The sequence below is a fragment of the Panthera pardus genome, unplaced genomic scaffold (assembly GCF_024362965.1).
Source record: "Panthera pardus isolate Hobbes unplaced genomic scaffold, ASM2436296v1 HiC_scaffold_17, whole genome shotgun sequence".
NCBI lineage: Eukaryota > Metazoa > Chordata > Mammalia > Carnivora > Felidae > Panthera > Panthera pardus.
This window is the reverse complement of record NW_026526732.1, coordinates 8205966-8273303: the sequence shown is the minus strand read 5'-3', so window position 1 is coordinate 8273303 and position 67338 is coordinate 8205966. Positions and strand designations below refer to the sequence as shown.

At 48.2% G+C, this 67338-nt stretch overlaps 1 protein-coding gene across 1 annotated transcript; it reads left to right on the top strand.

Annotated features, from left to right (window-relative positions):
* The first annotated feature begins 22990 nt into the window (after window positions 1-22990).
* Window positions 22991-48197, top strand: MAS1 (MAS1 proto-oncogene, G protein-coupled receptor). The gene is made up of 2 exons (XM_019412709.2): window positions 22991-23307; window positions 38966-48197. The coding sequence occupies exon 2, from the start codon at window positions 39002-39004 to the stop codon at window positions 39977-39979; it is 978 nt and encodes a 325-aa protein (XP_019268254.1). The 5' UTR covers window positions 22991-23307; window positions 38966-39001; the 3' UTR covers window positions 39980-48197.
* The last annotated feature ends 19141 nt before the right edge of the window (window positions 48198-67338 follow it).

The window sequence follows — 67338 nt, the reverse complement described above, 5'->3', positions numbered from 1 at the left end:
AGTGCGAGCGTGGGAGGGGCAGAGAGAGAGGGAGACACAGAATCTGAAGCAGCTCCAGGCTCTGAGCCATCAGCACAGAGCCCGATGCAGGGCTCAAACCCACAAACCAACAGTGAGGTCATGACCTGAGCTGAAGTTGGACGCTTAACCGAGGGAGCCACCCAGGTGGCCCTAGGCTTGTATTTTAATTCCAGTTTAGGTTTTAAAGGGGTGGGCTCAGGCCTTGAGCGGCTGAGGGCAACCGGTTAGGAGGCTGTTGGGATCACGCGGGGCTCGGAGCCGGCATCGCAGCAGTGGGCAGCCAGGTGCCTTTTGACAGCAGAGCCCCTGTGACTCCCTGAGCGCCGGGTCTGAGAGCAAGGGGTTGCGTGTCTGTGGCCTGAGCAGGTGGAGGTGCAGGGTCACCCTGCGAATGCGGGGTCTTTGGTGCCTGTGAGCAGAAGACGCTGTTTTCATTGCGATAGTGTCTGTCATTTATGGGTGACGAGGGAAGAGGTGCTCAGGGGAGGCAGAAGAAGGTGCATCTCTCCCAAGGCCCCTGGGGCAGGCAGAGGGCCAGGCTGGTCGGGTTCTGCCACCAGATCTCCCCCCCACCGCACAGCTGGGCCCCTTCACTAGTTGTCATGCGTCCCCACCCTGGAGCCTCCCGGCCGGCTCTGATCTGGTTAATGTATTGTCCAAGGAATGCTTTGGTTTTAAGAGAGGGTTCTAGGGGGAGAAAACCAAGGGGCTGTTGTCACGTGGGCGAGGGAAGTTCCTCCAGGAGAGGCTGTGGTCTGGGTTGCTCAGATGCCAGTGCCCCGAGGGACTAGACCGAGCAGCTCTGCTCTGGGCACAACCGACCTCGGCATCATCTTGGCTTCTCCACTGGCACCCAGGGGAACGGCTGCCGGTCACTTCGTCCCACCCCCCGGGGACTGCAGTGCCAGCAGGAAAGGGTGGGGGGCCTGGAGTCCAGGCAGTGCTCTCCTCCCCGCGCCGTGCCCGCTGCATCCCTTGGAGGAAGGGGACCGTGTCTGAATCCCCACAGAGTGGTCGAGGCCCTAAGGAGGACTTTCTTGCCGCGGAGCTCAGCCCTGGGGCCTGGGGCCAAAGCTCAGCTTGGAAAGAGCTCCTTTCCGGGCTCCGTGAGGATCCCCTGGCGAACCCAGGGAAGATCACTGGACAAGGAAGTTCTAGTATTTCCGCACTCCTTGGTTAAATGCCACCATGGAGTCACCCTGCAGTCACATCCGAAGGTATTTCTAAAGGAATCCGAGACACTTGGCTGTTAAGTTACAGGCCAGGTGGGGCTCTTTCAGTATCCCTTAAAATCTTCCCGGATTGATCGTTTACTTACCTGTAGGTCAAGCTTGTGCTAAAACCCGAGACCTACACTGGCATTTGGAAAGAAAGTATGAGAAACTTGTTTGTTTTCCTTACTCCTAAAAATTTCATTTTGGAGCACCTGGGTGGCTCAGTTGGTTAAGTGTTCGACTTTGGCTCGGGTCACGATCTCACAGTTCATGGGTTCAAGCCTGCATCGGGCTCTGTGCAGACAGCTCAGAGCCTGGAGTCTGTTTCGGATTCTGTGTCTCCCTCTCTCTCTGCCCCTCCCTGCTCACACTCTGTCTCTCTGTCTGTCTCTCTCTCAAAAGTAAATAAACATTAAAACAAAAGTTTCATTTTATAATGTGCATATTAGTACATGAAGTACACTAACTTATCGGGAGATCACACCTGGGTTAATGCTCAGCCCTTTAGCGATAAGAGTAAACCTCACTTGGAGACAGATCACTTCCTTGATTTCAACGTCAGTGTTGAGTTTGGCGAGGATAGGAAAAGCCTTGGGAGGCTGGCTGGAAGCGAGCCCTGCCCGGACCTACAGGCAGGATGCTCGAGGATGCTCATGACTGATGCTTCTGGAAGGGGGTCCCTGTTCTTGGGATGTTCTGGGTGGAGCGCAAGAGGCTTTACCATCTGGCAGGTGGAAGCTCGCACACTCCGTGGGGGAGTCCTCCTCTCCCTCCAGACAGGGGTTCAGGACCTTCTATGGCACAAAGCTCAGTGGGCAAAATAATCACGTCTGATCAAGGTGGTCGGGTGGGAAAGCGCTGGAGCTGGCAGCAGACAGATTTCAAGTACCATGAAATGTCATTCAAAGTGCTTATTTTATGTGAGTCTTAGTCACTTCTGTCTGAGGACCGAATCCAAGAGGGTCCAGGGACCTGCGAAGCTCGGGTCCACAAAACCGAAGATGCATGCTTTCAGCCGTGGTGGGAACCCCCACCTCCACAGTCCCACGCACCAACTCCACGAGCTGTGGTCTGGCAGCCGGTCCGAGGGCCTCCACGGGGCTTTCCCTGGGTGCCTCACCGGTTGTCAATCCAGGCACACGCAGGCTCGGGTGTGAGTCTCCTATATGTCTACAACTCCACCGAATCCCTTGCTGCAAACTCCCGTTCTGCCCAGTGCAGAAGGGGAACTCACCACAGTAGCAGGAAAAGTCTGACACGTGCGGGGCTGTCTCCCCTTCCTCGCCCCTCGACCCCCAGCTCTGGGTGCTGGATGCAAATAGCATCCCGGCCTGTGCTCCTGCCTGTCATCCGCAGCCCCAGCCGATCATCACGAGCTTGACTGCGGTTTCTGCAGAGCCGGGACCTCTCCGTGGGTGCCCCTTCGTAGCGCCATCCAGGGCTGGGCGCCGTGGCTTCCTGGGCTTTGCTGGTCAGCCCGCCTGTGCCCCTGCTCCCAGCCACTGTGCCGGGTGGCTTTCTCTGATCCTCTGACATCCGTCCTCCAGTCTTGGTTCCTCCCTTATTCCCATTGTGCTTCTAGTAGCTAGGTTTTTCACGCTGAACCCTAAGGGACCAGACATGCTTCATTCCCCCACCTTGTCACCGTCACAATCCGTGCCTGTGTTGCCCCAACTTAGACCAGCGGGAGCCCTTTCCAGTCCTTCTGACTCTAGTGCTGCTGCTAGGCATAATTTGTAAGTAACGTTCTTAGAAAGTTTCTTCCTCACCTCCCTGGCTTCCATTCAAGGTCACGTCTACAGGGAGCCCCCCACCCCACGATGTCTAGTTCATCTCTTCCCCCCCCCATCTTATCCCTCTATTGTGCTTCGGTTTTATTTGTAGCACTAATCAGCACCTTACATGCAGTTCATTTCTTAGCTTGTCTCTCCACTAGAACGTCAGCTCCGTGAGGACAAGGTCTTTGTCTCGCTTACTGTGGTGTCCCCGGTGTTTCATGATGAATCAGACTCCAGGCCTGGAGCATCTGATGGACAGCCCCTCAGTCCTGTGCCACATGTGGTTGTCAAGAGGAGAGACGGTGGGTGTGGGGGAGGGGGTGCCTTCTTTTCTTTTTACACCATGAAAAGGCAAGAGGGCTTTTGGCTGCTAGGTCAGAAAAAAAGGTCACAGGCTAAAAAGAGAAATATCCTCCCATATTATTTTATCATAAACTAGGACTGCAATTAGGAGGTAATTGAATGCCGTCAGGAAGAGTGACTTTAGATTCACTTGAAACCAACGTGATTTTTTTTTAAATTTATTTATTTTGAGAGAGAGAGTACACGGGGAAGGGACAGAGAGAAAGGAAGAAAGAGAATCCCAAGCGGGCTCTGTGCTATCAGGACAGAGCCTGACATGGGCCTCAATCCCACAACCCACAAGATCATGACCTGAGCCAAAACCAAGAGTCAGGTGCTTAACGGACTGAGTCACCCGGGTGCCCCAAGATGGCAGAAAATTTGTGCAAATTTAATTGGCCTGTGTTCAGTCAGTACAGTGAGCAAGTAAATGAGTGTATCTAAGTATTTACTTAGAACTTCACTTCCCAAGCTATCCGTGTGAGTAGGTTGTTTCTCATGGGTACATTAGGAATTTTTCTGGAAAAGTGTTGGGCACTTGCTTACTTCGCTCTCAAAGCCTTCCAGGTCAAAACCTTCTGAGATGGGCACTCGGCTGCACAGGTTTGCTGCTCGATCATTTTTTTGTTCGCGTGCTGGGGGAGGATCTGGAACGGTTTTCTAAGTAAAACTCTATCTCAGCCTGCAAGCACGTACCTCCCTCCACAGCTGGAATAGTCATCTGTTGAGTTTCGAGTCTGAATCGCAGCTAGGGTCCTGAATTCCCACGGAAGGTCCCGCATCCTGTCATCTGGCCAGTCCGTTTCGAAGCCCGCGCGTCCGTCTGTCACCAGCCCGGGATCTGCCCATCCACCCCCGCCTTTTCGGGCGGTTCCCCTCCGGCTGCTCCCTGATCGGTCTCGATCAAGTGCCCGCCTCGACCCAAGCTGCAGACACATTTCGAAGCACTTGCAGTGCATTTCATTTCTTAGATGTTCTGTTAACTCCACGGACCCAGCTGGATTACCAGGAAGCCTCTGACTCGGTGTCTACCCCCTGCCACCGCGCTGGAATTCTGCTCTCTGCTTAACTTTAGAAGAGACGTGAGATATGTCACACAATAGAATATTATCTGGCAATAAAAAGGGATGAAGGGCTGATCCGTGCTACCACATGGATTGAAGGCCTCATGCTAAGTGAAAGAGGTCAGTCACGAGAGACCATATGTTGTATTTACCCGAAATGTTCAGAGTGGGCAAATCATGGAGACCTCAGAGAGAGTGGGTTCATGTTGCCGGGGAAGGGGGAGTGTGAGCTGAGGGGATGGGCTTTCTTTTGGGGATGATAAAAGCGCCCTAAAACCAGACGGTGGTGATGGTCACACCATTCTGTGAATGTACCCAAACCCACTGGATTGTATGCTTTAAATGTGTAAATATTACGGTACGTGAATTATATCCCAGCAACAACGTTTGAAACGACGAGTCATAAAAAACACCACCTGATGGCTGATTTCAAAGTCTTTGCTCACTGTATCACTGGGAACATCCATGTAGAAATTCTGTTTAGAGGGGGTGAGGGGTTGGGCGTGTGTCTTCCCTAACTGCATTGTGGCCCCCAGCGAGGAGCTAGGCAGCTTATAGAGAACACACGTCAGGGGCCCTTGACCTTCCTCGCCCATCCTACTGGTGCCTTTTCTGATTTAGGCTTGTATCTATTTCCACATTTTTGCATAATTTATGCATCTTAGCTACATCCCATCCTTTGTGGAATATAGGCAAGTAGAATGAACACACACACACACAGGCATTCCTGAAGGCTGCACACAGGTAATAACTTCCTCGAATCTTCCATTTCCCCTGTGAAGCACCTCCCAGGTAGCCATGGTTACTCCTCTCCCATGGTTTGGGAGAGGCAACTACCTCTGAGTTCTGGAGTGAATTGGCCACTAGGTGACCTAGGCCCCCCCCGGAGACAAAGGAAAGGAGACTTGGGCACGGGTGACTCTCCACACTGAATTACCCGTGGTCTGGCTTGGAACGGGGCACTCTAATGTTTGTGCTTTTTGCCTGAGAATCAAGTTTTAGAATGCCATTAGAAACATCTAGTAGGTTGACACATTTATATCACGTAGATCTAATATTTTTGGTGAAGACTTGTAGTGACTCTACCCTCAAGATAATTAGCCACCTCTTAGACAAATTCTGTACTTTTAGGAAGGTTATCAAAATTCAGGAAGGGGGGATTTCAGTTACCTCCAAGGGAAAGATGACAGAAGAGGGTAATGAGTATAATCATTAGAACCATTTATTAAAAGCAGAAAAGCCACGTAACGGCGCCAAAATCCAGAAACCAAAAAGGGTTTTCCACTGGTCAACTGTTTTCTCTGATGGCCTCTCTAGGCCTGTTCTACAGGAATATCCTTTTAAAAATAATCAACGGGCAAAAAGATTAATGTCCCAAACCCCCCTTCTTCTCCCCTTGATTCTCTCCGGATACTTTCATAAAGAAGGTTAACAGGCTTGTTTTCTGTCTTTCTCCTTGAACTTTTCTTTTTGGCTTTTCTTTGCATTTGACTATCATTCTTGAGACGGGCCTTCCTTCCCTCCTTACCAACCCTTGCCAGATTTGTCCACCTAATCCTGACTCTCGTTTGCTCTCTCTGAGCGGGAACGGGAGGCCCTGGCGGCAGGGGCATGTTGCCGACAGACGATGCTTTGGCATCACAGACAGGTGGCAATTGTTGGGACACTCAAGTTACTGGAAAGTGTTTGAGGAAATCATCCCGATACCATGCCTGTGTCTGTCAAAGCAAAACCAGAATTACGTTGAGTAAAATGTCTCTCAAAAATCTGGGGCGCCTGGGTGGCTCAGTCGGTTAAGCGTCCGACTTCAGCTCAGGTCACGATCTCACGGTCCGTGAGTTCGAGCCCCGCGTCTGGGCTCTGGGCTGATGGCTCAGAGCCTGGAGCCTGCTTCCGATTCTGTGTCTCCCTCTCTCTCTGCTCCTCCCCTGTTCATGCTCTATCTCTCTCTGTCTCAAAAATAAATAAGCATTAAAAAAAAATAAATAAATAAAAAATCCACACTTGGTGGGGGCGGCTGGGTGGCTCAGTCGGTTGAGTGACTTCAGCTCAAGTCATGATCTCACGGTTCAGGAGTTCAACCCCCGAGTCAGGCTCTGTGCTGACAGCTCAGAGCCTGGAGCCTGCCTCGGATTCTGTGTCTCCCTCTCTCTCTCTCTCTCTCTCTCTCTGCCCCTCCCCCACTCACTCTAGCAACAAAACAGAGCCAGAACATAAGCTTTTCTTTGGTCTTTAGAGCTTTCTTTATGTTATGATAACTTTCATGTGCTTCCCTTTTTGTTGTGTCTCTGTTAGCAATGCAGAAGGAGCCCACCTCTCAGTGCCCCCGGAAGGAGAAAGACACTGTTGTAATTGGCTGTCTTCGTTGTCAATCATCTTGGGGCATAAAAGAGGGAGACAGGTCGCCTCATGGGAGGGGAGCTATTGGTTGGGCCGGGTCGCCTTTGTCCACCCTCGTAAGGCCATCGGTCCCCCAATCTCTGCTTGTACCTCTGGAACACTTCAAGAGGAAACACTGGTGGAGGGGTGGGAGCAACTGGGGTGATAGCTGAACAGGGTGATGTTATCTTGTGTGGAAAACAAAGGGACTTCATTAAAACCCCTTTTGAGTGCTGCCCCTTAGAAATTCAGAATCTCTCATTTGCTGACTTTTTAAAACAGCCTATTTAACTAATCTGGTTAGTAATTAAGGTAAGGGGATCTTCCCTGGTCTTTTTTTTTTTTTTTTTTGTTAATATTTTTAATCTTTATTTTTGAGAGAGAGGGAGAGGGAGAAAGAGTGTGTGTGTGTGTGAGCAGGGGAGGGGCAGAGAGAGAGGGAGACACAGAATCGGAAGCAGGCTCCAGGCTCTGAGCTGCCAGCAGAGAGCCCAACGCGGGGCTCGAACTCACAAACCGTGAGATCATGACCTGAATCGAAGTCGGATGCCTAACCGCCTGAGCCGCCCAGGCACCCTTCTTCCCTGGTCTTTTGGGTAAAATTCCCTTAAAAAGAGATAAAAATGCAACTTCTTACAGAAGCAGGGAAACAAAAGAATACAAATCATTAGAATGATTTCCACGTTTGGAAAACCAAAGTCGCCACTTGAGGGCACCAAAAAATAAGAAATCTAAAAGGGCTTTTCTTGTTGCCTAAAGGTGGAGTCATTTAAAACTCCATTTTTTTCCCAAATGGAGGGAGAGATGCTACTTTTTGAAATAGGTTTTGATGTATTTTTGTTCTCAGGAGAGTCTGTGACCCGTGTCTCTCTTCCTCGGCCTGCGACAGACATCATTGCTCACACTAGGGCTTAAACCCAGTTTAAGAAAGCTTTCGTAGACAGTCGAAAGAACGGCTTCCTGGGGGCTGTTTGGTGGGACTGTAAATATCCATAGCTCTGGCCTGGAGGACCAGGCGTCGAGCGTCTCTTTTAAGATAGACTGGACGTTCAGGGACTGATGCTGGCCAGGACGTCCACGCTGGGGCTGGCCTGGGGCCTGGAGAGGAAGGCTCAAATGGGAGTCGCTTGACACGGTGCTCAGCCCCAGGCAGTGGAGAGCCCAGAGGGTCCGAGGATGTGCAGGAGAGGGGGTCTGCTCTGCTTCCTGGCTGGGACCCCGGGTGGAGGGGCCCTGGGACGGCCTGCTTTGTTGGCAGGGCTGAGAACATCCTGCCGGGGTAGCGGTGGGACAGGGCAAGGAGAGAAGCCTGAGCCAGGCCAGGTGGGCATGCGGAAGCCCAGAGGCCGGAGGCTTGGGGGACAGCCTGGAGGAGAGGGTAAGGGAGGGGACAGCCTGGGGGAGGGCGGTGGCAGTGGTGGTGCCCTGGGGCCTTGCTGCCGGTGGCAAAGGGCGAGGCCCACGCAGGCTGCCGGGAAAGGGGACTCCACTGACAGCCCGCCAGGGCTCAGGGATGCCCCAGCGGCCTCGCTGAAACTTCCTCGTCCACCGGCAGGCCACCAGCCATTTTTCCCGCCCCTTCACATGGGGGTCTGATGCGCCGAGGCCTCGCAGCTCTGCAGCTCATCACCCTCTTGCCGTTTGCTCTTGCCCGGCGGTCCCCAGCTGCCACCCACCTTGGTGTTTGCCTCCCCGACGACCTGACTCAACACGGCCCCTAAGGCCCCAAGGTCCCTTAGCTGCCTTGCACGTAGCACCTGCCCCTGCTCTGCAGCGGGCGGGAGGGAGAGGGCTCTTCAGGGAGGGACAGCTCGGTATGGAGCTGAGATTTGAAACGACCGAACTGAAAGTCATCTTCTTGCCTTCTTACCCGAAGGAAACTAGTTAAACCGGAAGAGCCGGTACGGTTGGGGCGCCGAGATTAAGGCTGTTTCCAGGACAAAGTAGGTAAAGGGAATTTGAGAGCAAATCAGCTCACTTCTAGGAAACTAAAGGCGGATGTGTGTCTGCGTATCTGGAATCAGAGCCAATCCCTTTCCGTCCGATTCGCTTCCCATTGAACTTGTCTGGGCCGCTTTTGACTTGTGAGTCTTGTGTGACCTGAGCGACCCCCACCTCTGTGGCACCACCCAGAGAGCTGGCCCCACGTTGCTAGTGGGATGGAGCCTCGGGAGGAGAGTCACCTCTTTGTGGGTTGGACAGTGCCCCCTTCAACTGCACCTCCACCTGGAACCTCACGATGTGAAATCACTTGCAAACAAGGTCTTGGCAGAAGTAATTAAGGGTCGAGCTGAGGTCATACTGGAGTCAAGTGGGCCCTAAGTCCAATGAGAGGGTCCCTGTAAGAGGCAGAAAAGGACACACACAGGGACCGGGGGAAGGAGGCTGTGGAGACGGAGGCAGGGGTTGGGGGACATCCAGGGACACCAGGAGCCAGCAGAAGCTGGAAGAGGCAGGGGAGGACCCTGTCCCAGACACTCCGGAGGAAGCGTGGCCCTGCTGGCACCTTCTGTCCTCTGGAGCTCTGGGAGAATACATTTCTGTTGTTTTAAGCCACCCACTTTGTGGTCCTTTGCCACGGCAACTCTAGGAAACGAACACATTCTCCAGTATAATTGTGGTGAGAACGGGCCCAGCCCTAGCAATTCCAGGCTCAGCTAAGAGCACACAGACCCTACATCCCGATATCCAGACGTCCCGAAACGAGCTCCCCTCCATGCCACCTGGCATGTCTATTATCAAAAAAACGCACAAAAACACAGCACATGTCGGCGGGGATGGGGAGAAATTGGAACTCTCCCACATTGCTGGTGGGCGTGGAAAATGGTGCAGCCCCCGTGGAAAGGAGTTTGGTGGTTCCTCAAAGAGTTACTCGTGGGACTCGGGCCGGATGGGGCAATCCCACTCCTTGGTATACACCCCCCAAGCGGGACTCCCAGCGTGTTCCCAGCTGTATTGCTCGCCGTCGCCGAAAGGGGAGGAACAAACCAAGTGTCTGTCGACTGAAGAAAGGATAAACCAAATGCGATGTTACCTACGCCGAATATGATTCAGCCTTAGGAGTTCAAAAAATTTGTCAATGTTTATTTTTGAGACACACACACACACACACACACACACACACACACAGTGTGAGTGGGGGAGGGGCAGAGAGAGAGGGAGACACAGAATCCGAAGCAGGCTCCAGGCTCTGAGCTGTCAGCACAGAGCCCGACACGGGGCTCGAACTCACGGACCGAGAGATCATGACCTGAAGTCGTGTACTCAACCCACTGAACCATGCAGGCGCCCCTACCCTTAGGAAATTCAGACATGTACTACAACGTGCATGACCCTGGACAACAAACATTCTGCTAAGTGAAATAAGCCAGGCCAAGAACAAAAACCGTGTGCTTCTCCTTACAGGAGGCACTCAGAGTGGGGAAACTCCCAGAGACCGAAAGCAGGGTCGAGGTCACGGGCGCTGGGGCAGGAGTGGGGGCGTTAGTGTTCCTCGGGGACACAGTTTCTGTTTGGGAAGTTGAAAAAGTTCTGGAGACGGATGGTGGTGGTGGCAGGAAGGGCGGTGGGACTGTCCTGAATGCTGCTGAACTGGGTGCTGAAAAAGGGTTAAAACGGTAAATTTTAGGTTATGTCCACACGTGCCCCACTGCTGAACTCTTATCTGTGCTCTGTCCTTCTCCCTTGACAGATACACCTTTGTAACAACTGGAGGGCCAGGGCCAGGGGTGGGTTTAGAATTCTGGGACACTCTGGAGCCGTGTGCCAGGATGTGGCCGTGCAGGGGGAGCTGGCCCCTGGCCTTCATCCTGCCCTCCTCTCTTCCTGAACTTGGCCCCATCGCTCTCCATGGGCAGTGAGGGCCTCGCTGACGTGTGTGACACGTGCTTACCCCTGGAGGCACATTCATTGCAAACGGCACACTTTGGGGGTGCCTACCGGCAGTGTAGCTCGTCCTCAGGGGGTGGACCCAGGGTTAAGGGCTGTGCAGGCCCCGGGAGCAGTCCCCACTGCGCATGCGCACTAGACTTTTCAGTAACGCTGAGCGCTGTCTGGCTGATGACGCCCAGAGCATGAGCTGTCGGAGGAGTGCCACAGGCCAGGCGCACGACTTGGGGCCCACAGACTATGGCGGATGGCACGTGACGGAAGAGAGCCACTGGGGACCTTCAGAGTGTGGGGCTCAGGACAGGGCCCCACGTAAGCAGGCCTACTTATCCGGTATTGGATAATTTGGGACACCCGCTGCCGTGGTGAGGCTTGACGTGGCCTTGGTGAGGCTACTGGAACTTGATGTGGATCCTCATCTGGCCTCTCGGCCACGCAGAACCCAGGCTCCTTCCACACGGGGGGATAGTACACGTCACGAGGCCTCACTCTCCTGGCCCACCTTTCTCCGGGCTGTGGGCGTCTGTCCTGGGTGCAGCCAGCTGCTCTGCCGGGTCCTGACTTGGCCTCAGTTGCTGGTGACAAGAGGGAGCAGGGACCCTGAGAATCTGTGCTCTGGTCGGGGTGGTGGTTGGGGAGGCCGAGAGCCCCCAGGGTGGCAGGACCGCACCCCGGTCCTGGACGAGATGCGAGTGAAGGAGTGGCTTGGTAGAGGCAGGAGCTCCGATGGAGCTAATTCTGCTGCACGATTTTAGCATCAGGCAGTTGTTTTTGGCATCCTAACTTAGCCTGGATTTTTCTGTCCTGGAGATTCTGTGAGCTAGCTAATATCCTTGTACTAAATCCCCTTTCTACTCAGATCAGCTGGAGTCTATTTCTGTTTGCAGTTAAGAACCCTCACTGTCCTTGGCTCATGTGAAGTTTAGGGCCAGCCGTGCCTGCTAAGTACCTTTTAGGTGTACCGACTACTGCTTCTGAGAACGTTCCTAAAACCTCGATGGGGAGAAGGGTACCCCCCAACGCAGCTCTTCTTTTTAAAATTTATTTATTTTGAGAGAGAGGGAGAGAGCATGAATGTGTGAGCAGGGGAGGGGCAGAGAGAAAGAGAGAGAGGGAGAAAGAGAATCCCAAGCAGGCTCTGCACTGTCAGCTCAGAGCCCCGCGTGGGGCTCGATCCCACCAACGCTGAGATCATGCCTGGAGCCAAAATCAAGAGTCAGATGCCTAACCGACTGAGCCATCCAGGCGCCCCCCCCTTCAATGCAACTCTTAAAAGGAAAGTCCTCCAACAACCCAAGACTTCACTGACAGATAAGTGGATAAGCAAAACGTGCTACATACACATCCCATTCCATGTGATGGAATATCATTGGGTTCGAAGAGGAAGGCAGTTCTGACACCTGCCACAATGTAGAGGAACCTTGAAGACGTGCTAAGTGAAACCAGCCGGACACAGAAGGGCAAATACTGTCTGCTCCCACTTACGTGAGGTCCTTAGAGTAGTCAGGCTCATAGGACAAGGATCAGAGCTTGCCAGGGGCGGAGGAGAGAGAGGGAGGGAGAGTTAATGTCTAACGGGGACAGAGCATCAGTGTGGGAAGATGCAAAATAAAATGCTGAGGACTGACCACGGTCCCCTCATGTACCCGCTCACTGGGACCGACACGTTGCTGCTGGTCGGGGCGGGCAGCCTGACTAGCCAACTGTTACTTCAGGACTCATTGTGGATGGGGCTGCGGCAGTGAGGTTGTGGGTGCTCGTTCATGCGGGTGCCGTGTGTCCATCACCCCAGGAAAAGCTTGAGGAAACTTGAGAGTCGAGAGGTTGGCAGAGGTCTGCGGTGGGGAGAAGGTGTGCTTGGGGGCTCTCACCCTGGCTTCCAGAAGCGGAAACCAGAGTGCATGCAGGAAAGGGGCAGGGCTACAGGGGTGGACCTGTGTGTGTGTGTGCGGGAGAGAGAGAGAGAGACAGACAGACAGACAGACTAGGGAGACGAGTGATGAGGTCACATAGCCTCTTGTTGGTTTGTGATGGCTCACAGGAAAACATCTTTCTGGAGAAACAGACTGGGGACAGAGTCCCAGATCCTCTCTTGTGGAGGGAAACTAGGCACAGGACACAAAGATTTTCTAGTATTCCCAATATTCCGTCTTCTCACCACTGTACCTTGAAGGCTCCTCTCCAGACCCCTGCTTGCGCTGCTCAGTAACCTAATGAAGTTACAGGGGGAAGAAAAGAGAGGCTGCAATTTGCCAAGATGGAAAGAATCAGGCACGTATTTGCGGGGCGATGTCGCCACCGACAGTGACTGGGTACGTGATGGCAGGCCGGGAAGAAGGAGCGGAGCCACGTGGACCAGCGAGGCGCGGGGTGGTGGGCGTGTGCTGCCGGGTGCGGGGGCGGCCTGGGCAAGACTCAGCCCCGAGCCACCCTGCTTGCTGTTGACTGTCCCCGGGGTTGGTCGGTGTCCATAGCGCAGCGAGGCACTCGTCCCCCCCATCTGGACAGAACTCTGCCCGGCTCTACCCCCCACCCCCTGTCGAGGGGAGGGCCCCCCGCCCCACAATCCTCCAGAACGGAGTGGGGAAACCTGGACATCTTTGGACTGATAAAGGCGTGTGGGGGAAACCCCTGATCCCGGCTTGAGGGAGGGCAAAACGGAGCCTCTCTGTAACTGCTCAGCTTATATATCGACATGTTATATATGGCATGTTACACAGCCATCCGCTAAACAGGCCCCGCGGGTAATGATGTCATGCCTAAGGTTTCTACCTTCTTACTCTTTCTGGCCTCAGGACGTTTTGTTTTCGTGTTAGTTAAAAAAAAATTTTTTTTTACGGATATATAATTTGCATACGAAGAATTAACACATTTTAAGTCTACAGGTCGATGACTGTCCATGAATTTGTAAACCTGTATAAGGACCCCCCTCCCCCATTCAGGATGTAGAAGCAGACATTGTACTCTTCGATATGTATTTTTTTCTTTTCTAGTTCCTTCATGTGAGTTCCTTGAACACAGTTCAGAACTACATTTTATTTTATATATAGTGTTTTGTATAGCTGTTTTAGTAGTTGCTTTCATATATATACGTATAAATCCACTGCTACTCACATCTTTTTTTGAATTCAAGTATAGTTAACGTACAGGGTTATATTAGCTTCAGGTGTACAAGACAGTGATTCAGCAACTCTATACGTTACTCAGTGCTCATCACGACAGGTGTCCGGTGCATCCCTTCACCTGGTTCCCCATCCCCCCCCACACCCCCCTCCCCGGTATCTTTTGATTGAGATATAATCGCCATGCAACTGCAATCGTTTTAGCTGTACAGCATACGATTTGAGATGCGTACCCATCGCAACACGATCACCACGACAGGGCTGGTTAACATCCGTCACCACACGTAGGTACAATTTTTTTTCTCGTGGGGAGAGCTTTTGAGGTCTACTCTCCTAGCAACTTTCCGATATACAACGCATTGTTAACTCTGGTTACCTTGCTGTGCCTTGCACCCCCAGGACTTAAATATCTAAGAACTGGAAGTTTATACCTTTTGGCCCCCTTCCCCCACCTTGTCCACCCTTCAGCACCAGCGCTCTGTTTCTAGGAGTTTGGCTTTTTCCCCCACACATAAATGAGATCATATAGTATTGGATTTTCTCTGTTTGACTTGTCGCACTCGACATAATGTCCTCAAGGTCCATCCGTGTTGTTGCAGATGGCAGGATTTCCTTCTTTTTTATGGATGAATATTCGAGTGTGTGTGTGTGTGTGTGTGTGTGTGTGTGTATAAATATAAACGCGCTGTATATGTAAATGTAGCATATATATATATATATCACATTTTCTTTACCCATTTGTCAATCAGTGATAATTTAGGTTATTTCCATAGAAGCAGACAGTTTAAAAGGATGGCAGCAGAGGCGCCTGGGTGGCTTAGTCAGTTGAGCATCTGACTTCGGCTCAGGTCATGATCTCATGGTCCGTGGGTTCAAGCCCCGTGTCAGGCTCTGTGCTGACAGCTCAGAGCCTGGAGCCTGCTTTGGATTCTCTGTCTCCCTCTCTCTCTCTGCCCCTCCCCTGTTTGCGGGCTCTCTCTCTCTCATTCTCTCTCAAAAATAAATAATATAAAAAAATGTTAAAAAAAGAATGGCATCAAAGGAGGACTATTTTCTTTCTTTCTTTCTTTCTTTCTTTCTTTCTTTCTTTCTTTCTTTCTTTCTTTCTTTCTTCTTCTTCCTTCCTTCCTTCCTTCCTTCCTTCCTTCCTTCCTTCCTTCACAAATCACTTTTCTCCCTAGTCACCACCCCTCCATGTGCACACAAGATTTTTCACTAACACTGAAATGCTTTTGTTTTCTCTGAACACACAGCAACAGAGGGCCAGGCGGGGGTCCAGATGGTCCAGAGGGTCGAGGGCGGCTGCTCCCGGCACACAGGACACCCTGTACTCCCAAACACTGGTGTGGATTCCTCAGAGCTACCTAAGCGGTGGCCGAAGGACACTTTATTGTCCGAGAATGTGGCAGGGAGTAAAATTCAACTCTGTGTAGGGGTTGTTTGGGGCTGAGCTGTGTGCCCCAAAGATATGTTGAAGTGCTAATGCCCCAGTACCTCAGAATGTGACCTTATTTGGAAATGAGGTTGATGTAGATGTAATCAGTTAAGATGATGGAATCCAGTATGACTGGCGTTTTTAAAATTTTTTTTTAATGTTTATTTATTTTTGAGAGAGAGAGAGACAGAGCGTAAGTGGGGGAGGAGCAGAGAGAGAGGGAGACACAGAATCTGAAGCAGGCTCCGGGCTCCGAGCTGTCAGCACGGAGCTCCATGCGGGGCTGGAACTCAGAAATGGCAAGATCATGACCTAGGTCGAAGTTGGATGCTTAACCAACAGCCACCCAGGCGCCCCATGACTGGGGTCTTTATAGGAAGACAGCCGCAGGAGGACAATGCCATGTGGTGATGCAGACAGAAGTTGGAGTGACTCCGCTAATAAGCCACGGATTGCCAGCGACGGCCGAGGCTCACTAGGGATCGCCAGGGATCACCACGGATTGCCACAGATCACCAGGGATCGCCAGCCACCACCAGAAGGCGAGAGGAAACAGGGAAGGACATTCTATCTCCAGAGACTCAGAGCATGGTCCTAGCCACACCCTGATCTTTGACTCCCAGCTCCAGAACTGTGAGAGAATCCATCCTGTCATTGGAAGCCCCCCAGTTCGTGGTCCTTACAGCAGCCCCAGGAGTCCAACACCATGCCACCTACCACACTTTCACATTCTATTGTCACTGCATCCTATGGGTCAAGGAGACTTTGCTAAGCCCTGGTTTTTCCCGTTTGTATTCTAGAAACGACTGGCTGACGTGCTGAAAATTTAGATTGAATTTCCAATGACACGTTCTCTGAGCCCCGTGGACACGTCCTGCCATAGCAGCAGAAGCAACGAGAACTAAACAGCTAAGACTCATGAACACTTACCAGGAGACCTTCCTGCGGCTCCCGGTTTCATACCCACACGGCCTCAAGGGGGAGGATGACGCTGTCCCCGTTGCACAGGCGAAGACGCTGAGGCTTTGGGAGGTTAAGAAACTTGCTCAAGGACTCCAGAGGTGAAGTGGGATCGAAACCCTGGACAGCGTGAACACACCGGTGGTATTACATGGGCCTCCTCGTCCCCACTGCTCCTCCCCTTTCCCCTGCTCTGTCAGAGGTCTCCTGAGCCCCTCCCTTACCTGCGGGAACTCACGGTGTTAACGTCTGGTTAGCGGTGGATATGGGGAACAAGGCTTCCCTGCATGTGTAACCGGATTATTCCTTGAGGTAGGTTGTGGTACAAACAGCATGAGCGAGTCAGCTTCCACAGTGCGGCACTTAAGGACCCGCCTTCTGGTGACGGCAGGCAGTCAGGCGTCACCTGCCCGAGGCTTCTTGAGGCGCTAAGGGAGAACACCCCTCAAATTTAGTCTCTAACGAGGCCGTTGCTAGGGAGGGCCCACCCTCACTGGGGAAGCAATGAGTCAAATGGCGTGGCCTCTCGTCAAGACTGCACACCCAGGTGCGGGGGAACGCAGGATCAGAGGATCTGTGTCTGTAGAGTTGGTGAGGAAAGACCTCTGCTCCTAGAACTTTCTAGAACTTTCACTTCAGGTTATTCCTTTTACCATTCCGGGGTAGCGGCACTATTTAAGGGGTTTGAATGTCACACAGATTAGTGACGACATTAACCTAGGCTGGGCTGAGTTTGACCCAGATCAGTAGGTCTTTGCCCGGTACCCCTGACCTCTCCTTGAAGGTGGAAGTACACTTCTCAGGGGTCCCTCATCTTTGCCTTGTGTTTGGAGACCTTCCTCTTCCTTCACTGTCCACGCCTTTCCTCTCAGCACCTAGGAGCCACTTCCGTACCCCTCCCTTCGCTCCTGAGTCTTCGGACTCAGGGATAGTGACCAGAGGTGATCCAACGTGTCCTTGTCGTCAGAGCGCAGGGAGAGAATATTCAATGGAACGTATTAAAAATCCCTCAATCTCATTTTGGCCCACAGTACAACCTCCCTTCCCAGCACGTTCTCGTAAGAGTGTGGTGGGCTTACCCTTCTCTTGTTTCTCTGGCTCACCTTTATATGGTGAAGGGTCTGCAGGATGAGGAAAGAACGACGCCGAAAGCACAGGTCCAGGACGTGGAGGCCACGCACCCGGGGTCAAGTCTGAACCACCGGATGTTGACTGCACTTTCCTCTTTACCCTGAGTAATGACTAAAGTTGGGGCAAAATTAAGAAGGGTGATCTTATTTACTTTGTCTATTTACACTGTCCGTGGGCTGGACATTTTTGTTTTTGTCTGATACAGTTTTTACAACGTGGGACAGCCGGGCAACTCTAGAGTAGCTACAGATGCCAGAAATATTTAACTATTATTTTCTCGGCTGCAGATGCTGAGTGTCCCTCTTTGGGGCAACGTATGGACACTGAAGCACCACTAACGAGCCCCGTGGAGGGTGTGGAATTCGGGTGTTGTCCAGATTGTTCTCAGACAACTGAAGCGGGTCTGCCTTTTCACCTCTGTAATCTGCCACTGACACTGTCTGGTAAGTGCACGTTAGGCCACGGGAAGACACCTGGTTTTTACAAAAGAGAGCTCACAAATCCTCATCCTCTACAACGTGACAGGTAGATGGCCCACCCCACACATACCCCAAACCAACGTGAGCCATCAGTGCGGTGTTGCCTTAGACTCCGGCGAAGGGTTTGCTAGGCGCCGTGATAATCAACGAGACGGACGGTTCCGGCCAAATATCGACCTGGGCTCCACCCCCTTCACTGCACGTCGCACGGAGCCCGATACCTGTCAACGGTCCCGTCGAGGGCTCTCAGCCCCATACGGGCCGCCCGAGGAAGTACAGACCTGGTTCTGTCCCCAAGGGCTTGCAGCCTCACTGGGGAAATTAGACGAATGCTCGAGACATTCTAAGACACTTTTACAACAATTATAACAGAATCATAAAACAACCACTATTTAAAACTGTGATAGCGATTCTAAATATAGTTGACTTATTCCATTTGTTCTTCTGCTCAGCTAATACTAAATGAGGAAGGCATTGCCTCTGCCTCACGGAGCTAAGTTTCGTGGGGCAGACGGACACATAAACAAGTAACTCTAAAAATACAATTTAATAGGTGCTACCATAGAATTTAGAGAACTCTTTTCTGCACGGATCCAGTCACGGCGATTTATTTTTTATTTTATTTTTTTAAATGTTTATTCAGTTTTGAGAGAGAGAGACAGAGAGACAGAGAGAGAGACGGAGCGGGAGCAGGGGAGGGGCAGAGAGCGAGGGAGACACAGAATCCAAAACAGGCTCCAGGCTCTGGGCTGTGAGCACGTGGGGCTCAAACTCACGAACCGTGAGATCATGACCTGAGTCGAAGTCGGATGCCCAACTGACTGAGCCGCCCAGGCGCCCCTCTGGTCATTGCTATTTAAGCTAGCTGCTTGTGGGAGTCCCAATACCCAAGTAATTGTCATATGGAAGTGACTGACTGGTTTAATTCTCCTTCAGGATGGAGTCGGTTTGAAAAAACATTGTCAAAATCCACAGTCACAGGCAGAAAAAGGATCATGAACATAAGTTTAATGGTGCCCAGATGGACCTTTGACTAAATGAGTGATTTCAAACCTTTTTCTTTTAAGTAGCCCTGTAGTCCACTTGCAAAGGCAGGTCAGATGTGTATCTTCAGGCTTTCTGGCAGGAAAAGAAGAAAAAAAAAAAAAAAAACCAATGACACACTTGATGGTATTTTATTGACCTAAACAAGCTGGCTACTGCTTAGGAGAAACTCAGCCACCCCTGTAGCAGAAATCTCCAGAAGGAGACTCTGGGTCTGATGGGAAGGGCGCTACCCAATTCCTACATGAACACAGTTTTGATCTTTTTATGTCTCTCTTTTTTTTCTTTGATAGAGATTCTAAATGCTAGCCGATGAGTATCTCCAAAGGATAATTTAGAAATTACAGTTTTACGAAGGGCCAAAACAATGCTGGCCAAGTATGCAGGGCTAAACCCAGGGTAATATTTAGAACATCTAGAGGAGTGGATAGACTCCATGTCCCAAGGCAATGCTCCAAAAATGTTCTTTCTCACAACTGGATTTTTTTTTATGATGTTTGGACAAGGGAGAGCACATGATTGCAATCTAGGTAAGGAATCTAGAGGGCAAAATGTCTATGCAGCCAATTAGGTGCTGATCCGGAGGACAAGGAGATATTCCACGTGTGCCAATTAGGGAACCTGACTGATGCTTGTGTCTACGCGGACGAGCGTCACACATGAGTGTCCCCGCGGCCCCTCGGCAGCCTCATCCTGTGTCCTTCACATCTCCTCGTCATTCTGCAAAGGAGCTCGTGCAGAGGGTGGGTGGGGGAGAGTCTCCTTTCTGGCACGTTCCAAATACAGTGGGAGGTCTGAGAGGACTCAGGCCTGGGGACCTAGCTTCCCCACAGCTGGGCCTAATCCTCCCAGGGTTCACCCAGGAGGGCGGCTTCTGTCACTTCCTCGTGGGTTTGCTTCCCCCTGTTGTCACACCTGCTGTGGTTTCTGCCCCACCGCGTGGGCCTGTCCACCTGAAGGAAAACAAATGACATGGGGGGAGAAACATGCCGTTTCTCTTTAAGATTCGACGTTTAGGATATGTGTGCTGAAAGTAAAGATCATTACTTGGGAGAGACCCAACCAGTCCCAGACAGGGCGGGCTAGGGGAAGCCTGGAGAAGATTCCCCAAGGCTGATGGGACTCAGATCAGCCTGGGAGAGTTCTGTTCTCAGGGTTTTATCTTGGGTTTTTATCTGGCCAGTGAGATCTGAAGTCTCCTTTGCAGGACTGGAGGGCAGAGGGCGGGACCAGCCCTGTTCTGAGACCCTGTCCATCAGATGGCGCAAAGAATCACTCCAGTCAAGTTTGCAAGTCCCAATCTCTCGCATCTCTGAAGTTGCTCTTCTCCCAAATGGTGAACCCAGACACTTTGTACAAAATTAGTTGTCTGCCACTCTGAGATCTGCTGTTTCCAGCCCAGACTCTGAGGTCTGTCGTCTCCCTGTGAAAATGAGTACTCTGACCAGCCCCACCCCCAGCTACTCTCAGTGTGAGAGAACCTGCTCTCTTGTTTTCTACCTCTTGTTCGTTCTTTCTTTCTTTCTTTCTTTCTTTCTTTCTTTCTTTCTTTCTTTCTTTCCTTCTTTCTTTCGAGAAGGCACAAGTGAGCCAGGGGCAGAGAAATAGAGAGAGAGAAGCGGGGCTCATCCAGGGCTCTAGCTCACCTGACATGGGACTTGAACTCACGAACTGTAAGATCTGACCGGGAGTCACATGCTTACTGACTGAGCTACCCGGGCTCCCTCTTGCATCTGGCTAACACCAAGGGGAGCGCTGGGCTTTGGGGGAGCACTTGGTGGCTATCTCCCCATCATCATGAGCTCAACATCCAGGGCGAGGCAGAGTCCCTTCCAGAAGAGGAGCACATTCTTGGACGTGAGTGGAATTCACCGGGTATCCCCGGGTTTGGCAATGGGTAGGGTCTTCATGGCATTGAGAGGGTTTGGAGCTCGAGCAAATGCACTTTGGGTCTATTTATGGATTCTACCGCTCATGGGTTGTACCACTTACGGGCTTTCCCTCTTATGGGCCCACTCTGTGGCCTTCTGGGTTGCTAAATTCCACCATCCTTGCTCCTATAATTCTCATCCCCAGGCCTCCTCCAGCACGTTGCCCTGTTGTTTGTTGGGAGAAAGAGGGACGTTGTTTCACCTCGTGGAGGTGAAAGCTGGAACTTCCTTCCACGCTGGCCATTGGGGACCGCAGACTTCGTCTCCCCAGGCTCCGCTGGCTCTGTTACCCGTTCCCTCTACACCTCCCTCCTCCAAACTCTCCCTACCTCTCAAGAGGAGGATGATTACTCACAAAGACAAGCCAGGCACAGAAATAGCCAACCTATTTGTGGCTTAAATGCAAGCAGTTTTATTTTTATAGAGAGTTGCCGTATTTTCTCTAAGTAGAAATCATTATCTACCCCAAATGAAACCCAGGCTGCACCTGCAGTGTTTCTGCTTTTGTTAGTGGTGCCGATTAGTCACAAAACAATCCGCGCCTCCTCCCGCCCACTCGGTCTGGGGGGGCGGGGGGAAGAGAGCCCCATCTCCGCCGGGCTCCCCCTGCCTCGCCGGCTGCTTCTCTGGATCCTCTGCCCTCACCTGGGCACCACCTGGCCACTCCACCGTCCCGGTGGCTTGTTCCTCATTCGCCTGGTGACTCTCGCCAATTTACAAATTGGGCGACTTGTTCTCTGTCAGGATGGGTAGACTCCTGTGTCCTGCTAGGAGCTGGGAAAAGCAAACCGGTGAGGCCCTCTGTTCTGTTGACTTAAATAATAATGACGTTGGAGTCTCCTTCCAGTTGGTCACTCAGCTCAGGGTTTTCACAGCCCCCAAAGGGACAGGGTGAAACGTGCATAAAATCTGGACACTCCCTGAGCTGCTGAGAAGCAGCGAATGTGGGACAGAGGAGCGGAGTGGATCACTCTGCCCCCCCCACCCCTGCCCCGCTCTCCTTCATCCCTCCTGTCCTTCAGCTGTCTCTTTCCTCCCCGACCGTGACTTTGCAGCCCTCTCAGCGGCCTGGTATTGCCCTCCTACCTGTCTTTGCTGGCATGTGCCCGGCCCCTTCCCACCGACTGCTCCTTCTTCTCTGCCTCTCAGTTCGCTTTAGGAAACCCCGGTTTCTGATTAGCCTCTGGGAAACGTAAAGTCCTCCAGGACCCCGACCCTCTCCTCCTTTGGAACATCGGAACCAGGTAATGCGAGTGCACTTCTGACTCCCCTGGCACCCAGCTCACCTGAGGTTTTGCTCTGCCGCCCGATGGGTGCCCCGAACCTCACCTTATTTTGCCTGTGGCTTGAGGTCCCGAGGGAAAGCCCCCGGTCTCCTCCTTTCTTCTTCCCGCCGGGAGGCCAGACCACAGATCGGGCTGTCCCCCGCCAGCCCCAGCCGTGCGGCTCACTCGGGTCCTGCTGCTTATGAAAGCAGTTGGAGGAAAGCTTCCTATCTGGGCTCCTGAGTCTGCTTTCCCGCAGGATCTGAAATCGCCTTCTCGCCCTGTTTTGATCTCATGGGTCCCACGGGTCCATTACTACTCTGACACAGTAACCACGAAGGGATGCTTTTGACAAGGAAGAGACACTGCCACGAGTGGAGGCTGGGTCTTCACGGGAGGGCTTGGCGAGTCAGACTATCCAGAATTTTCCCGCTTGGCCTCTGGGCCTTTACACCGGGGCCGTTGGAAAGGGAACAGAGGTCAGGGGGAACGGAACTTGATCGCAGGGGTGAGAACGCACACAACGGGTTAGTCTCCGAACCAGGCGGAGAAGCTGTCTGGGCTCCCATGTCCCTCCAGGGACTCCATGGCTGGGCTCCTGGGCTCCCTGTCTCCACTGCGTCGTGCTCACACCCTGGCACGGGCTTATGACTCTGGAAATGCGCTGCAGGCAGGGAGCGGATGTTTACTTATTGAACAGGGTGTCTCCCACTGTGCAGGTCTATATCCACATCTTACCTACTCATTGCAACTCTTTGTGGTAATACAATTGGCTCCATTTCCCAGGCGAGCAAATGGAGTCTCAAAGAGCTTTGCAGAGACCGGCCGTCAGGGACTTAAGTGGTTCTGTGTTCCGGCGACATGCGTGATTGTGCCCTTCCACAGGACGTTTCTCCGGGTCCCCTTTCCCCTCGGCCCTGGCTGGCCCTCACGGTCCCAGGGGGTCAGCCACCCCACATCACCACCAGCTCGTTCCCACTCTGGAGCGGCGTGAAGATTTTCACTCGAGTGCTTCACTGAACGATGCCATTTGAAGTGCGGCTTCTGCTGATAAGCGTGGGACCATCTGCTTGGCACATCTCAAATATTTTCAGCAGTGGGAGAGCGGCTCTGATTTCTCCAGAGAAGGGAGGCTGAAGCCATCCTGGGAGCTGCGGGGACCGGAGACCCCGCAGGCTGGGCCCCAGGGCCCCAGGATGCAAACGGACAGCGTCCCCGCTGCCACCTCTGACCCTCCCTGAGCAAATGGAACTAGTGAGTCTGCACCCCGGGTTTTAACTGCTCAGCTGCCCTCGGCGACCAGAGTTAAGATGTCCCCTCTTTGAAAAGCGACCTTCCCGGGGACTCTTTGCGTGCCGGTCGTTTTTACAAGGGGTTGGATATTCGGTGGGTGGTGACAGACACCTCTGTATCCCCCTTCCTGCCTTTGTTTTGGAAAACTTGCTTCCTCGCTGGGTGAAGTGTCCACAGACGTTGGTTTGCAACTCCGGGGTTGAAACTTCCGTGTTGGCGTTTTCTTTCTGACTCGTGGTGGGGGCGAGGCTCTCGGGGTCGATTCGCGAATCCGGTGCGGGCTTGGAAGGGTTCGAGGTCGTTTCGTGTGTTGCTCTGAATGCTAGAAGGGTCGGGGTCTGAAAGGGTTGTTACTATATTTGATTCCTCTGGGGAAGTCACCGGGCTGGAAGCAGTTGGACATGGCCAGAGGCAAAGCTGGATTGATTTTTTTTTTTTTTTTTTGCCTTTGCTTAGTGGTCACCAGAATTAGTACCTGCTTCTGCTCCTTGTGAAACTCACACGTGCCATCCAGGGGTGGCAAGGCGGCCCTGAAAGCCATCTCCTGTTCCGTCTCATCTTCGATGTATCTTGGCACTATTTCCCAGGCAGGGGTGGGGGGCATTTGGGGAAACTATGTATAGGATGTTGTTCAATTGCTTTGTAAGCAGCAGCGAGAAGGTGGTTAACGAGCCTGCCTCCAGAGCTTTCTCAACCTGGCACCACGACATCTGGACCAGATAATTCTTTGTTGCGGGAGCCGTTCTGGGCGTTGTGGGGTGTTGAGAGGCAACCACTGGAGACCAATAGTGCAGACCTGCCAACTCCCCCCCCCCCCCCGCCCCGCACCCCCTCCCCTGAGACCGGTGTTGTAAGGGGCTCCTGCTGTACGTACAATGGGAAGGGAGCAAAAAGTTTTTGCTTCTCTGTGCAGATGGCTCAGGTGGTAGGAAGCTGGAAACGAGGCGTTTAATACCAGGACAGATGTCCCTGTCCTGCACATTCCCATCAGATCCCGTACCTGCCATGGAAATTCCGTCTCACAAATAGGTTTCTGTTTGTCCAGTTCACTGCACACACACAGAAGGAAGAATTTGCCCTTTCCTCGGGAGCTGCGTACCCGGGAGGGCCAGTCTAGGGTCAGGCCTCTCTTTTTGGTTGCGGAGGAACAAAAAAAGGTTTCAGATGACCTCCTGTGGAGCCCCGGCTTTGTTGGTTTTTCTCTTTTTCCTTTTCTTTCCTCCCTCCCTTCCTCCCTTAATCCCTCCCTCCCTTTCCTCCCTCCCTCCTCCCTTCCTTCCTCCGTCCTTTTTTCCTTCCTTCCTTCCTCCCTCCCTCCCTTCTTTCCTTTCTTTCCTTTCTTCTTTCCTCCCTCCCTCCCTCCTTTCCTTCCTTCCTTCCTTCCTTCCCTCCCTCCTTCCCTCCTCAAGAGGGAGCATTCCTCCCTCCCTCCCTCCCTCCCTTTCTTCCCTCCTCAAGAGCAGGCTGGGAATGCAGGACCACAGGAGGACTGTGGCCATTGAATGGGAATGTGGAAGGGCATGTTTGCTTCTTAGGACTCTAGAGAAAACTTTGGCGAGCAAATTGCATAGCATTTAAAACTCTTTGCCTTATGCCCCAATGAAGCTGAAGAAAGTCCACAACTCTCCGCCTTCTTTGATTCTCCTTGCTCGTCTATCACCCCACTGCCCATCTCTTCCTCTCACTTTCGTTGGGAGGGAAACACAGGTAGCAATTTCCAGGAGACCCCCCGGGACACGGGCTCTGCAAAGCCCACATCCTTAAACGGCTATGGAAACCACCATGCTTGTTTTCGCTGGATTCTCTATCTCAATTTGGCATTTCCACGAGACTCATTATCGGCAAAGTGCTTTTCAATATCTAGGTTTCCTTACACCCTAGCCTTCCAGAGATACATGAAAATGCCAATTATGCGAAGCAACCGAAGCTCAGAGGGGCCAGACTGCTTTCTGTAGGACCTGGATCTAGCGGTCACTTGGAAAATGGGGCTCTGAGGCAGTGCAGCCTCAGCAGAGGGGGAATAGACCGTCGTCTCTGCAGGGTAACCTGAACACCGTCAGACTTCTCTTTTCAAACATCTCCTTTGCACTCAGACGCCAAATTGCCTGTAGTTCTTTTGATTTTTGCAAGGGGGAGGTGGTGCCCTCTACTGCGATCAGCCTGGCTCGCTGTGGCTTGTGCGAGGTGTTGGGGCCTGAGAGGGTGAGCTATGAGCATAGCGGGACGGCCCAGCCAGGGTGAGGGGGGGTGGCGACATGGGGGGGGGGCAAGGAGGTGCACCCCTCTGCACGGGGGGTGGCGGGGACTGGCACCAGGGTCAGGGCTTCTGCTGGGGGAGGAGTGTGTCCAGGGCAGAGGGCAGTGGCAGCGGTGGCCTGACGGGAGGTGAAAGAGCCGACAAAGTGGGGGGAGCGGCCGTGTGGGGACGGGGGCTGGGCAGTGGCAGACACAGAGGTGATTTACCTACAGGTGGGTGGATCAAATAAATAAATACATGGGGGATAATGGGGGCCAAGTGTCTCACCATCAGAGAAGGGAGTTAGAAATATGGCGAGGAAGAAGACGAAACTAACTCAGTGGCATTGGATTGAAATCGGAGATGCTGATGTGAATCCTTTGAATATGTATATATGCAGACCTTTGGACAACATGGGTTTGAACTGCAGGAGTTCACGTACACGCAGATTTTGTCGATAAACACCGTACAGTACTGTAACTGTGTTTTCTCTTCCTTTTTTTAAAGTTTATTTATTTTGAGAGCGAGCATGAACACGAGTGGCGGAGGGGCAGAAAGAGAGGGAGAGAGAGAATCCCAAGCGGGCTCCACACTGCCAGCACAGAGCCCGACTCAGTTCTCCATCTCACAAACCATGAGACCCCGACCTGAGCCGAGATCAAGAGTGGGACGCTTAACCGACCAAGCCACCCAGGCGCCCCTCTTCCTTATGATTTAATAACACCATTTTCTTTTCCCCAGATTACTTAATTATAAGAACACAGAGTGTAGTACGTATAACATGTAAAAGGGACCGGTGCAGGGAACATACAAGATGAGCAGCGTGGGGTAAACCATCCAGTGTTTTGGCTTAAAGGACTAGGAATACCAGAGCAGGGTCTGATCGATGTTTCAGGGCGGCTGGGGTGGGTGTGCCTCCATGAGAGGCCTGGCTGCAGACGTACAGAGCTGTGGGCGACAGGGTCCGATGTCCTGGGGAGCTGTCTGAGCTGTGGGCAACAGAGTCTGATATCCGGGGAGCTATCTGAGCTGTGGGTGACAGGGTCCGATGTCTTGGGGAGCCATCTGAGCTGTGGGCGACAGGGTCCAATGTCCTGGGGCGCCGTCCAAGCTGTGGGCGACAGGGTCCAATGTCCTGGGGCGCCGTCCGAGCTGTGGGTGACAAGATCTGATGTGCCGGGGAGCCGTCTGAGCTGTGGGTGACAGGGTCTATGTCCTGGGGAGCTGTCTGAGCTGTGGGCAACAGAGTCCGATATCCGGGGAGCCATCTGAGCTGTGGGTGACAGGGTCCGATGTCTTGGGGAGCCATCTAAGTTGTGGGCGACAGGGTCTGATGTCCTGGGGCGCCGTCTGAGCTGTGGGCAACAGAGTCTGATATCCGGGGAGCCATCCAAGTTGTGGGCGACAGGGTCCAATGTCCCGGGGCACCGTCCGAGCTGGTGGGCGACAAGATCTGATGTCCTGGGGTGCCGTCTGAGCTGTGGGTGACAGGGTCTATGTCCTGGGGAGCTGTCTGAGCTGTGGGCAACAGAGTCCGATATCTGGGGAGCCATCCAAGTTGTGGGCAACAGGGTCTGATGTCCTGGGGCACCGTCTGAGCTGTGGGCAACAGAGTCCGATATCCAGGGAGCCATCCAAGCTGTGGGCGGCAGGGTCCGATGTCCCGGGGAGCCATCCGAGTCAGAGCCAGAGGTTTGGTGCCACTAGCATGTGGTCATACTGAATGAGGGGGTTGGACAAGCCCACCCAGGGAGAGTCTATAGGGTATGACGGGAGAGGCTCAGCAAGTGAGCCCAGCAGCCCAAAGGGCCAGGTAAGGAGGAATCCAGGAAAGGACACAGAGAAGAGGCTGCAGGCAGGCAGGAGGGGAGCCGGAGGGAAGAAAGTATGTCTGTTTAGGCAATGGTGTCATCTTGGGAACCACAGCGAGAGACATGGGGTAAGAGCCCTCAGCACACTGTGTGTGTGCCGCGGGCAGGGTGAGCGCGATCACATCTGACTCCCTTGGGGAGGACTTTTCTCAAAGCACAACGTGGCGAGCGGCTGCAGCTGATTCTTATTATTTGTCCTCATGAAAGGACATAACCTGAACGTTCCCTTCTGACTTCAAGTATCAATACCTACAAGGGTGAAGGGTGACGCCCCTCATCAACAGAAGTGTTTGCTGATAGTGGTGACGACTCAGGGTCACTCCGTTTCACAGAAAAAACTGGAATCAGAAGAAACTGAATACAGTGCATCCCTGTTGCGTTGTTATGGCTGTGAGTTTGGCCCTGGGTAGATGGCACAAATAAGCACTTATCATTTTTGGTAAATAAAAAAAAAATCTGTCCTCTGATAAATCATATTCATCTTTTGGTAACAATTATTAGCCTTCGATAACAAGAAATAATCTGTTCTTTTATTACATAACCTTTTAAGAACTGTTTACTTGTTTGTTTTGAGAGGCAGGGAGAGAGCACACACAAATGGAGGCAGGGCAGAGAGAGAGGGACAGAGAGAGAGAGGAGCTGAGGTCTGATGCTTCACTGACTGAGCCACCCAGGTGCCCCTAAATTACCTTTTTTGTTTTTGATTTTTTTTCAATATATGAAATTTATTGTCAAGTTGGTTTCCATACAACACCCAGTGCTCTGTTTTTAATTGTTTTTAATGTTTATTTATTTTTGAGACAGAGGGGGACAGAGAGTGAGTGGGGGGGGGGGCAGAGGGCGAGGGAGACATAGAATCTGAAGCAGGCTCCAGGCTCCCAGCTGTCAGCACAGAGCCTGACATGGGGCTCGAACCCACGAACCGTGAGATCATGACCTGAGCCAAAGTTGGACGCTTAACCGACTGAGCCACCCAGGCGTCCCCCCCCCCCCATAACCTTTAATAAAAGTTAATCCTCTGAGTCTGTTAATAAAAACCATTACTGACAATCAAGTTGATGGTGGTGATGGCTTCTGGTGTCATTGAGGCTGCTATTAAATGTCCCAAAGATGCCTAGGTGGCTCAGCGGGTTAAGCATCTTGATTTGGGCTCAGGTCATGATCTTATAGCTCATGAGTTCGAGCCCTGCATCGGGCTCTGTGCCCACAGTACAGACCCTGCTTGGGATTCTCTCTCTCCCTCTTTTTCTGCCCCTCCCCTGCTCTCTCTTATGCTGTCTCTCTCTCCCTCAAAAGTAAATAAATATTTTTTAAAAAGGTCCCAAAAGTTTTACTGGGTGCATGTACAGGTGAGTGAACTTCACACATACGTGAACTGTTAACAAAGAACAGGTGTGGGGACTAGAAACCGTGCCCGGTGGGCCTGGGCAATCTAGGCTCTGGTTCTGGTTCTCAGGATGCTTGCGAGGGAGCTTTGTCACCTGTAAAATAAAGGGCGGTGGGCAGGATCTCCCCGGTGCCTTCAAGCTCCAACCCCCCGCCACCAACAGAGTATGAGCAGACTTGTAACGGCAAGGAAGTGGTGTAATAAGGCTCCAAGCTGCGTCCCTTCCATCTTTCATAAAATACCCCAGTTTCTGGGGGAAAAGAACCTGTCACAACAAAAATGATGAAGTGTTATCTTTATGAAGAATTCTCACAACTCAATAAGAGACGTGTAACCACGAAAAAATACTTCGCCAAAGAAGACACAGGGAATGTTAACCATGAGAGAATATCCAAACTCATTAGCAATCAAATAAATGCAAATGAAAACGAGCTACTTTTTTATCACCTACCAAATTTACAAATCAAAAAAAAAAAATGGAGATGTTGTTGGATGGGGGGGGGCAAGTTTGTGTATATAGATACGCAGTGAAAAAAAGAAAGCGTTTTATACTTTTCACGTCCGCGTAATTGGTTCAGGTGTTTTTGGAAAGACAGTTTGTTAATATGCTTTTAAAGTCTTCAAAAATATTTATACCCTTTCATCCAGCAATTCCGCTTTTAGAAATATGTCCTAGGGAAATAATTAAAGATGTGTGCAAAATTTGCATCTGAGGGAGTTCATTAGAGAGCTTTGTTTTTAGAAATAATGATGAAAAGTAAGAAGCAACTGGTATATCCAGGATTAGAGGATTCTTACAAATAAATGATGGTTCATCCGAATAGTGACTAGTCAGGTCATTTTTTTTCGGGTTCATGGTGACAATATGGTATTGAGTGAAAAAAAAAAAGGCAGGATACCAAAACAGATAAAAAATGCCATTTCATTTTTATTTGTTAAAGTTTCTTCATTTTTGAGAGAGAGAGAAAGAGCACAAGCAGGGGAGGGACCGAGAGAGAGGAGACAGCGAATCCAAAGCAGGCTCCGGGCTCTGAGCTGTCAGCACAGAGCCCCATGCAGGGCTCGAACCCACAAACCGTGAGATCATGCGCTGAGCTGAAGTCAGACACCTCATCATTTCAATTTTAAAAAGGACCGTGTGTGAGGCACAGAAGCAAGACTAAAAGAAAATATCCCAACATGTTAAATCAGATTAATTTTGATGAGTAGTTTTATATGTGGTTTTTCCCCCACTGAATTTTCCAAATGTTCTTCAATGAGCACATACATTTAATGAACAAATTGTTTTATAATTAGAGAAAAAGGCAATCACATTTTTAAAAATATGCCCATTTTGCGGGGAGGGGTGTCTGGGTGGCTCAATCAGTTAAGTGTCTGACTTGGGCTCAGGTCATGAGCTCAGGGCTTATGGGTTCAAGCCCTGAACTGGGCCCTCTGCTGTCAGCGCAGAACCCGCTTCAGATCCTCTGTCCCTCTTTCTCTGCCCCTGCCCCCTGGTTCTCTCCTCTCTCTCTCTCTCTCTCTCTCTGTCTGTCTCAAAATAAGTAAACTTAAAAAAGAATACCCCCATTTTGTGTTGAGATGAAACCGAATGTACCATGAATTAGCGGCCAAGCCCTTGTCTACAGCAGGGCAGTTCAACCAGAGTGTGGGGCTACTTTGCTCCCAGGGGAATTTGAACTCAGCACACAGCCACCAGGTCCTACCCTGGCCAAGTCACAATCGGAAAGTAATCAAGTCATTGGGGAAAAACAATCCCCTATCACATTGGAGAATCTGATGCTTTCAATTCCTTGAGTAGAAAGAGTGGAGGCAGACAAGATCGGGCTATAAAAGGTAAAGTCTTAAAAATAGGGTCCAGCCCCAGGGCAGAGGGGGAGGCGGTAGGGAGTCAGAATCAGGAGCTCCCAGCTACAGGGTTCCCTCCAACTGGGTGTTAGATGGCCTCTCACAGTCTCCATGGTGGGCTTCCATTTCCGGGTCTGTAAAACGAGGGGGTTTGGTCAGACCAGGGGTTTCAGACTTCTTCTTCTTTTTTTTTTTTTTTTTTTTAAGTTTATTTATTTTGAGAGAGAGAGAGAGGGGGGCAGAGAGAGAAAGAGAGAATTCCAAGCAGGCTCCACACCATCAGCACAGAGCCCAACGCGGGGCTCCAACTCATGAACCATGAGATCATGACCTCAGCCGAAGTCAGACGCTTAACCGACTGAGCCACCCAGGCGCTCCCCCCCCGCCCCAGACTTCATTAAGTGGGAGACCGGCTCAGCTTGATCGGACCCTGGGCTCCAGGCCTGGCCAGCTCTGGGATCAGGATCCCAGGAGCTTTCAGCCCTGATGCCCTGCAGGGTCCCCGGGGCACAGACATGGGGAGGGGTGAGTGGTAGGGCCCCGTGGAGTTGTGTGACACAGTGGTTCTGAACGTGGCCTACTCATTAATCCTTAATTTTTCCCCTGTAAAAAGGGGGCAATGACACCTTCTAATGTACCACTTTTTCTGTAGGGGATCTTCTGTGAGAGGGAAGAGAGGGTAGGAAGGTGCTTCTCGATGCCTCCAGTAGTGCTCACCCTTACGGGTGCCATCACCCAGTCACCTCGAGGTCCCATCTGACCCCCATCTTACGTGGTGCTGGTTACTGACCACGTCCGGGCACAGGGGGCTGTGGGGATGAGCTCGCCTTCCTCCCCGTCCTGTCGCTGCCGCGTAACGGGCACCACTGCAAACACAATCTCTTTCTCTGAAAACGAGCTGTACACACAAAAAAATGATTTGCGTGTCTGGACAGAGCACACAGCTCTAGCACTGGGTTGACACGGAGACAAGTTACTCTCGGGGTGCATCCTGCGCTGCAGATCTTTGTCTTCGCTGCTTTCCGAGAACTCACCTGTGTGTTACTCTGAGCGAGGCCGTTCGTTCTGTCGGTCAGCGACGACCCTTCCACGCTCCTCATCCAGCCCGGCTGCGATGTCCTAGCCAGCCCGCAACAGAGAGGGACGAGGTACAAATGACCGAGGAACCCCGGGGAAGCGGGGGTAGGCGGAGAGCAGGTTGGACCAGCGGCATCCAAGGCCCGTCTTGCCACCTGCCGTCAGCCCTGGAGGGGCTGAAATTCAGTTTGGTCTGGTAAGACCAGGAGTGCGATGATAGCAATGTGTCCTTTATTATTGTTTAAAAATATTTTTCATGTTTATTTATTTTGAGAGACAGAGAGAGACAGAGAGAGAGAGACAGAGAGAGAACGAGTGCGCACACAAGCGGGGGAGGGGCAGAGAGAGAGGGTTCCAAAGTGGGTTCCAGGCTCCAAGCTGTCACCACAGAACCCGATGCGGGGCTCGAACCCCCGAGCAGTGAGATCATGACCTGAGCTAAAGTCGGACGTTTAACTGACTAAGCCACCCATGCACCCCAGCAATGTGTCCTTTAAAATAAACCCCACTCGGGGCGCTTGGGTGGCTCAGTCGGTTAAGCGTCCAGCTTCAGCTCAGGTCACGATCTCATGGCTCCTGGGTTCAAGCCCTGCGTCGGGCTCTGTGCTGACCCTTCAGAGCTTGCAGCCTGCTTCGAATTCTGTGTCTCCCTCTCTCTCTGCCCCTCCCCTGCTCGTGCTCTGTCTCTGTCTCTCTCTCTGTCTCTCAAAAATACATAAACATTAACAAAAATAAAAAATAAAATGAAATAAACCCCACCCTAACAAAATCATGTGGAGAGCTACCATTAGTTTTTACTGAGAATTCGTTTTTATGGGATTTTTATTAGCTTTCTAATCACATCACAATAAATAACGGCCTCGGGATTTTTGCGATTCAACACGTTACACTTTGACCACTGAAGAACTTCCTATTAACTGGCATGTCCTGGGCTGGAGGTTGTGGCTTTCTCTCTTGGGTGCTTTCCTCAGGACCACTGCGATGGGATTTATTTCTTGGAATAATTCAGGAAGTTTCCATTGGATGCCTCCCGTGTGCAAGTGCTAGGGATTCAGACGTGAATACGATAAAACCCTGTTTTCCATGAGTTCGCAGGTTAGTGGAGGAGATACGACTTTAACTCTGCTCTAAGGAGCAGTGTCTGGCCACGGAGGCAATGAGTGCATGACTCCAGAGTGGGCGAGGGGAGCACTGGGTGGCTGGCGCAGGGAACAAGGGGGCCAGGAGGTGAGGAGATGCCTCCCGAGGGTCCAGGCCAGGGTCATGGGAATGGAAGACGAGCAGGCCTCTGGTTGTTCCTGCATTTGAAATTCACAGTCAGGCAAAAAAGCACAGTGATAAATAATGTTCTAAAGATCTCCCGTGTGTGTCTATTACCTTTTGTTTAATGAAGTTCTGCTTATTGAAAAATGCAGGCCCTCGGGAGCAGGGCACACAGCGACGCGGACCCCCGGAACCTGCCCTGACACGCCCTTCCCACACTTCGTTCGTAGTGCTCTGCACCCCGAGCTCTCTGTTCCCCACACTGTTCAGGCCGCTGTCCCTCCCCACCCCCACCCCACGACCCGGTCCCGCTCTCAGACACAGACGCAGCCCCATCAGATGGAACGCTTAGTTCACTGACCCTTCTTTCTCTTGTCCCCTTCATGGTCCCTGAGGCCTGACTGCTTTTTTTCTGAAATGTCTCTGGAATCTGTCCCCTCCTTATTTCTCTGTAGGACTTCTCAACAGCCCCTGCTGGCTTCTTTGCCCCATCCATCTTCCCCCTCTATCCAGCCTTTAGACTAGGACCAGGGTAATCTTTCTAAAACACTGCTCAGGACATATCCCAGCCCTGTGCTGAAACCTTTCATGGCTCCCTAGTGCCAATGCTGGAGGGTGTCAAACCATGGCCCATGGCCCACCCACATCAGAATCCCCTAGGCTATGAAACTGCAGATTCTAGGGCCCCACCCCAGACTTTCTGAAACAGTGGGGTCTTAGAACTTGCATTTTTAATAAGCAATCCCAGGAAAATTTTAAGTATCAAGCTGGATAAGCAGAGCCTGTAGAAGAAGCCTGATGTTTAGAGAAGCATCATAACCTGGCTGTCCATTCATTCGTATCCTTGCAAGGTCATGCCTCTGCCCAGGGTCCTCCAGACTTCTCAAACCCCACCCCAACATCCTAGGCCCTCCTGCCTCCAGACTCTGTCCATCGGTTCCTTTTTCTTTTCTTTCTTTCTTTCTTTTTTTTAAAAAATTTATTTATTTTTTTGAGGGTGGGGCACACAGAGAGAAGGAGAAAGAGAATCCCAAGCAGGCTCCACACTGTCAGCGTGGAGCCCAATGCAGGGCTCAAACTCACAAACTGTGAGATCATGACCTGAGCCGAAATCAGTCGGACACTCAACTGACTGAGCCACCCAGGCGCCCCTGTTCCTTTTTCTTAAAATGCCTTTCTTCCCTCCCTCAGCTACCAAACTCTTACAGACCCTTCAAGGCCCAGCCCTGGAAAGCCCGAGACGCTGCCTCCTGCTGCACGTCTGCCTGGCATGTGGTCAAGTTCTCCTTCATTCCCTTTCCTGTATTAAATTAGGTTTCGTTCTGCCTGTCTCCCCTACGTACGGTACCGAGGGCCATGTCTTATTTCTTCATCCTTAACACTTTGTAAAGTGACCAAAACCTAAATGATGAAAAATGGAGAGAGGGTGATCTGTCTCCAGAGAGTGAATTTGGTTACTTTGGTTTGACTGTGGAAGAAAAATGCAATTCGATCTCATGTGTCGAAATGCCTTTCCTAACTGGCTTGTATGCGCAGTATATGACAACAATCCCGCACATAATGAGTAGCTGAAGAAAGCTGAATGATGCTGTGGTCTGTCACATGTTCCAGGATGTGAGCCCGAGTGAACAAAATGTTCTTATCAATTTCCTTAGGAATGCTGATGAGAATTCAATTAGAAATTAGAAAAGTTCTGATTTCACCTTTCTAGTCTTTGGTTTACGTTTGTTGTTAACAGATGAACACATTTGGCTTCCTTGTACAAGGTATTTTGGTTTTGTGATGGTTCGCAACCTGGGCTGTCCAGTATGGTGGCCACTGGCCACACGTGGCTGTTGAGCCTGTGAAACACGGCCAGTATGATGGGAGATGTGCCGTAAGAGTAAAACACACATGGGGGTTTAAAGACTCACTGTGAAAACCAGATCGTAAAATATTCATTAATATTTTTTATATTGATTACATGTTGAAATAGTATTTTGGACACACTGGGTCAGACAAAATGGTTATTCACATTCATTTCACCTGTTTCTTGTTAGTTTTTTGTATGTGGCTACTAGAAAAATTTAAATTAGACATGTGGCTTACATTATAGGTCTACTGGATGGTGCCAATCTAGACCCTTCTTACCCTCTACCTTTTTCTATTCCGGACTATTCTGTTTCCTCTTCTCTGCCTCTAAAACATCATCCCCAACAACAAAATCCCGAGCTCTGAAACACCTGCCATTCAACTATGTTACCTGTGACCCTCCTCGTGGTGACCATTTGCACACCCCCAGGTTGTGCTCCCAAATTCTGGGAAGATTTTAGCACCCTGGCTCAGTCTTGTCTTTCCTTTCCTTTCCTTTCCTTTCCTTTCCTTTCCTTTCCTTTCCTTTCCTTTCCTTTCCTTTTCTTTTCTTTTCTTTTCTTTTCTTTTCTTTTCTTTTCTTTTCTTTTCTTTTCTTTTCTTTTCTTTTCCCTAACCATATTCCACTATTTCCTAGTCATTTCAATGTTCGGGCAGGTATTTCTTCCAAAGCCCTGGCTCCAGGTCCTGACCTCATCTCATATGACCTTGTCCCCCACTCTCCCTCAGCCGTTCCTTCCCACCGTCATGCTCGACACTTGTCAATAGCGAAAGCCCCCACACTGCACTGCCTTGGTCTCAAGCCTCCCTTTCTCCCACCCCCATAGCCTATTTTCCAGTTGCCTACCTTTAGTACTTGGGCTTCAAAATCCTCTGATAGCACCGGGATCTATCAGATGGCTCCTATGTCCTGGTCACTGTCCTCTCTCTCATGACATCACCTTTCTCCCAACCCCGTTGAGGTTCCATAGTCCGTCATTGTAGCCATTCCCTTCCGTGTGGTGTAATCCCATTGACGCCTCTCCTTCCCACACTGCACCAGCCTAGTAAAACCCTAGCCCTGGCTAAATCCGACTTCCGTCCTTCACCACGTGCCCACCTGGACAGCTGAACTGTAGCTAGAGAAAGGCACATGTCATGCTGAAGTTTTAAATTCATGAGCACCAGCCTAGGTGGGCTCTAAGTTTTGCCTGAAATCTCACTCTTTGTGCATTTCCTTATTCCTTTCCCCCTTTCCCTGAATTATTTTGCGTGCTGCCCTCTCTCCTTAAACTGTCTGCCTCTCCTCACTCTTAGCTGATGATCCGGCTTCTATCTTTGCTGAAAAAAAGAGACACTGTACATTCAGTAGAGAACTTCTTCCACTTCTAACACTCCTGCCATCAGCCTGCCCGCCTAGCTGCAAACCCTGCCTTTTCTTCTGTTCTGATGAATCAGTCATGCTACCAGTGAAAGCCCGCAGCTCCACCAAGCTCTAGACCCCAAAGCCATGAATCATCAATGGTTTCTTTCCTCCTGGAAAATTCTTATTAGCTTATCAACTCTCCCAGAACTCCCGCAGCCCTCTCCAGTTACCGCCCCATTTCTGCTTGAATTTACATTCAGGTTCCTCAAGAGGGTTGTCTATACTCACGGTCTGCACTTTCTCCCCTCCCATCCTCTCTGGAAGCCATGTTGGTTAACCAGGCTTTCGTTTTCTCTACTCTGCCGAAACTGCTCTCCTCAAGATCAACAATGACTCTGCTCTAGCGGTCCATTCCCAATTCTCATGTAATCTGAACTTGGACCAGATGTTAGCACAGTTGAAACACGTTGAGCCATCTTTGCTCCCTGGACACCACTCTCCCTCGGCTGTCCCTTCCCTCTCTGCCAGATCCTTCTTGTTTCTTTTGCTTTGTTCTCATCTCCCCAGCCTGTAAACTTTGAAATGCTCCAAGGACTGGTCTTTGGACCTTTTCTCCCTCTTAATTACCTATATTTCCTAGATAATCTCGCTTAGCCTCATGATTTTAAATCTCACCTGGTTGCATACAATACCCGCATTTTTATCCCCAGCCTCTGCCTGTCTCCCCAACTCCTGATGCTACTAGATGTCCTATTTGGCCATTCCATAGGCATTTCACACTTAATATGCCTTTCCTAACCTATTCCACCTGCACTCTGTCCATTCATCAAATGGCTTAAAACTCCTTCTCTCTCTACTAACACATCTCAGCCATCAACAAACTAAATTGCATCCAGAATCCAACCATGTCATGCTGCCTCACAACCACATTCCGGTTCGTGCGTGGTCCATGCTTTACTTTTCTGTGTGGCACTTATTAGGACCTGGCATCTTTGTATTTGTTGTTGCTGTTTGGCTATTGACCACCTTCCTGGTGGAAAATAAACTCCAAGAGGGTAGTGCTTCGTTTCATCCACTGCCGTGTCCCAGCATGTAGAACAGTGCCCGGCAGGAAGCTGGCACTGAATAAATGTTTGGTGAATGAATTTGGGGAACGCGACTGTCTTATTTATTTACAAACTTCTAGCAAAGGCTGGTCTCTACAGCAGATCTCCGGCCAACCGTGCCATGGTATTCTGAATTCTGGTCCTTGTGTTGGGCTCCTGTGGGTATTGGGTCTATATCTTCTGTTTAATTAGGCAATGAAAGGAGAGCTTGCCCTAGTAAAAATAATTTCCCATCCCTTATCAGAGCAGCTAAGGGAAGTGTTAGGAGATGGGGGATGGGGACAGTGGAGGGAGAGGGCCCCTGGGTTCCTGGATCACAGCTCTGGGGAGGTAACTGTCCTTCTCAGCAGGCTGCCTGCTCATCTGGGTTTCAGGCACAGCTGCACTGAGCTCAAAACACGAGGCCGTGCCGATGCTGGACTTGTGCTGACTCAGTCCCAAAATATCATGTCATTGAGATGTGCAAACTTCATAAAATATCGCATCCTGTACTGTTCTGCCTCAGGGAAGCTTGTGAGAAAAGGGCAGATTTCTATTAATTTAAAATATTGGTTTGATCAACTTCCTTAAGGTTAATTATTTTGCACTTGTAGGGACGCTGGCCTACAAGGTCAAAGTTCAAAAAGCAAAGAAGGAACAGTGTTTCACAACTACCATCAAAATGACAACGATTTCATGACCACAACAGAAGGTCAAGGACAAGTTAAACTTGGCACCAGGGCGAGGGTATCTGTGGCTGCCTACCTTGTCCTTTGTCGAGGGGGAGGAAGTGGCATCTGTGTGTTTGTTAAGTAACAGGATGAGGGCAGGGCCTGTGCATACATTTAGTTCACAATTCATAAAAGTGTGATAGAAAGTTTCTGAGAATCTTTGCTTTGCAGTCTCAAATATTTAGCATTTTTATTGGTTTCAAGTGAGTGCTTTGTTGAACATCAGTAGTGTTTTCCTGCATGGTCTGGCCTGTGCCTTGTGGGGAGACGACCACACCTCGCAAGGGCTCACCATCTGTCCCTCAGGGCACGTTGGCTTGCACCACACACCTAGGCTGGATAGGTGTCTGGTTTTGCCACAGGTATTGAAACCACATAAGACAAAAATGCCTTCTAATTGTTCACACTTTCAAAAATATCAGAACACTGTTGAACATAATTTGGGTACCTCTTCCCGATCATTTACACATTGCTTGTGGCACTTTCTGCATCAAAAAAATAATAACAATGACAACATGGACCACACATATATTTTATCTTTGCATGTGAATGCGATTAATCTGGTTCCTCAGGATGGGAGACAGAGTGATGGGAGATGAATGATTTTCAAAATACCATTCAGAAAGTTGGGCCAGACGGGAAATGGACCCCAAGAGTTCTGCCCCGCTCTGCTTTGCTGGATCCCTGTTGGCCCTGAGCCACAAGCAAACAATAATACAGGATTAAGGGCTATTGGAGGATCAACAAGTCATTAAGTCAGTTCTCTTTTCTGCAGAAATGTCTAGTTTTATCATTGTCAGAGAGACAGTTGTACAGTTTAAACATATTTGTTAGCAACATGAAGTTTATGACCCATAGCTGAGATTCTCCCTGCTACCCCAATGCATCACTTTTCATGGTGTGTTTTTGTTTTACTTGTTTATAGAAAATTACCTGAAGAGCCCCTGCCCCCGGCCTCCTCATGGAGGTGTCGAACATGACATCGTCCGTCGACGAGAAGTCCACGAACACCTCGACTGCCAGGAACACCTCGGTCGGGGACCTGCATCGGGAAATCCCGGTCGTGCACTGGGTGATTATGAGCATTTCCCCTCTGGGCTTTGTTGAAAATGGGCTCCTCCTCTGGTTCCTCTGCTTCCGGATGAAAAGAAACCCCTTCACCGTCTACATCACCCACTTGTCTATAGCAGACATCTCACTGCTCTTTTGTATTTTTATTCTGTCGGTCGACTATGCTTTAGATTATGAGCTCTCTTCTGGCTATTACTACACGATTGTCACATTATCGGTGACGTTTCTGTTTGGCTACAACACGGGCCTCTATCTGTTGACAGCCATTAGCGTGGAGAGGTGCCTGTCTGTCCTGTACCCCATCTGGTACCGATGCCATCGCCCCAAGCACCAGTCGGCGTTTGTCTGTGCCCTCCTGTGGGCACTGTCATGCTTAGTGACCACCATGGAATATGTCATGTGCATTGACAGTGAAAGACAGGGTCACTCTCGAAGTGACTGCAGGGCGGTGATCATCTTTATAGCCACCCTGAGCTTCCTGGTCTTTACTCCTCTCATGGTGGTGTCCAGCACCATCCTGGTGATTAAGATCCGCAAGAACACGTGGACGGCCCATTCCTCAAAGCTGTACATAGTCATCATGGTCACCATCATCATATTCCTCATTTTCGCCATGCCCATGAGGCTCCTCTACCTGCTGTATTATGAGTATTGGTCAGCCTTCGGGAACTTGCACGACATTTCTCTTCTCTTCTCCACCATCAACAGCAGCGCCAACCCTTTTATTTACTTCTTTGTGGGCAGTAGTAGGAAGAAGCGGTTCAAGGAGTCCTTAAAAGTGGTTCTGACCAGGGCTTTCAAAGATGAAATGCAACCCAGGCGCCAGGAAGACAACAGCAACACCACCACGATTGAGACTGTGGTCTGAGCACGGTGGCAGGGAACAGTGGACAAGATGGTGGGACACAGATCATTTGTACTTTGTGCTTGGAATACCTTCCATATGTCCTAAATAAGACACAGAAGGACACCCATCCCATGTGCATGAGAGACTAATGAGGAGGCTAGACTGTATTCTTGTACTGTATCTTCTGAAAAAGCCTAAAAATGTGTCGGACCTCTATCATTTCTGTACCTATAAAAAAAACATTTTGTTCCTCCTCAGCTTTTCCAGCAACATTTCCCCATGAACTGTAGAAACTACTCTAGCAGGAAGGTTTACAGATGAGTACAGGAAAAGTTAATGAAAGCACTTGCTGGAACTTGAGAAGGTGGAGCCATATGGCAGGAAGAACATGGGCTTTGGAGTCAGACCGACTCTGTCATTTGCTGCCTGTGTGACCTCAGGCAAGTGGTTTGACCTCTCAGAACCCCATTTCCTCTCTTATAAAATGTTTAATAGTAATAGTCCCCAGGCTTGTAGTGAGGATAAAATGGGGAGATACAGTGTGAATAGCGCTTGGCACATTGTCAACGTTCAATAAATGTTAGTCTTTTCCTCACTCCTTGAAGTGGAAGAAGAAATACACTCCTCTGATTTGTAACACGCACACATACATGCACGCACGCGTGCACACACACACACACAGCTCTATTATATACAAATATTGCTGTGTGTTTTCAAATGTTAAATGTAAATTTATGAAGGTCTTCTGTCTGCTTGAAGCGTGAAAGCCTTTCACAGCACGGCACCTCTACTGAAAACATCTGCAGATGTTATAACATCCAACTAGCCATGTGTTAGAGCATCATCTGAGGTTGTGAAGAAACACATTTGGCCACCAGTAGAGGAGTTTCACATGGCTTTTCCTTCCCTCTGTGGGAATGCTTGATGTAATGGAAGTCTGTTGGGAAATCCTTTGCTTGATATAAGTTTTCATGAATGGAACTCAATTCATGACTTTGTGAGGGTGATTGTGCTTTTGGAGCCTCCCATCCCACCCCCATGAAATGAAATGATGAAGTGATGGGTTATTTATGGCCACAAGGTTCTCACCTGCAGCCAGATGCAGGTTTCTGTGCTTCGGACTTCCTCTCCTCCTGAGCACTTCTTTGCTCTAGTCTTGGGAGAAGGCACCACAGCAGGGGCTGATGAGAGTGGCCACATCTCGGAGGGGCCCTGGGCATTTTTCCCAAGAAAATCTTTGCAGGGCTTTGTCAGTACCTTAGTGCTCTGCTTGCTTGCCACGACTTATGTCTGAGTCTTTACAGTGTGTCCTGGGTTTCACCCGTGAAACCTACTGTGGCCCATAGACTACGTTACTACGTTTCATCTCATTCTGCCCCTTCTAGGTGCCCCATGAAAGTGGCCATGCTTTGTGTGGGTCTAGGGGAGTAAACTGTTCACTCCCATAAATGAGCCCATTAGGATTTGTCTTAACCATTTGTCTCCGAAGGGTCAGAGACGCTGTGATGAAAGGGTTCTCTGTTGCTGTCTGCTTCATCTCCATCTTCTGACTTTGAAAGAAATGACTGCGTGTGAGCTGATCATGGGGGCAACTTCATTGGGGGAGATGATTGAGTCCCTCCCGCCCAGCCGACTTTGGAGGCAAGCGACTCTTCTATGAGGGATGACATCTGATTCAGAAACCAGGCAGCTTGCTTTCAGGAGCCCAGATGGGTGTGGAGCACTGACATTTAGAATGATCTTGTTTTTGATGGAAAACAGAGCATCTTCCCTGGGACAGAACAGAATACGGAGGTCAGAGCTCTCTCCTCTGTTTGCCACCATCCCCCCAGTGCTGTGCTGGCCTCTGGGGCAATAGAAAGGGATCTGCCTCATCTCATCTCAAAGGGATATTTGGTCTCAAAGAGGAACCTGAAGACCCGTGGGAAACAAGGAGTTTTCGCCCACGGAAAATACGATGAACTCATAAGAAGCCTTCATCAATTGCCTTCCTGCAGATAAGGTGGGGAAATTGAATGTGACCATAAATATAAAAATTCTTCTGACCTTTTAAAGAGCAAGGCCTGGCAAACAGGTAGGATTCAGTTTGTCAGTGTTGTAAGGACGAATTCCTCTCTCTTACCTAAACCCATTCCCTAAAGTGAACTATAAGATTAAAACTCAAGCAAGAAGATTTAAGTCAATATGCATATATGGAGAGTTGACTAGCTAATTTGTACCCCTTGTGCATTTAGACACTTGGCCTGAGTCATTGTAGGCCAGGGGGTGCCGTTTCTGAGAATTCCCTGAGCCTGGGAGGAGCATGTTCAGATATCATGACTGTCCTTGATGAAGGGAACAAATATGCCTGGACGGTCTGCTCTGCCAAACTCCATGATGTGAACAAGCCCCTGTGTTCTAGAATCAGAGAGGAAGACGCACACGTGTATCTACAGCTCCAAGATGGGCACAGATCAACGTTAGGGGAGTGTTCTAAACAAAGTGGTGTTGCCATCAAGAGGAAGGTGAAATCCCACCTTGTGTAGTAAAAAAGGAGTGTTTCATGGAGGTGTCCTTTGGTTGCTTGAGGGCAGGTAGGATTTCAGTGGGTCGGGGAGGAGGGGATCCCCAAAAGAGTGCGGCACGAGCAAAGGCAGGCGGGTGGCGAGGGAGAAGCAGGGCCAGTCGCTGTCACTTGTACGGGCTGGCTGGAGCAGCAGACCTTGGAGATCCACATGGTCCTGCTTTCCACCCCACTCCTCTCTCTTTGATGCCGTTGTCTTTGGTCTTCCGTCATCATATTCTTCAAGATTCTTGGAACAGAGTCCCTGGGCCTCTTCTCCACACCCATTCTTACTGACATCCAGCCTGGCCGTGGGTGGTGGTCCAATTTCGTATCGCCACAAGTCCCCCACTGGCCTCCATCAGGTGGTGAGGTGACCCGGTGACCTCAGCTGTTCTCCTTTCTGGGCTACACTTGAGCCTTACAACAACTCACCAATCTACTCCCACAAACAAAAATCCCACAGGTCTGCCTTCTGACCGTGATCTCCTGTCCTTCACATCATTCACTTTCTGACCCCCACTGCTTTGAACTTCTACCCACTGAGACCACCTGTCTCTGACCTCTGTGTCTGCCACATCTACGTGTCCCCTCTGTGTCATCTCTGTCTCTGTGCAATGAGACCTCTGGTGTCCCTGACACAGTCACTCTCACTGTCCCCCTTGATTCCCTTGCCCTTGCCCCCTTGCTCTCCCATTTGCCCTTCATCTGGTTGTCCCTGACCCAAACCAGGCTGCCGAGCAGCACAGAGAACCCCGGCCATTTAAGGAAGGAGCAGGGAAGGGCAAGGGAAGAGGTGGGAAGCCTCTAAATCTGTAGGCTAGGATTCAAAACGAGAGCTGGAGGGAAGGTGGCCAACCAGAACTCAAGAAAAAAGATATTTTCAAGAAAAGTGTGAGCAGTGTGTCCGGTGCCACAGAAGGTGTAGGTAGAAAAGAGCCCATGGGACACGGCATTGTGGAGGTCACTCGTGGAGGAGGGCTTCTGCACAGTCAAGGTCTTAACAGCTTGGTCCCTCTTCATGAATCATGCCCTGGGCAGCTCTTCCAAACCCTCTCCCTCCTCATCTCTCCGTCTGACACCTTTCTCCCCACTGCCACTCTTTCCTCACCACCTTGCTTCATAGATTACTGAAAGCCAATCAAGGCCATTAGGCAACAACTCTCCAAGGCTCTCCTCTGTCCAGGGTGACCTCATCAACATTGTCCCTTCTTTCTCTCTTGCCTGAAGATTTCTCTCCCCTTCCACATTTTCCTGTCCATTGCTCTCTCAGATAGTCGTCTTACTACTGTATTAGCAACCAATGTTACTTTTTAAATTTTGTTTTGTTTTATTTTATTTTTATTTATTTTATTTTCTGTAAAAAGCCAAGTCCTGATAGTGGTCTCTAGGCTTCTACATGACCCAACTCCCCTAACTCTCCCTGGGGTTAGTGGGGCTCCTCTTCCAGCCACACCTGCTTCCTAGGAATCCTGTGAAGATGCCAAGTGCACTCCCACCTATGGGTTTTCACTTTGATGAGCTTTGATGTTCATTCTACTTGGATTGTCCTCCCCCCACGACAGGTCCCTGCTCACCTCCCCTCTTCCCTCAGGCTTCTGGTCAGATGTCACCTCAGCAGGGAGGTGCCCCCCACTCCCCTCACCCCCCCATGGCCACCAGCCTCCCATCTCTCCCCACTTGGCTCCTTTTCTCCTCAGAGCTCATCGCATTGTCCTGTTGCTCGTCCCTCTGTGGGTTTGTTCATTCTGGAGGATACGCTGCTGGAGGGCAGGACTTCCTTTTGCTCGTGGCTGTGGCCCCAGCCCCTGGAGGAGCGGGCGCTCCTTACTTGCTGCAGTGGCGGGATCACTGCTCCCTCCCAAGCTCGGGTCACTCCCATCTTAACACAAACCAACTGTCAAAAAACAAAAGCCAATCCCTCTAGTCCTATTCAGCTTCTGTCTCATCTCCCTTTCTTCACAGACAACCTTCTGGAAAGGCTCCTCCACACTTGCAGTATGGACTCAGCTATGGTTCATCCCTCCACATGGAATCCAGCCCAGCTTGGAATATGAGTGACCTCCATATTGCCGTGTCCGACAGGCTCTTTTCTACCTACACTTCTATGGCACTGGACACACTGCTCATACTTTTTTTGAAAATATCTCTTTTCTTGAGTTCTAGCTGGCCATTTTCCCTCTAGCTCTCATTTTTAATCCCAGCCTACCGATTTGGAGGCTTTCCACCTCTTCCCTTGCCCTTCCCTGCTCCTTCCTTAAATGGTTGTGTTTTCCATGATTCAGAGGCTGGACCTCTGCTCTCTCATTCCGCACACTCTCCCTTGCTTTCTTGATCCATAATGGCTCACCTATCCATGACACTCCCATCCCTCTGATTGACCAGACTCTGCTGGGCTCCAGTCCTGTGTATCCAACCACCTAAAGGACATTTGGACTCAATGCCAGGTGCACCATTCTTTTTATATTCCTTTCTCAGTGAATGACACCAATAGTCACCCTGTCACCCCAGCGATGCTCTTCCCTTTGCATAGATTGCTCTTCCCTCTTTGTAACCCAGCAACCTTCATTTATCCATCTACATCCTGTTCATATGTCGGCCACTCAGGAGCGCTTTCCTGGGACCCAAGTTCCTGGATGACCATTTGCCACCTTCTCTTTCTCAGTCTCTCACTGTCTCTTTCTTGCCCTTACTCTCAGCTGATGGTTTGCTTTCTTTTTCACAAGTATAGAAGCAACTAGAAGAAACCTTCCACATCTTACCCATATCACATCTACAGATCTAGCTGCATTTCTCTGCACGTAGGCTCCCTTTTTATTCTGAGGAAACTCAAGGTGCCCTTGGTTAAGGGGAGCCCCCACACCTGTGTGAGGTACAATTTTGGGAGGTACAATTTTCACAGAAAAATTATTCCAAAAATTATTAACTTTTTTCCTGTGACTGAAAATGAAAATTTGTCACTTCTCAAGGATCTATGGGTTGACTGAGCTTAGCTGCGTGCTGTCCAATTGAGGTCTCTTGTAGCTGCGGCCAGATGTTGGTGGAGGCAGCAGGGGTCTGAAGGCTGTACAGGGTGGGGCATCCAAGATGGCACACTCTTAGCATTGATAGATGGCTGTGGGCTCAGTTGGAGAGATTGTCCAGAGTTCCTACACTTGATCTCTTGGTGTGGCTAGAGTTTCTTACAATATGGCAACTGTCTTCTGACAGGAACCTTCCTGAGAATGAACTTTTCCAAGAGGCCAAAAATCAACTGCTGTTTTCCCACTTAAACCAATTAGCATGTGGTTGAAACTACAAGTTTTTTCCCTCCTGTTTCATTGACATATAATTGACAGATAACATTGCATTAGTTTTAGGTGCACAACATTACAATAAATTTTGATAAAGGCAAAATGAAAAACTTTTTCATAATTTGAATTTTACTTTTTGAGGTAATGTATTAAGCCTCCCGCCGCCCCCTCCCCAGGATTTATTATGAAATTTTGGTCCTCATTTTAATAAGATTCCCTTTTAACAAACTTTTGCTAAAACTAGTCATCCTTGGATAAGGAGGTCTTCTTATGCTAATTATTATTTTTAAACGTGTACATATGAGTGTTAACACAAAGTGTTGAGATGTCAAAGAGACTCATTGTGAAGTACAGATCTTACCCAACAGAAAGCTGATGATTCAAATGATACAGGGAAGTACAGACACAGATGAAACTCTTTTTTGGAGGAGCCCCAAACTGAGAATCAGATCCCAAAACATCCCCTTCTATACGAGAACGTAGTTTAGCTCTAGACTGGTGAGTTTTAAGCAACGTAGATAAACACATTGTTTTCGAAGGAAGGCATTTAGGTTTGGGGTATTCTGTTTATCATACAGAAAATGTGTGTGTCACTATTCTGTCTTCTCCAGTCTTCTGTGCCCCGTAAATCTCTAAATTCCAAATTTACTTAACGATAACCAGTCTTGACACATCAGCTCTATCCTGCTGAAGATAGGACCAGTTCCCCAAGTATAACACTTTTACAAAGCAGTGTGATCAAGATTAGTATCTTTGTAAGGAGCTCTGGTTTAGGTCATTCAAGGAAGGAATTAACTGAGAGTTAACACTCCCTTTCTAAGGCCTCAGCCAACACCAGAACTGAATGCCTGAGGCAGAGACCGCTTTTGCTTTTACTGTAAGGCAGGCAGAGAGAAGGGACCTGCCCTTGGAGTGAGAAAACTAGAACTTAACATCTGACTTTCCACCTACCAGCTGTGTGAGAGTCAGCAAGTTCCCTGCGAAGCAGATCCCGAGGCAAGGATTTGGTGCAAGCAATTTATTTAGGAGGTCACCCTGAGGAGCGAGGGAGGGATTGAGATATGCAGACAGGAAAGAGAGGAAGCCAATTCAGAGTGATTAGTGAGTACAGGGGCCGAGAACAGTGGAAACCCCTGAGAGACATGTGTCACCCACCTCAGACCTGGAGGGCTGAAGGTGGTGCAGAGCCACTGCGTCCTGCCTCTTGTAAGCAAGGGTCACTCTTGGAGTGACAACTGTCAGCAACTCTGGACATGTCCTGCGCCCAGGTAGAGCACAGCCTGTGTTGAGAACACCTTGAAGCAGAGAGGCCCAGGGAGCCATGGGGCAGGTAGGTGCAGGATCTGCCTGCGGGTGACCTCAGGGGGGTTTCAGGGCTAACCAACAGTCGTTGCCCTAATGAGATCAAAATAACCTGCCTCATAAAGTAGTTGTGCCAAATACAAGTGAGATAATGTTTGTGAAACTCTGCCTAAACCGGGAAACATCAATAAAAGTCATTCCTAGGGCACCTCACTGGCTCTGCTGAAGTGTGTGACTCTTGATCTCAGGGTTGTGGGTTAGAAACCCACACTGGGTGTAGCGATTACTTAAAAATAAAAAAAAAATCTTAAAAAAAAAGTGAGATCTTCTTTGAAGATATTATGCTAAGTGAAATAGGCTGGACACAAAAGTGTGATTCCACTTACATCAGGTGCCTGGTGCAGTCCAATTCCTAAGGACAGAATGTAGAAGGGCAGCTGCCAGGAGCTGGGGAAGAGGATGGGGAGTTAGTGGTCAGTGTGGACAGAGTTTCAGTCTGGGCAGAGGAGAAAGCTCTGGAGATGGATGGTGGTGATGGGTGCACAGTACTGTAAATGTACTGAATTCTACTGAAATGGACACTTAGGAATGGCTAAAATGGTGACTTTCATGTTATGTATATTTTTGCCACAGTAGAAACAATTAGTTCTTGTGCTTTCAAGCATTAGGTGTGCTTCTCTGTATGCTTGACAGTGTCTGGCCCACCGATGGGCCCCAAGCCAGTAGTGGTGATGACAGTGAATGAGGACAAACTTCCTCTGTCACTCCAGGAGGTGTTGCACTGGCACTATCTCCAGTGACAGTGCAGACATGAGGCTGATTAAACAATACCTCTCACAATCTGTGTTTTCAAATGAGCGTAGTCTTTTCTACAGCAGCCCTACATGATCTCAGTGAAGCCATCACAGAGGGGCCAGAGAGCGACCGTTTCACGCTTTGATGGCCATACAGTTTGTGTTGCAATGACTCAACTCGGTCACTTTTTGTGTTGTGATGACACAGCTCGGTCACTTTTTGTGTGAAAGTGGCCACAGATAATGCATAAATGAGTGAGCATGGCTATGTTCCAATAAAACTTTATTTACAGATACTAAAAATTAAATCTTGTATAATTTTCTTTCATATGCCATAAAAATTCTCCTTTATTTTTTCTTCAACCATTTAAAAATGTGAAAAAAACCCTGTTCTTAGTTTGTAGGTTGTACAGAAACAAGTGGCGGCCACCAAAGCCGGCTTTGGTGGCTGCCATACTTTGCCACCCATGACCTAGAGTATTTTGGGACTCCCTCTTCTGGAATTGCTTTAAATGTGGCCACAGCACATCCGTTTACAACCCTGAACTTGGTGGTGGCAAATCTTCATTGTCCCTTGAGGATTTGACTTTGCAAAAGGTCTGGCAGACACCTTGACTCAAACTGATGGATGAAATTGGTATAAAGTTAAGAAATTCCAATTTTGGTGGACCATAGGTGATACTAGAAAACAAGAGAGAGAGAGACTTTCTGTGGTAGCTAACTTGGCTATAAATATAATTCAATTTCTATACTCAAGGACCATTTTCTTCCGTCATACCAAACTATATTCTCTGGATTCAGAGGGAACTATTGGAGTTCTTCAGAGACTAGGAATGAAATGTTCATGTGTAAGAATTCATGTTGGGTTTTCAGAAAGATAAAGCTCTCACATATGGCTTTTGGGTACAGCATGAATAAACTCTAATTGCTGACAAATCTGAAAATCAGAACATTCCTAATACTGGGTTGATTAGCACTTGCAAGCTTTGTACCAACACCATCTTAAACAAGGGACATAAGCCTTGTCTAGAGTTGTGGGACAAATATTTCAGGATGTTATATTAATGCAAAGGTCATTATCACCCTGATTTATTGATGTATGCTTTTGATCAAAGTGTACCCCTAAAATGATTTGCTCGTAGGCAAATGTAGAAAGCTAAAAACATTCCTTAAAACATAATGGCACAGTGAAACACCATTAAAAGTCCTGCAGCCTCATTAGCCCTGGTTGAGCATAGTTGAACGTTTATGGGGAATGAAAATGGGGTCCTGAGGTCTTCCTACCTTTCTTCTTCCTGGGAGAGAGGAAATAGATGAGGCCCGAGAGGCAGAGCGGCCATTTCCCTTCCCGAATCAGACTGAGCTAGGGACTCACTAACACAGTGAGTGTGTGACAGTATTGATTGTGTTTTTGGAGGGCTTAGCACCCCAAATCTTGCCTTTTATTTCTACAGACCAAGAACAAGCATATTTCCCAGGTGAATGTCAGGTTTGAGGAGCCTACTCTTAGACACGTGAAGTAGGAACATCAATGTTGGTTTTACATGGATAGAGCTTGTCCATTGACCAGCTCGATCCTCCATGGACAGCCATTTTGTCCAGACCTGTCCTGGGAGAAGGGGAGGACAACGTGCATCATGCTCTCCATTATGACCCTTCAAGTATTATCATTCATATTTCCTGCTTGCTTTGACTTTTCCCTACAGACCCCAATCCCAATCATTCTCCTTATTCATCTTAAAGTTAGGTGAGCTGAGGTGGGAGAAGAGCATGATGGTGAGGGCAAAGCATTGTTGAGAGCCACAGACGTACTAGAGTCTGGGTGCTCGCACCTCCCCCCCTCCACCCCCACATGGGCAATAGCACTGCTGGGAGTGGAATGAAATGACAACGCTAGGTAAGTGGCCTGGGACACCTGATGGACCTGTGCCCTGTCTCCCAGATGACAAGAGATAACTGCCCCCCCCCCAAGTGACTGGAGGTGCTCATCGAAGTTCACTGGAATTCAGTGAAATGACTGTTGGGGAAGATGAGGCAGGACATTGATGTCTTAGGAACTCAGCAATGTCTGTTGCATGAGTGAGATCTCCATAAGGTAAAGTTTCTCTGGAGCGTCCCGGAGAGCCCCCAGCCCCTACCATTCACAGCCTGGACAAGAACTGATATTGTTGACTCAGAGAATGTTCCCTGCTCTAAGCCGGTGGTGGTTCCCTGACTGGATTCTATCCACAGTGAGACCAGACTGAGTGGAAGTGTTGAGAAAATTTTGACAGAATAATTTCTGTGTCTGTTGAATGTAATAATTAAAATATTGGATGTGTTTTGTATGACTTTCTTTTTCATTTCATTTTTCGCCTCATTTTTATTATTTTTTGCAAAAAAAAATTGTCTGCAATGGGTTCGCAATAAAAACAGAGGGAAACGTCTCTTGCCATGGATTGTTAGGAAGTCCTGCAGGAGGTCTGTGACTTAGATTCTATTCCTATTCCTTTCCCTTTCTCTTTCTGGAGGCTGGTGCTTAACTGTAGAGTTATGCTATTGTGTTGTGTTATGTGATGCTAAGTCTAAAGAAAAGCAGTCATCAAGGGCCTAAAGAATGGAAAGTTCTGGGGTTCTTATGGAAGAGGCTAAGTTGCCACGTCAGGCAAAGTTTAGCCAGGTTGCTTCTGTCGACACTGCCTGGGACCACCATCACCTGGACACCACCCACAGGCTGACCTATTGCTGCCTGATGTCTCCACATGCCACCACAGTGAGGTTCCAGTCTCTGATTTATCTGTGCAAAGTCCAAGGCGAGAGCACAGCTGGAAACACCATTTACACACTCACGGCCAGCATCTGCCCCCCTCCCTTCCCTTGTGGGTCTCTACATTCCACAAATGCTATACATAATGGGACACTCAGGAATGACAAGTGTCTGCTATCATCTATGCCTTTGGCTGCCTAACATTCCACACATCCTTTCCCCATTTGTAAGCCCCCCATGCCCTCCACGCATGCCCTGCTTCCCCCCCACCCCCCACCCCCCGCCGACTTGGAGCATTTCCAGTTAACACATCCAGCTCCGAGTCCAGGACATCAGGGTGACACCCTTTGCTCTCCCCTTTTCTTGCCCTGGGATCCTTCCTCTGGGTTTAGAGAGAAGAAATGAAATAGAAGACACTGAAAAGAATACTCATCATCTGCAAATACTCATCATCTGACTAATTAGCCTCTAAAAAATTAAGGTATTTTTCATTTCATTTACACTCTGTTGAACATCAATCTGCACGCCTGAGATGATGAGTTCTATGGTATAGTTTTTTGTATAACCTACCTGTGCATGAGTTGATAATAAAAAATTACATAATGACAGCCTGTCTGAATTTTTATTTTTCGATTCCATGGTTTTTCACAAGGCAACAAATTACCTTATTGTTTCTAGAACCTTGAGCAGCTTTATGTTTAGATACATGCTGGACTCCTTGTGTTTTAAACAGAAGGGGAAGAGTCAGTTTTGTGCAGTCTCTTCCAGCAATATTCTTTTCTGGAATGCACGTGAGTTGAGAAGTAAGACCAACTGGCCAGAGCTTGGAGACTTTATTTGCATAAACTATAATACCTACTTCATGAGAAGTAGACAGTAATACGGCTAATTCAACTAGCTATTTGCTGTTTGCCAGATACTTTTCTTAGGGCTTCACATGAGTATCTCATGTAATACTCACAACGTTGTGAGTACATACTTTTATCCCTGTTTTATAACTAATCTCCTGAAAGAATGGTAGAATCAGAAGTCAAACTCTGAGAGTGTGACCCTAGGGTCTCTACTCTTCATGTTACTCAAATATTCAATTCTTTCTCATATTGACCAAAGATCTGCTTTCACTGTTAATCCTGAAGAGGAAATTGAAAATTTATATATTGTGTCAATGACACGAGGAATCACTGGGGAAAGATTAAGATGTTCCTTCAAGCATCTTCCCCAGAGAGAAGCAGTGCAGAATTTAGCGTTACAAGGACTAAATCTTGGAGATGCTGGTGGCTCAGTTGGTTGAGTGTCCGACTCTTGATTTCAGCTCAGGTCATGATCTCACAGTCTTGAGATTGAGCCCCGAGTTGGGCTCTGTGCTGAGTACGGAGCCTGCTTAAGATACTCTCTCTCTCTCCCTCTCCCTTGCTTGTGCACGTTGCCTCATAAAATAATAAAATAATAAAATAAAATAAAATAACATAAAATAAAATAAAATAAAATAATAAGAAGAAAGAAAACTAAGCCTTGGTGCTCTGGCTCCTTCGTCATCCCTGTCTTCCTCCTCCAGTCCAGCTGCTGCTGTTAAACTCCATGGAAGAAGTGGAGTTGGGTTCACTCCAGTGTTCTCATTTCAGGTTTCAAAGGAATGTTCTGCATCAAGCTGAGCTGCATCTGCCTACAAACAACAAGAAGATCCCAGGTAGTGGAGAACTTAGCTCTGGGGCCTGGCTACTGCTTCTAGGGAGCACCTGGAAATTCCTGCTTGGGGGTCATTTTTACCTGGTAGTTGTTTCTCCCCAAAGCAAGTCTCTTCAAGGAAGCAAACGACATAAATGTTCCAGAGCAGAACCTGGCAAGTTAGAGGGTACAGCATGAAAATATAAGACAGGTGGGGTTGTAAACATGAAGGGTAGTTCACAAGCATCTTGAGAAGAATATGCGAGAAATTTGACCGTAAAACATAAAGCTAAAAGATGTGACAAAATACTCATACAATGAACTAAGAAGAATGACATTGGTTTCAGAAAGATAAGAATTGAGAGTACACAAAGTTATGAAAAAATGAATTATGTAATACAAAGCAGGAATCTAACGTCTTTCATCAAAAAGCTTAAATGATTTAAAATAAAATTTTAAAAAATCTTTATGCACCCCACTCCTCTTCCCCGTTTTTGGAATGCCTTCCTTTTCCAGAATGATCCAGATCAGGTGCATCCACTGTTTTATCTTCAAGCCTCTAGAGAGGCCTCATCTTCAACAGCTTTTGTCTCTCAATAACTATTGAATGAATGAACAAAGAAAGCTTTCATAAGAAGAACAAATAAGCTCTTTCCTCTTCTTTGTGCTGTACTCAGATTCTCTGCTTTAGAAAATTCCTTTAATGCAATCATGACATCCATCTTTAATCTATTGACATCTGTCCTGGCCACTACGCTCTTTGTCACTTTATCACTCTCTTGCAATTAATATTTTGTCATGCGTGCTACATAATATGTGTATACTATAGCATATGTAGTTTATTTGGTGTTTTTGTATAAAAGTTGTATCATATTCTATGTAGTTCTCTGCAAAATTTTTTCCACTCAGCATTATGTTGAGGGGATTCACGTATGCTGTTGTGTGTAGTGTAGTTCATTTATTTTTGACTGCTGAAACATAGTGGTCTGGACAAATATACCACATTTTACTTATTATTTTTATCAATGGACAGTTTCTAGTGTGTTAATCTCTTTTCTTAAACTGAAAACATTGCTGTTTTAGAAGATTTTCTATCCATGTCTCCTTATATGCTTATGCGAGAATTTCCCTTGGGCCCATGCCTAGAAGTAGGATTGCTGGGTCAGATTTACAAAACAATAGAATGGTATTTTCTGAAGTGGGGTGGGTCAGACCCAATTCACACTCCCTCAAAATACACGGATGCAGCTGACCCCCTTTGTACTTCTCAGTGTTCACCAGTCTGGATGGTACGTGGTTGTATAGACCTGATTTGTGCTTGCTGGGTTGTGAAAGAGGATGAGTATCTTTTTATGGTTCTTGGCCCTTTATGCAGCATCTCTCCTCACCACAAATTCACATCCACTCAGAACTTCGGAATGTGACCTAATTTGAAAATAAGGTCTTTGTAGAAGTAATTAGTTATGATGAGGTCACAGTGGATTAGGATAAATCCCAAATGCAATGACGTGTCCTTATAAGAGAGCCATGCGAAAATAGACATATACAATGGGAAGGTGGCCATGTGAAGGCAGAAGCAGAAATTGGAGATATGTCTACAAGTAAAGGGATTGCCAGCAAAACCCAGAAGCTAGGGAGAGAAAGGAAGCTTTCTTCTCAAGAGCTTTCAGAGGAACATGATGCTACTGGCATCTTGAATTTTTTCCATGGGTCAAATTTTTAAAAATCTCTCTGGCAAGTCTTAACTTGTCTTAATTACATAAATTTCTTTAATTACTATAGCCATATAGAAGTCTTGATATCTGCTAGGAAAATTGCCTCACCCTATTCATTTTATTTGGGTATGTGTAATACATAGCAAATGATGCCAGTGTGCTGCCCTTATCCCTTTGGATTCCTTTACATTCTCCAGTTCACTACCAGTTTTTCCTGGGAACACTTCCTAATATATCACTTTTACCTGTATCCCTGTGTATCCCTGTCTCAGAGTCTTGTGGAGAACTATTTTAACACTTTGATATTCCACATACGTTTTAGAATATCTTTTCAGGTTGCATGAAAATCCTGTTGTGATTTTCTTCGGAATTGTACAGAATATGTGGCTAAGTTTGGGGGAGAATTATGCCCTTGTGATATCATATTTTTTTACGTATGACTAAGAAATATTTACTTATGGGTCTTCTTTAATAACTTTCAACAAAGGTATTATTCTTTCTTGAGTAATGATCTTAAACATATCTTACTAGATTTATTTCTAGGTACCCTAGAACTTCCATTGCTATTATGATTGGTAGGGTTTTCTTTTGTTTTATTTTAATTTTGCTTCCTAACTGTTTCTAGTGTATAAAAATGCATAGATTTTTACTCCTGGTCTTATTGTTATCATTATTATTTTTGTATGCCTGGTAATTTTTGGCTGAGTTCTGGACATTGTAAATGAGAAATGTGTTTCAGGACCACTTCTTAGTTTATTGAAGCCTACAGACTCCTCCTTAGAAGAATTTTTTTTTGTTCATTTATTATTTGTTTTGAGAGAGAGAGCATGAGCAGGGGAGGGGCAGAAAGATAGGGAGAGAGAGAGAATCCCAAGCAAGCTTCTCACTGTCAGCACAGAGCCCAACACAGGGCTCAAACTCATGAGCTGTAAGATCATGACCTGAACCAAAATCAAAAGTCAGACGCTTAACTGTTGGAGGCACTCGGGTGTCCCTTAGAAGAATATTTTTAAATGCAGAAAATGACATGTATGGAATTACAAAGAAATCAATTATAATTAATTGCAATCCAAAGGATCTCTGGGGGTCCATGGACTCCAGGTTAAGAACAGTATAGAAATTCTAGATGATGCCATTTTCCTCCAGAAGGGATTCACTGCAAACTTTGGTGATGTAGATAGAGTTAAATCTGATCGCCTTTATCCAACCATGAATTGGGCTGAGTTGAGACTAAATTGCAGTTTTGGAAAGCTTCATCCGTCTTTGGTTTGCTCTCCCCTGCCAGGGTGCACCCTTCCAGGGGTCTCAAGATCAGAACTTATTTTAGTGTCCCTTCCAACAAAGAGAAAATCACAGCCACCTAGTGTTTTAGGGAATAATGTATTTGGCAGAAGCAAGTACATTTCCGCAGATAATAACCTCAGACAGATTGCAGATATCAAGACATTTCATCACAGGGTTCTGACATTTAAGAACTCAGGAGTTTGGAGTTTGTTGGCTTTCAGATATATGCCAGGCTTAATAAGCTAAATAAATTATTCTTTCGTTTTCTGCCGAAATGCTGTAAATAGCATTTTACAAGTTCCGTCTGTCATCTTTTTATAAGGAACATTAACTCTTCCTTTAGCATAATATTTTTATGAAGGAAGAGAATTTCTAAATATATTTGTTAATTACCAAATAACAAGACAAATCAAAGATTAGAGATCAGTTATCTTCTGTCCTCTCAGTGATCCAAAAATAGTTTGAGATATTTTAAAGGTACAATTCTGACCTGATAGTTCATTTACATTGGGTTTTGGCAACAGAAAGCGTTATGTAATAGTGCAGCCTCCTTTTACCAAATAGAGATCTGAGTTTTTAAAAAAGGTCCCCCTATTTAAATTTAGAAATATTGAATGTTTGCTTAAGAAGGAGTTTTTTAAACACTTTATTTTTTTAGAGTAATTTTAGGTTCACAACAAAATTGAGGGGAAGGTAGAGAGATTTCCTATATGCCTCCTGCCTCACACATGCACAGACTTCTCCATTACCAACATCCCCTACCAGAGGGTGCATTTATTACCCCTGATGAACCTAGATTGACACATCATAATCACTCACAGTCCACAGTTTACATTAGAGTTCAGCTTTGGTGTTATACATTCCGTGGGTTTAGGCAAAGGCATAATGACATGTAGTCACCATTATAGAATCATACAGAGTATTTTCACGGTCCTAAAAATCCTCTGCGTGTTGCCTATTCCTGCCTCCTCCAAACCCCAGACAGCCACTGGTTGTTGCTGTTTTTTTTTTTATTTGTTTTTGTTTTGTTTTCTGCCTCTATAGTTTTGCCTTTACCAGAATATCATATCATTGAAATCACACAATATATAGCCTTTTTAGATTGGATTCTTCTACTTAGTAATTTGTATTCAAGGTTACCCATGTTTTTTTCAAGGCTTGACAGCTCATTTCTTTTTAGTATTGAATAGTATTCTATTGTCTGGATGTCCCACAGTGTATTTATCCATTCACCTACCAAAGGACGTCTTGGTTGCTTCCAAGATTTGGAAATTATGACTAAAGTTATATTCATGTGCAGAATTTTGTGTGGACATAAGTTTTTAACTCCTTTGGCTAAATACCATGGTGTGCAATTGCTGGATTGTATGTATGCTAAGAGTATGTTTGGTTCTGTAAGAGACTCCTAAATTGTCTTCAAAAGTGGCTGTACCATTTTGCATTCCCACCAGCAATGAATGAGAGTTCCTGTTGCTCTATATCCTCACCAGCATTTGATGTTGTCAGTATTCTGGATTTTGGCCATTCTAGTAGGTGTAGTGGCATCTCATTGTTGCTTTAGTTTGCATTTCCTTAATGACATATGATGTGGAGCATCTTTTTATATACTTATTTGCCATCTGCATATCTTTTTTAGAGAGATGTCTGTTCTCTAAGGTCTTTGGCCCATTTTTAAATCAGATTGTCTGTTTTCTTATTGTTGAGTTTTAGGAGGTTTTTTTTTTTTTATATTTCAGATAAAAACCCTTTATCTGAGTTCTCTTTTGAAAATATTTTCTCCACAACTCTATGGCTTGTCTTCTCATTTTCTTGACATTGTCTTTTATAAAGCACATTTTTCACTTTAATGAAGTCCAGTTTACCAATTATTTATTTCATGGATCATGCAAGAAGAATTTTTCCCTTCTGATATTTTTAATATTTTTTTACTTGTTAAAAAAAGATAATGGGAGGGCACCTGGGTGGTTCAAATGGTTAAGCGTCCAACTTTGGCTCAGGTCATGATCTCATGGTTCATGGGTTCAAGCCCCACATTGGGCTCTGTGCTGACAGTGTGGAGCCTGGAGCCTGCTTTGGATTTTGTGTCTCCCTCTCTCTTTGCCCCTCGCCCGCTTGCTCTCTCTGTCTCTCAAAAGTAAACATTAAAAAAATTAAAAAAAAAAAAAGATAATGGGGCACCTGAGTGGCTCAGTTGGTTGAGCATCCAACTCTTGATTTCAGCTCAGGTCATGGTCCTGGGGTCATGGTATCAAGCCCCACAGGGCTCTGTGCTGAGTGTGGAGAGCCTGCTTGGGACTCGCTCCCTTTCTCCCTCTGCTCCTCTCCCCTGCTTGCCCATTCCTTCTCTCACTCTCGCTCTCTCTCTCTCAAAAAAAAAAAAAAAAAAAAAAGGATGCAACAATCAATATAGAACAATAATCTCCACATTATTTTATTTCACTTTCTTGAGGTCATCTGGAAGAAGAAGACAGTCCTCCATAGCATGTAGCTTTAAAATTATAATTCTCTACCTATCTATTCAAATCTACTCAAACATTTACTGAGAACCTTCTACATACCATGCACTGTGGTAAGCACAAATAATAGGGTCCTGCCTCAAATATTTTTGTATCATGCTTGAGTGTAAGTAGTACAGGATTTCTCCATAGGCTAAGTGTATCAATAAGTCAGGAATCAAACACAAAGCAAAAAAAAATTTTTTTTGAATAAAACATTTATTTTCCATAAAATTATGGATCATTTTGCAGAAAATTCTGAAAAGCTTAGAAATTATTTTCAATTTCAACACCCACGTAAGTTTTGAGTTTTATGGTTTAGTGCTGTTTTCATTTCGAGGTTCATAAAGGGTGGGTGGTAGGCATCTTAACCTGCTCAGTGTTGGGGGCCACTAAAGGTCTCAGCATAGTTTGAGTTTAAGCTTTGACTTTACAGATTTGATTGAGAAGCTAAGAAGATAGAGACAGAATACTTCATTCACCCTTCCTGCTTCTCCCCAACACACCCTCTAGAATTCCTTGAGCCAGCAATAAGAAATTCAAGAAGCATGGGGACAGATTTGATGCAGAGAACATGGTGATTTTGAAGTGATTGCTCTCTTCCCAAGAATTTGAACAGGTGCAGGAAGGGTCATACAAAAGCTCTTCCATGATATAATGATTACTGTGGTCACTTTGAAGGATTCTAGGCCGATCAAAGAAGAGACAGGACCATAAGTTGGCGGTGTTGCACAACTAGCTTTACTGGGCAGCACTTGGTCATGTTGCTTTCAGGGAGGTCCCCGTTGGCAGGAGACCCTCCAGACACAGCAGACACTGGGCCACAACCCAGAATGGCAAGAGGGCATGGGAACTCTCAGGGCAGAAGGGAATCAGAGAGAAGGATTATGTGTCCAGGTGATGTCACTCAGCAGCAGGGGTGGGGGACAGTGTGGGTTGGAGAGCTTCCAAGGGCAATAGCATTTTGGGGTCCGTGATGGTTAATTGTATGTGTCAACTTGACTGGATCACGAGATATTCAGATTTTTTTTGGCTACACGTGGTTCTGGATGTTTCTGTGAGGATGTTTCTGGATGAGATTAACATTTGAATTGATAGACCTGAAGCAGATTGCCCTCCCCAATGTGGGTGGACCTCAGCCAATCTATTGGAGGAGAATTTGCTCTCTGCCTGGTTGTCTTCAACTTGGGATATTGTCTTCTCCTGCCTTTGGACTTGCTCTTGACCTGGAAGTTCCACTACTGGCTGACCTGGGTCTCTAGCTTTCTGACTGTAGGCCTGGAACTTCTCAGCCCCTATAACTGCATGAGTCAATTCCTTTAAATGACTGACTGACTGACTAAATGACTAAATAAATAAATAAATAAAATTAATTTTAAAAATCTGTTATTGGTTCTGATTTTCTGGGGAACCTTGACTGACACAGGGTCTTAAATATAGCTTCAGGGCTTTTTTATCCGTGGCTAGTGGATGCTATGTGCAGTTTCACAGAGTACATAAAGGGAGGAGGCTCTAAATGTTGAAAAATGTTTATTGGGACTATATGCAAAGCAACTGAACGTAAGGATTTTATCTTGGGTTTTGAGCTGACAGTCCTGGCTTCTGTGAAGAAGAGGACAACATGGGGACCGTTTTAGGCGCACTTATACGACAACTGTGGAGAGTAAAGAGGAGGGTCCCTAAGGAACGCCTGGGTGGCTCAGTCGGTTAAATGTCTGACTTCAGCTCAGGTCATGATTTCACAGTTTGTGAGTTTGAGCTCAAATCAGGCTCTGAGCACTGACAGTGTGGAGCCTGCTTGGGATTCTCCTTCTCCCTCTCTTTCTGCCCCTCCCTAGCTCACGCATTCTCTCTCTCCCAAAATAAATAAACATTTTTTTTTTTTTTTAAAGAGGAGGGTCCCTAAGGAGTAAATGTCTTAGTAACAAATGGTGCTTCCCCTAATTCTGGAGTCTTCTCTGTTAAGGATGGCGATGAGCTGGGGGTCTCAAGTTTCATGTGAACTCTCTTCACCTTGCCTGTCCATACCGCACCAGCCCAGAGCGTGAACCAAGGGCTCAGGTTACCATGGCAACAGTAACAAAAATAGTTGCATCTTCTCAGACTCTGTCTACGTCCTTACTTTTCCCTGGCCGAGTCCCAGGCGGTTCCATGTCTCCCCTTGGCTGGCAGCCACTTCAGTGTATCTATCGCAGCCACTGGTGTGTTTGCTTAATAATGTATTTTTTTTATAATTAAGATATTAAATGCTTATTATAAAGGATCTAAGAAGTAGAAAAATATAAAGAGAGAATTAAAAGAGACCCATACCGGAAATCACTACTAACATTTTTATATTCTTCCTCTTAGTCTCTTTTAAGGTATATTTATAAGTATTTGACATCATTCTTGTTTTCTACTCAGCTTCCTGCACCTTAAATTAAATCATATGATTCCCCTGTGTTATTAAATATGTCTTGGAAGAATAATTTTTATTTTTATTTTTTTAACTTTTAAATATTTTCTGAGAGAGACAAAGTGTGCGTGCACAAAGGGGACAGGCAGACAGAGAGAGAGAGAGAGAGAGAGAGAGAGAGAGAGAGAGAGAGAGTCTAAAGCAGGCTCCATGCTTAGCACAGAGCCTGATGCAGGGCTCAATCCCATAACCCTGGGATCAAGACCTGAGCCAAAATCAAGAGTCAGAGGCTCAACCGTCTGAACCACCCAGGCGCCCAGGAAGCATAATTTTTAAAGGCAGCATAAAATTATACTCTGTGGTTGTAGCAAAATTTGTCTGATGGTTGGCCATTCATTTTGGTTCCCTATTTGCCTGCGGACAAGGTTCAATCACTACGGGGCCCTGGCTGCCCCAGTCGTGTTGCTCCAGATGAGGTTGGGAAGGCTTCTTTCCCCCATCAATGTTCATATCTGTAGACAACGAAGATGATGAAAAGTGTTCTCTCAGTTTCTTTTTGCATCTCTCATGTTACAACATTTTGTTAATCTCATCCTACCAAGAAGGAACAAACATCTTCTGAGAAATACTGAAGCTGCCAAAGCCAATGAGCCAAACCGCTTGGGGAGGGAGAGAAGAGCTGGGTTAATTGGAAGTTTGTGGGGGGGGGTGGTGCCAGCCGAGGCACCATCTCAACAAGAACTCTACAATGTTTCGCATTGAACTTATGCCAAAATCGACGATGGGTCATTTCACGCCCGTGAGGATGGCTGTTGTCAAACACATGGAAACTAACCAGTGTTGGCAAGGATGTGGGGGAATTGGAACTGGAATGAACCAGAAAAGAGTTTGCCTGTCCAATGTGCAGCAGGGCAGTAAAAGTCTGGCATTAAGCTTTTCCAGTGAGGAAAGGCTCTTCATCGGTGTGGTGCCGCCCAGGAGAATGGGAGCTGGTGCTCAAAGTCTCGAACTCCCCCGTGGCTTACACGTGAGGGTTTTAAGGGCAAAATGTAGGAGAGGGGTCTCCAGAGAAGGTGGATGCCATCAGTTGGAGGCCCATGAAGTCATGTTAACAGATTTTACTTATGGTACCACTTTGTCTAGTCCCACGGAGGTCTGTTCTATGTCAAGACACTTGGAATATGAAAAATACCTCTATTTCTTATGTTAGAGATTTCATTAGGTACACCTGATGATAATGTGGTTAGGATAGTGCTTATTGGCTGCTTGTATGCACCTAAACTAACCACATTTTTTGAAAGTTTATTTATTTATTTTGAGAGAGAGAGAGAGACAGACAGAGAGCATGAGCAAGGGAGGGGCAGTGTGAGAGGGAGAGACAGAGTATCCCAAACAGGCTGCAAGGTCAGTGCAGAGCCTGATGCAGGGCTCGATCTCATGAACCATGAGATCATGACCTGAGCTAAAATCAAGAGTCAGACACTTAACTGATTGAGCCACCCGGGTGCCCCCAAACTTGTATGGGCATAAGCTAGTGGGGTTGCATTCTTTCATGTTCCTTTGAACAATAAGCAAATATTCTTATCTCCCAGGCCTGGGTCTACGCATTCCCTGCCAGGTCCAGCCATGCCCAGGACGGTATGACCAATAGTGTTTCTTCTTTCATCTGGAGTCACGAGATGGACCGTGGCTTCAGAACTCTGCTGCACAGATTTTGCACAGAAGGCAAAATGGTCCGGCCACTGCAGAAAACAGTATGGTACTTCCTCAAAAAGTTAACCTAGAGCTAGCATATGGTCCCACAACTCCACTCCTAAGTATACACCCAAATTGGATTTGAGTATAGAAGAAATCAGGAACTCAGACAGGTATCTGTACACTTAGTTCATAATAGTATTATTCACAAGAGCCAAAAAGTGGAAATGACCCAAATGTCCATCAAGAGATGAATGGAGAGGGGTGTCTGGGTGGCTCAGTTAGTTAAGTGTCTGACTCTTGGTTTTGGCTCAGGTCATGATCTCGTGGTCATGAGATTGAGCCTCATGTTGGGCTGTGTGCTGACAGTGCAGAGCCTGCTTGAGATTTTCTCTCTCTTCCTCTCTCTCTGCACCTCCCCTGTTTGTATCTGCTCTCTTTCTCAAAATAAATAAACTTTTTTATCTTTAATTTTTAAAATATTTATTTATTTCTGAGAGAGAGAAAGAACATGAGCAGGGAAGGGGGAGAGAGAGGGAGACACAGGATCTGAAGCAGGCTCCAGGTTCTGAGCTGTCAGCACAGAGCCCAACACGGGGCTCAAACTCATGAACCATGAGATCATGACCTGAGCCGAAGTCAGACGCCCAACCAACTGAGCCCCGCAGGTGCCCCAAGTAAACATTTTTTAAAAAAGAGGTGAATGGATAAACAAAATGTGGTATATCCATACAATGGAATATTATTCAGCTTTAAAAAGAAAGCAGTTCTGACACATGCTACAATCTGGATGAACAGGAAACATTTTGCTAAGTGAAATAAGCCAGACACAGAAGGACTGTATGATTCCACTTACACAAGGTCCCTAGAATGGGCAAAGCCATACAGGCTGAAAGTAGAATGTGGGTGCCAGGGGCTGGGCGGGGGACACATGGGGAATCATCGTTCAGTGGGTCCACTTTCAGTTTGCCAAGATGAAGAGGTTCTGGAGACGGATGGTGGTGACGGTCGTACAACACTGTGAATGTGCTAATGCCCCTGAACTGTACACTTAAAAACAGCTAAACAGTAAATTTTGTGTTATGCATTACTTTACCACAACACGCACACGTGCGCACACACAGGGGCGCACAGGCACACGCATGCACGATGGATACACACAGCAGGGGTGGAGCCTGAGGCAGGAACCTGGGAGGAAAGTGAAAGACTGGCATACAAGCACAGGCTTACCATGAGGTGCACCCAACGGGTGCCGTGTCTGCCTTGCTAGTGTCACCTCTCTCGCATGTGGCACAGGGCTGACATCTAGGAGGTGTTCAAGGTTTGTTCAACGAATGGGCTGTGTTTGGCAGGGGAGCCCCGGCACAGGGGTCACAGGGAGCCCTCTGGGCCCATCTCTAAGTTGTTGTCTGCCAACAACTCCCTCTTGCACTCAGCTGTGTGATGCTGGGGGTCTGCACACACGTGATGCTTTGCTAGTGGCTTCTGCTGAGGTTCTGCTGGCTGGGGGGGTCTAGAGGGAGGCTGCGGAGATTATAACTGTTCCTCTCAGTTTAACCCATTGCCCTTCCCTGCGTTGTTTTCTCCATGTCACCACGGATGCACGTATCTGTCCTGTCTGTCCCTGCCTCCTCCCCCAGTGTGGACTCCCCGAGGGCAGGGATCGGTGTGTCTCCTTCACTGCACTAGAACAGTGCCTGCTACACAACAGGTGCTCAAGACAGGTTGGCTCAGAGCCTCTGGAGTACCTCCTGGGTTTCCACAGAGCACAGGTTGAAAAAGCACCAGATTAGAGGGCCTTCTGTGGTCTGTCTCCACTATGTGGCCACATCAAGCCAGGAATATGAATCCTTCTCTCAAACAACTGACCTACTCAGGCAAAAATGAGTCACCATGCTCCACAGTGTGAGAATACTCACCTCAGTCTTCTACTCGTGTCAGCAGGAAACGATCGGCTCCTAGACTGTCAGGAGCATCTCCATCTTTCTACACCAACGCGGGAACTTGAGATCCACTTAAAAAGAGAAAAACGTTCCCTTATGGGAAATTTCAAATACAGACAAACATTGAGAAAACAGCACATCATGGATTCCCGTGAAGTCAACTCTTAGCTTCAACAGTTGTCCGCACGCCGCAGCTCGGGTCTCTGCACCCCGCTCCATTTCAGTGTTGTTGGTACTCATTGCTGCTCAAGCATGTTAAAGCAGATCCCAATACTGTGTCCCCCATCAATTCTTCAATATGAATCTCTGAAGGTCATTCTTTTTTTTTTTAAGTTTATTTATTTTGAGAGAGAGGGAGAGAGAGAATACCAAGCAGGCTCTGCACTGTCAGCACAGAACCCAATGTGGGGCTCGATCCCATGAGCCATGAGGTCATGACCTGAGCCGAAATCAAGAGCTGGACGTTTAATGAACTGAGCCACCCAGGCGCCCCTCTGCAGGTTACTCTTGATCCAAGACGGGGTCTTCTCTGAGATAGTCATGCCCTTCAGTCAAGTGAAGACCTTCGCAGGTAAGCATGTGGACATGGAGGGTAAAGGGACACCCCTGGGTCAGCCATACTGAAAGCCAGCTGGTGACTTTGCCATGCAGTGGGGGCTCCTCAGCCAGATGGCCGGAGACAGCTAAGTCCGGGGTTCAAGGACCCCATCACTTGGGAAGGGGGTGAGTGGCTGCTTTACTTGCTCATGTAGATCACACACATCTGCTTCCGGTCCCACTTCATCAGATACAACCACACTTAACAGTACCCACAGCATCTCGGTGGCTAATCGGGTAGAAATGACAGGAGGCCCTGTGGCCAGCCCAGAAGGATGCGTCCTTACCAGTGTCTCCAGACGGAACAACATCAAAGCTACCACCACTGGAACATCAGGTGTGGTTTTCCAAGCATCACTATAAGGAACAGAGGTCTCCACTTGGAAAATGTATTGGACAGCCATAGGAAATGCACGAAAACTTTGAGGTTGAAAACTGGGGGGAAAAAAAAGATCGTCAGGAACTTAAAAGACTGTTTTGACAAAAGGAAAAAAAAAAGATTCACATAATGACTTGGAGGGGGTGCCCTGCAGCTCTACTGTGCAGCCCGCGGCTTGACCTAATGCCAAAGATCCCGGGTTCACAGATGCAGGCGAGGAGCTGCTTCGTTCCCGTGGTCTCGTCAGAACATTTTACAAAATCTGTGGCAGCTCATCAGAACTCAAGTGCGATCTCTTTTTCTGGTGTTGTGTATCTTTTTCCTCCTGGGGCTTACCTAAAAGGCAACCCACCACCAGGGTTTCTGATCCACTGCTAAGTTCCATGCAATGACAGGCTGGCATCACCCTGACATTGACACAAGCAGGTGTTTTATGTCTGATCATGCTGTCTTGGTTTCACCGGGCCACCGAGTAGCCTTTTTTGCCGAATGATCAACAATTGTAATCTTCCTACCTCTCCATCTAGACAAGTCCTGGGCCAGGCGGAACATCCCTGGGCTGCAGGGCGGAGCTGGACTGGCTGGGAGAAGGCTACAGGTGCTCAGTGGACACCATGGAAGCAGGTGACCCGATAGAGGCGGTGATGGAAGGGGCCCAGGGAGGGTTGGAATGCAGGCATCTGGGAGTAAGACAGAGGAGTCTCAGAGCTGAGGAGGTTGGGGGTTTGGAGTGAAGAATGGGAGGAAGGCGGAGAGGGAGGGTGGCTCCCTGGGCTGTTTGGTCCCTTTCTTTGGGGACATTTTAATTATCTGAGAAAACAAGGCCATGAGGCAAAATGACCTTGGACCCTTTGCCTGAGTCTGCCTTCTGGCTATACTAGCACACAAGCTACTTTAAACAAGTGCCTCGCCTTCCATGACTCTGTGTCCTCATCTATAGAACGGGGATGATTATAATAGTGTTCATCCCATAAGGGCAGTCGCGAGGATTAAATGCTACCTACGACTTGGAAAACACAGATACTGCGGCACACAATCTAGCACCTGTCAGTCATTGTTACTTCTAAGCCCTCGGGGCCTCGGTCATGGGTGAGAAGTGATTATGGATGCAGGTTTGGCTCAGACCAGCACATGTGCATTTACAAACACCTGAGGCACGCTCTCACCCATGCCATTTCCCTTGCTCCCCAAGGTGAGGTTGCCAGAAGCAACCTCTATTTAATTCTAGACCCGAGAAGCGGAGAGTCAGGGAGGCTACTTAGCTCTGAGTCAGACAGAAAGACTTGGCCTTGCACTGACTTTCTCTCCTCTATCTGCAACCTCCGTCCTCCTCTGCCCCACTGACCTTTGTGGACCTGGGGCCATCCCTAAGAGCATGCCTGCCAAAATAAAAAGGGGAAAGCAATGCAGGAAGCACATGCCAGAAGCTGTTCTCTGAGGGCCTGACCCACGACAGGCTCTCTAGTGCTTGTACAGGCCTCATTCCATGAAGCGGCTTCTCCAAGGGCACCAGAGCCACTGTGGGGTCAATGAGCAGCTGTGTTCCGACCCCAGGAAGCTGCTTACACACCTACCACTGTTCTTGGACTCTCCTGGATCTCCTGGGACAGAGTTGGGCCCGACAGAAATCACATGAGGGAAGGAGGCACATCGGAGGCCCTGCCCGAGTTACAGCCCCTGGGCCCGGGTCCCTCCACCTGTGGGTCCCTCCACCTACTCGTTTATTGACGTGGAAAAGAGGACATTTGATTCTAGAAGCTCAAAGCTCAACGTCTTCCAGTGAGAGAGTCTACACTGCCATCTGTTTATATGAAAAGACCCCCAAGAGTTTATACTCATAAGGAGAGAGGGGTGAGGTAGAGAGTGGAAGCCAAACACTGAAATACTTTTTGTCTTTCTTTAACAGGTTCCTATTTTCTACTCTGCTGCTCTTGATTGTGGGAGTAATTCAACGTCCCAAGTATGCACAAACCAGTTGGAAATATTTTAAAAGGGCAGCCAAATGGGCGTTTCTCTTCCAAGTAACAAGTTTGATTCCACTGTTGAGTTTTTTTAAACTTGTGTTTATATTCACTAATTACTTCACTTTAATTTTAATGCTTTCTCTCTGAATAAATATTCCTAAATAGGTTAAAAGAACAGAGGAATAAGATCATCCAAAAACATTAGTCATACAACGTGCTCTAGTGATAAGAGTCATGGATTAAGGATGGGGAAAGGGTTTTGCTTCTGACCTTGTGTAGAGTGGTGACTTTGTAAGCCGTTCACCCCTCTGGGCCTATTTCTTCCTCTGTCCAATTAAATGGGTTGGACTCTCAGTTGGGAGAGTATTATTTTTATGATGCCTTCTTTTTCTTCTAGTTACGGGACCCTGGTTTTTGTTGTTGTTGTAGTTAGTTTAGTTCTTTTGTGTTTTATTTTTTTGTTTTGTTTGCCCTTTTCTGCCATCACGTGTTTCAGACAGGGTCTATCACAAGCTTGGATTTCCGGGTCTCCTTTATGGCAATAAGAGTGGGGAAAGATTCTTCTCAAAGC

Excerpts from the sequence above, each read along its gene's own strand:
- MAS1 (XM_019412709.2), top strand. The coding sequence starts at position 39,002 with ATGGAGGTGTCGAACATGACATCGTCCGTCGACGAGAAGTCCACGAAC.